At 43.2% G+C, this 72089-nt stretch overlaps 1 protein-coding gene across 1 annotated transcript; it reads right to left on the bottom strand.

Annotated features, from left to right (window-relative positions):
- Nucleotides 1-35655: 35655 nt before the first annotated feature.
- Nucleotides 35656-70914, bottom strand: CNPY3 (canopy FGF signaling regulator 3). Its single transcript, XM_073597280.1, has 7 exons — nucleotides 70700-70914; nucleotides 61969-62068; nucleotides 58468-58594; nucleotides 48988-49084; nucleotides 42113-42235; nucleotides 38991-39108; nucleotides 35656-37836 (listed from the first exon to the last, which is right to left on the bottom strand). The coding sequence occupies exons 2-7, from the start codon at nucleotides 62057-62059 to the stop codon at nucleotides 37631-37633; spliced, it is 762 nt and encodes a 253-aa protein (XP_073453381.1). The 5' UTR covers nucleotides 62060-62068; nucleotides 70700-70914; the 3' UTR covers nucleotides 35656-37630.
- Between the last annotated feature and the right edge of the window lie 1175 nt (nucleotides 70915-72089).

The raw sequence follows: 72089 nt of genomic DNA, 5'->3' as shown, positions 1-72089 counted from the left end.
CAATTTCCCAATGGCGCTGTTTACATCCGGCGAAATCTAAGTCATAAAATGCTCGTAGCTTCCAGTTTCTTAGGCCATAGAGATGTTTGGAGCCACTCTGGTCTCTGATCAGCTTTATGGTCAGCTGGCTGAATCACCGGCTGCATTCTCAGGTTCCCTGTTGAAACAGGAGAGCCAGAGAAAAACACAGAAGACGGTGGAGGGGGGGCATTCCCTCCCACTGCTTGTAAAAGCAGTCTAGAGGCTAATTAGCCACTAGGATTGCTTTTACATGAAAGCCGACCGCTGGCTGAAAAGAATGATACCAAGATGATACCTAAACCTGCAGGCATCATTCTGGTATAACCACTCGATGTCGTGAATGGCGTACCTGAAGACAAAAAATGGTTAACAATAAAGCACAGTAAACGGTAAAGTATAAAAAATTGCATACCTGAAAAGCAAACATGATAAAAATAATAACAATAAAACATTGCAGAATAGAATATAGTAAAAAAGAGCAGACCAATAGAGAGAGAATAGAGAGAGAGAGAACAATAAAACGACAACTATTTTTTTATTTTATATTTTTGTTTGTGTTTTTTTTTTTTTTTTCTTTTTTACACTTTTTTTTGTAACTGTAACTTTTATAACTGTAACCGGTTCCAGGTTCAGGTCTCTCAAAATGCAATGGCATCTTGGGAGACCCTGTGAAATGGCGCCTAGTCTGTGGAATGCTGTACCCTACGCTAATACTCAACTAGTGTATGATAGCGTTCAAAACATTCACCAATGCAAAGACCAGGATTGTCAGGACAGGAGGGACAATAATAGCGGGTGTCACGCCTATATCCGCGCTTGCTGCAGACACAACATCTTTTTTGGGGGGGTTCGTTGGGTAGGGGTACTCGGGAGGACATAAAGAAAATGCCTCTCATGCAGCCGACTGCATTTGAATGGGGATGTGAATGGGGGAAGTACGGGCGCTGCAGAAGCGGTGGGTTCCCAATTAGGATTGGCGAATGCAGCAGGAAGGGCACTATGGGCACGACGGACCTGTGTTTGTCTTCTTGGTGGCAGCGGGACACTACTTGAGCTTGCCACCTCGCCAGCTTGAACTGCACTTATGGGACTCGCCACGTCACCAAGTGTTACTGCAGTGCTGGTTTGACTACGACCGGGGTGTACTAGACCGCTGATGCTTGCCAGTTCACCAAAACGCTACCAAAAAAACTGTTAGCGATCGCAGGGATCAGGCCTGACTCTGCGAACGCTGCAGTTATGCGTTTAGTGTTTTGTAAGTGTCAGTGATCGATCGATACTGCACTTGGGTGGGCTGGGCTGGGCCAGGCGGAGGGGCAAAACGCAGCTGCTAGCAGGTATCTGGGTTGATCCCTCTAACACTGCGTTTTTGGGAACCCTAAACTGCTGGGGAAGCCAGTATAGATCTGATCGGATCAGATATTGATCCGTTCAGATACTATACCACTAAGGGAGGCATATGCTGCGTGCGTGGGTGTTAGCGGTACTGGCACTAATCTGACACTGCCTGGGGCGACGCATATCACTGCCGGGCGATCAGGGGGCTAAACCTTTATTCGGTAATAAACGGCGGGTGCCCTGACACTATAAAAAATAAACGAACTAACCAGCGTCAACCGTAACGGTGATCAGTGGTGAAAGGGTTAACTAGGGGGCAATCGAGGGGTTAAAACCTTTATTAGGTAGTATATGGGGGTCCCTGTCGCTATAAAACGCTGACGGCGAACCTAAATATTTACGTCCCTAACTAGCGTCACCAGCGACACTAATACAGTGATCAGTAAAATGATTGCTTAGCAACACTGGTGACAGGGGGTGATCAAGGGGTTAAAACTTTATTAGGGGGGTTTAGGGGGGTACCCTAGACCTAAAGGGGGCCTAACACTAACTGCCCTACCACTTCTAACTGTCACAAACTGACACCAAGCAGTAATCAGGAAAAAAAAAAAAAAACTGCTTGGTGTCAGTGTGACGGGGGGAAGGGGTGATTGGGGGGTGATCGGGGGGCGATCGGGGGGGGATCGGGGGTGTAAAGTGTGCCTGGCATGTTCTACTGTGTGTGTGTGTTTGTGCACTCACTCAGATGTCTTCTCTCCTCGGTGCCGGAACGGGAACTGCCGAGCCAAGGAGAGATGACATCACATCCCCTGCCTGTGTGTACTACACACAGGCAGGGGAGGATTCTCATTGGCTGGGAGCGATCGCGAGGGGGGGGCCACGAATGGATGGCCTCCCCCTCATCTCTGAACGCTCCCAGACCAAAGCCGACCGCCGCTGGCACCGGGGGGGTTCCGATCGGACCCCCCGCCCGCGGGAAGGCAATCACGTACCAGGTACGTGATTTTGCCTGCCCGTGCCATTCTGCAGACGTATATCTGCGTTAGGCGGTCGGCAAGTGGTTAAAAGACCCACACCAAAGAACAAGGCGGACCTCTCCTTGCTCCTCATCAGCTGGGATCTCCAAACCCACTATAACTTCAGTCCTCTCAGAGACCTGAACTGAGAGGAATGAAGGTGTAGAATTAGGTGTCCCAAGCACTTGCGGGCAATCTGCTAGCGGTACACCAACATCCGATTGTAGCAGGCAAATTTCCCTACCCCAGTTGCTAAACCAGCGAAAGAAATTCGGTCCCAGCCATCCACATGCTCAGCAGCTGAATGCTAGTTTGGCTAAATTGCTAGTACTCTAACTACTGCCTTTTCAGCTGGTAGACTCTGCCCCCTTTTGAGAATTTGTGGAATGTGCAGTACCTCAGTGGCAGGTTCCCAAACGTCAATTTTTTTCTTGGAAGGCCATTCCGGCTCTCTACCGACATGTGGAAGGCAATGTCTTGGTGTCGTTGGACAGGGCGGTCAGCGGTAAGGTGCATATTACTGCTGATTCATGGTCCAGCAGGCATGGACAGGGACGTTACCTTTCTTTCACGGCGCACTGGGTAACCCTGCTGGCAGCTGGGAAGGATGCAGGACAGGATGCAGTATTGTTGGAGCTTGTTCCGCCACCATGCCTCCAAAATGCTGGTAGTGGTGATTCTGCCACACCTCTCTCCTCCACCCCCTCCTCTTCTTCCTCTATGGCCTCTTCCTGTGCAGATTTGTCCTCGGAACCAGCGGTGCTCCATTGGCGTTCTAGGAGCTACACAAGCACTCAGGCAAAAAGATGCCATGCAGTGCTTGAGTTGGTTTGCTTAGGGGACAGGAGCCATACTGGGGCAGGGATTCTAGCAGCTCTGCAGGGGCAGGCTCAGAGGTGGTTGATGCCACACCAGATTCAGCCAGGAATGGTGGTTTGCGACAATGGCACCAACCTCCTCTCCACCCTCTGACAGGGACACTTCACATATGTTCCCTGTTTGGCTCACATCCTTAATTTGGTGGTGCAGTGGTTCTTGTGCAGGTACCCGGGCTTACAGGATCTCCTGAGGCAGGCCAGGAAAATCTGTGATCATTTCTGCCGGTCATATAATGCCAGTGCTCAGCTGGCTGACCTCTAGACATGTGCATTCGTTTTCGTCCGAATGCATTTTCGTCCGAATTTCAGGTATTTTCGTTATCGTTTTAACAAACGATAACAAAAGTGCAGAATCCGAAAAACGAAAGATCCGACAAACAAATGCTTTATTTTCGTTTTCGTTGCTACAACAGTTCGATATAGATAGGAGATTCGACATGATGATGACAATAACAATCTGTGTCCATCAAACCTGTGGTCGAATGTGCCTAGCCTAAACTCTATTAGTCCAAGATTATTCTACATAGAGAGAAAAGATTCGACGTAGGGGAGAAAAGATAAGTAAAAATAATGATGATGATGAATGCTATTGGCTGATTGTAACCAAAGAGGAGGAGCAGTAAAATAGCTAGAATTAAGTACACACGTACTTTGGCTTATGGTGTCTGTTGAAAGTTCTAAGACGATTCGACGGAGCAGGTAAACTATACGGCATCATACAGTTTAGCTGCTCCTTCGAATCTTCTTTGAACATTCGACAGACACCATAAGCCTTCAATGACAGATTTGACCTTAATTTGGATTTTCGGATGAATGCAATTTTTAACAAAAAACTAAATAAATAAAAACGAATTCGGGAGTAACTAAATAAATTTATTTTTCGGACGAAAACGAAATTCTAAAACGAAATATTTCAGTGTGCACATGTCTACTGACCTCCAAAAGGAATGCAACCTGCCCAAGAACCGCCTCATCTGTGACATGCCCACCAGGTGGAACTCAACGTTGGCAATGCTACAGTGGCTGCACACACAGCAGAGGGCCATCAATGACTACGTGTGCGAGTATGGCACCAGGACAGGGTCGGGGGGGCTTGTTTTTTTTTCCCCACGCCAGTGGGCTATGATCAGGGATGCACTGTTCTGTCACCATTTGAGAAGGCCACGAGGATGGTGAGCAGTGACAGTGCATGCATCAGTGACACTGTCCCTCTTGCCCACCTGTTGGAGCACATGCTGCGTGGAATAATGGACAGAGCAATTGAGGCAGAACAGAGGGAGGAAGAGGATGGCACACAGAAAGAGGACGAGGAGGAGGATTGTGTCAGCATGGAGGTGGAGCCTGGCACTCAGCATTAGCAGCAGTCTTCAAGGGATCATTTACAGTCCGAAGAAACCCATGGACTTGTACGTGGCTGGGAGGAGGTGGCTGCAGATCATGTCGTCCTTAGTGACCCAGAGGACTCTGGACCAAATGCCTCAGCAAACCTACACTGCATGGCCTCCCTGATCCTGCAAAGCCTGCGGAAGGATCCTCGTATTCGTGGTATCAAGGGGAGGGATCATTACTGGCTGGCAACCCTTCTTGATCCATGCTACAAAGGTAAGGTTGCGGACCTTATCTTGTCGTCGCAGGGGGAGCAGAGGATGAAACATCTTCGGGAGGCCTTGCAGAAAGGTTTGTGCAACGCGTTTCCAGAGACTGGGAGGTTACAATTTCCCGGTCCTCCTGGACAACGTTTTGCTGAGGCTTCGGTCAGTCACAGAAGGAGCGGTGGAGAAGGTGGCCGTCTGACCGATGCGTTCAGACAATTTTTCAGTCTGCAGCCCCAAGGTATGATCGGTTCCAGCAACCATCGCCAGCGTCTGTTTTACATGGTGCAGGAATACCTAGGGGCAAGATCTGACTTGGACACCTTTCCCACCAAAAATCCTCTGGGTTACTGGGTCTTGAGGATGGATCACTGGCCAGAGCTTGCACAGTATGCAATTGAGCTACTGGCCTGTCCTGCATCCAGCGTTCTTTCGGAACGCACATTCAGTGCTGCTGGAGGCTTTGTAACCGATCACAGAGTGCGCCTGTCCACCGACTCGGTTGATCGACTGACCTTCATAAAAATGAATCAGTCTTGGATCACCACCAGCTACCAAGCACCTGATGCTGATGTAACCGAATAACTTTTTTTGAAATGTCAGATCCCTTCAAGACTGCCTATGCTGATGCTGAGTGACTATCCTGTTATGCTGAGTGAATATCCTCTTCCTCCTCAATGATCATGCTGATAGCTTGTAAGAACATTTTTGGTTCTGGGCGTTGCCACCAGTGGCTAAGGCCCAATTTTTCAGCCCCTGTTTAAATAGGCGTGTAATTACAATTTTTGATGCAATACTTTGCAGCAGGGCTCATTCCTGCACTCCAACTATAGCATCTGTGAGGGGTTGCAGTGTTGTGGCACCAGCACCAGTGCCTAAGGCCCAATTTTTCAGCCCCTGTTTAACAGGGGCGTATAATTACAATTTTTAATGCAATACTTTGCAGCAGGGCTCCTTCCTGCGCTCCAACTATAGCATCTGTGAGGGGTTGCAGTGTTGTGGCACCAGTGCCTAAGGCCCAATTTTTCTGCCCCTGTTCAACAGGTGCATGTTAATTACAATTCTTGATATAATATTTCACAGCAGGGCCCGTTCCAGCGCCCACCAAGAGTAACTGTGAGGACTTACAGTGTTGTAGCACCAGCACCACCAAAGGCCCAATTTTCCACCACTGTTCAACAATGGCATGTAATTACAATTCTTGATCTAATATTTCACAGCAAGGCCCATTCCTGCGCCCACCAAGAGTAACTGTGAGGGCTTACAGTGTTGTGGCAACACCAACACCTAAGGCCCCAATTTCTGCAGAGTATATAGGGCAGGCCCCTACTTTCAAACATCCAACTTACAAACGACTCCTACTTGCAAACGGAAGGAGACAACAGGAAGTGAGATGAAATCTACCCCTAGGAAGGGAAATTCTCTCCTGTAAGAGTTAATATGGGAAAACGTGTCTCCTCTCCACTGATGCTTTATCACCAATCCTTGTTTCACTAAAAACCCCAAATTTTCAAAAAACATTTGTCATTGGGACAGAAATTGAGGTGAAATCTTCTGAAGAGGTGCACAGACAGCAAAACAAATGTTACAGGGGTGATAACCCTTCCCTGTGTTTTCCAAAAAGCTTAAAAATAGATTGTTTGGCCCTGAGCTACACTTTAAAAATGTACCAGTTCAAAATTACAAACAGATTCTACTTAACAACAAACCTACAGTCCCTGTCTTGTTTGCACCGCCTGTATACTGCTGTTCAGAGTATATAGGGCCTGGGGGCCCCACGCCTTTCCTTTTTTTAATGTGGGTGCGGGGTTCCCCTTAATATCCATACAAGACCCAAAGGGCCTGGTAATGGACTGGGGGGGGGGTACCTATGCTGTTTGTCTCACTGATTTTCATCCATATTGCCGGGACCCGACATTACATTAAAGCCGCAAGCAGTCTTAAATGACTTTTATTCCTTTTCAAATGTAATTTTGTGCAGGGACTGTTCTAAGCACGGAAAACATGCGCCACTTTACAGGCATACTATAGACATCCCCCAGGTACGATATTTAAAGGAATATTTCACTTTTTTTTTTCACTTTAAGCATCATTAAAATCACTGCTCCCGAAAAAATGGCCATTTTTAAAACTTTTTTTTGCATTGATACATGTCCCCTGGGGCAGGACCCGGGTCCCCAAACCCTTTTTAGGACAATAACTTGCATATTAGCCTTTAAAATTAGCACTTTTGATTTTGAACGTTCGAGTCCCATAGACTTTAACAGGGTTCTAAAGTTTGCGCGACGTTTCGGTCAGTTCGCAGGTTCTGGTGCGAACCGAACCGGGGGGAGTGTTCGGCTCATCCCTACCCAGCACCATTATTCCATCCATGTAGTACCCCCTTTTCCAGTAGAGATACAGTGCATGTAGGCTCTGTGCCCACCTCCCTCTTGTGCCATGTTAGCTCTGTGCCCACCTCCAGCACTGGATTCACCTATACCAATCAAGCACAAGCAGGCAGAAGGAGGGGCGGAGGAGGGAGCATCCCTCTGGGCTTTCCAAGCCTTTCGGTGCAAACAGTGCTGGACAGCTGGGCTCACCATGACACCATCCACAATGCCACTTCCGCAAATGGGCTCTCAGTGCTGCAGACTCAGCAGCTCCCACTCCAGCTCCTACTCCGCAGCCTTTGAGTCCCGCGCATTCAAGCTGCATGGGTCAAAGCATCACTGGCACTCTGGCCCCGCCCCTCCCTGCTGGCTGTGAAATGGGTATCGTTCTGTACAGCATGGCGCACCACTGCCAGCCTGCCTCCCCTGCTTATCCATCACTCTCGGTGCCATCATGGGGCCCCCCAATTTGGGGGCAAAGTGGGCTCAAGGACCAGCTGCTTTGGGGAAAGTGCAGGGGCCCCCCCATGCAGCTGGGGCCCCTGGGAAGTGCCCAGGTGTGCCCTCTCATTAAGACAGCCCTGGAAGAAGGAGAGACCAAAGAGACTTCTCATAGCATAAATCTGTTTTGTGAATTTATTATACATAAAGCCAAAAACTCACATAGTATTCAAGGAGTAAACAAGCATGTAGGAAATACTATGGGGGTTATTTACTAAAGGCAAATCCACTTTGCACTACAAGTGCACTGCACTTGGAAGTGCAGTCGCTGTGAATCTGAGGGGGAAAATAAAAACAGCATTTTAGTTTGCACATGATTGGATGATAAAATCAGCAGAGCTTCCCCTCATTTCAGAGGTTACCCTCAGTTCTACAGCGATCTACAGCGACTGCACTTACAAGTGCACTTTGAAGTGTACTTGTAGTGCAAAGTGGATTTGCCTTTAGTAAATAAACCCACATGGCGTCCCAGACATGGGGGTTTATTTACTAAAGGCAAATCCACTTTGCACTATAAGTGCACTGCAAGTACACTTCAAAGTGCACTTGTAAGTGCAGTCCCTGTAGACAACTCTCCACTAGGGAGAGGGCCCCAAGCCACAACCCACTGTCCCAATAGGGATCTATACCCGTAGAGGTAGGGCCAACATGAGATGGAAGGTAGGAAGGCTCAGCCCCTGTCCACCGCATCTAACTGGGTGCTACATTAGGGAATGGGGGGGATCATTACGGAAAGCCGGGAGGCTTCAGTCCAGGGCCATTACGGCAAGTTTGTGAAACCTAGCATGAAAACTTAAACAACATCAACAGAGAAAGAAATCAGACTGGAGCCTTTCGTGCCATGTTAAGCCATAAACACCACCAGGAGCAGTCTCTGCATTACTGAGATAGTATGGATCCAGATATAATCCTAATGAAGGGGGCCAACATTAGAGTACAAGATCAACTTTAACAGATGGTAGGAGCTGCCAAAAAACCTATCAGTCTCGGGGGGGTGGGTGGACATGACCAGGGAGGAACCCGAGGTGGGACGTTGTCCTTTTGTGACCCCTATGCTTAGCAGGCAGCCAAGGTTGAGGGAGCTGAACAGTAGGGAAATCCGATGATCCCCTCCAATCCGGAAAGTCGACTGGATCCAACTCAAGAGTGGACAAAAGATGTGGAAGATCATCTTTAGTACGTATTGTGACCAGTCTGTATTTTTGGTCACCTGTTGGTAGAAGGGAAAACCCCAACGATAGGTCAAGCCTGCCTCCTGGATAGCAGCCAGTAGGGAGTGGACCGCCCTGCACTGCATGAAAGTACGCCTGGAAATATCTTGATAGAAGAATAGGTGTGCCCCATCAAAGTCAAAGTACGGTTTTCCAAGAATTTTCTGCATAATGCGATCTTTAAGCATATATTTTGCAGCTTACAGATGATATCCCTAGGATTGACCACGTCTTGAGAAGGTGGCCTTAGTGCCCTGTGGGCATGATTGATCTCAGTGGGAGACGTAGCAGGCAGTTCCAGTATTTCTCTAAATATGCCCACTAAAGTAGGGATGATGTCTCTAGGAGCTATGGCTGCGGTTCTCAACACCACCTAACTGACATAACAAAGTCTCAATCTGTTGGTCCAATGTAATGCATTTAGTCTGGAGCATAGAAATTGTGGGAAGTGACTCATCAAATCTTTGTTCAAGAGATTTCATGCTAGCGCCCAGATGTGTGGTATCGGCCTTAAGCTGTGCTATGTCCTCCTTAAAGGCCTTCTCTATCCTGGTAGTGAACTGCTCCAGATCCTCTTGTGCGGGAAGAGACCAAATATGGCGCTTAATATCTTCATCAGCCAGGAGGTCCGCCATCCCAGAGCCCCTTTTAGGGGAAACTGTAGAACCAGGGGAGGCTGGATGGGCAGAGTCACTCACTGATCATGGAGAGGGGATTAGGGAAGCTGCAATCCTCTGGAGAGGAGCTGCGGTATGCTGGGAGGCCTTTGCGGCCTTCTGCGCCGGCACTATCTTGGAGGCCTCCCTGTCTGACCTGCGGGTCCCGGGAAAGAAGGAGTACATCTGCCCCATCCGCAAGCAGTCAGTCCTCAGTGGCTGGGAGGATGTCCACCGTCGCTGGGACATGTTTAGGGCTGCTGGGTTGCGAGAAAGGCAGCGGTAGACTCAGAGTTGAGGCAAAGCACGTCCTCACTCCTCCATAGCCAGGACACACCCCCTAAGTCATGTTTTGCTTGGGGATCAAATACTTATTTCACTCACTGAATTGCAACTCAATTTATCATATTATTATCATGTGTTTTTTGTGGATTTTTGGTTGATATTCAGTCTCTATCATTTAAAATACCAAAATGCAAGAATCTATGTAATCTAAAGGGGCAACTGGTGTTCCATCAGGGACATCCTCACAAGAGTTTGAATTTAGCTGCAAGCTACCCCCAGGTCACCTAATGCCGTGTACACACAGACGGACTTTTCGGCATCAAACGTCCGACGGTCTTTCCGACGGACTTTCAACGGAGTTACGACGGACTTTCGGATGACCAGACTTGCCCACACACGAATGGACTAAAGTCCGTTCGAAAGTCCGTTGTTATAAAAAGTGATGACGTACGAAGGGACTAGAATAAGGAAGTTCATAGCCAGTAGCCAATAGCTGCCCTTGCGTTCTTTTTTGTCCATCGGAGTAGCATACAGACGAATTGATTTTTCGACCGGACTCGAGCCCATCGGAAAGATTTGAAACATGTTCCAAATCTAAAGTCCGTCTGATTTTCGACAGAAAAAGTCAGCTGAAGGTGCGATGAAACCCACAAACGGTCCGATTGTCTGACGGATCGGTCCCGTCGGACCAGTCTGGTCGAAAGGTTCGCTGTGTGTACACAGTATAACAGGTATTTACGGACGGAAGGGTAGTTTGGTTCCAGGAAAGCAGAAAGGCAGAATGGAATAATGGTTGACTGGACTGTAGCAGACTCAACTGTGGAGGAATAGGCTGTAGCAGACTAGACAACAGTGGACTCAAATGAAGCAGACTGGACATTATTGGAGTGAACTGTAGCAGATCAGACAGCAGCAGACTTGGCTGTAGAAGATTGCACTCCAGTGGATTTTGACTGTAGGGGACTGGACTGCACCAACTGGACAGTACTGGAGGGGACTGTAGCGCTCTCGATAGCAGCAGGCTGGACAGGGCTAAACTGAAGCAGGCAGGAAGGCTGAATGTAGTGCTAATAGTGATAAAGACAACGACAAACAGAACATGCTGACAACTGGGGCCCAGGAGCACCCTGGTGGACATTGACACAGTGCTAGGACAGCAACAACATGTTCTACTTGAGCTTAAATAAATGTTCTGGCCTTGTGAGGCATCACGTGATGAGGTGACACAGTTGCATTGAAGCCGTTTACCACATGCATAGTTACAGTGCCTTGAAAAAGTATTCATAAAGTATTCATACCCCTTGAAATTTTCCACATTTTGTCATGTTACAACCAAAAATGTAAATGTGTTTCACCCCGGTACTTACCTAATTTTTGCTTGTATTCTATTGGATGAGGCCCAAGTTTATCTACTCAATTTATATTTAGCAACATTAAACCTCATTTGCAATGCAGTGGCCCAATTAGACATTAGTGCATTGAGGTTGGCTTGTTGTTGGACACATCCTGTAAGGACGTTATTCCACTACATTGCTTGGTGTCATCTGCAAACACTGAAATTTTAATTTTAATCTCAAACTACATAGAATTTATAAATATTTTAAAAAGTATGGGTTCCAACACTGAACCTTGGGGTACACCACTGATAACCTTAGACCATTCAGAGTAAGAATCATTAACCACTACTCTCTGAATTTGGTCTTTTAGCCAGTTTTTTATCTATTTACAAACTGATTTTTCCAAGCCTGTAGACTTTTTACTTACATACCATGTTTCCCCGAAAATAAGACCTAGCTTGAGTTTCTGGGATGGCTGCAATATAAGCCCTACTTCGAAAATAAGCCCTAGTTAAAGTCCTTGTAAAATCATGTAATCCGTTCTGTAAAAAGATTATATAATGTGCAGTCAGTCTGTTTGTGTAACTTTATTGTGGAAAATATCGTATTTACATCGCTGCTGGGCGCTCACGTGACCCGCTGGAGCTCTTCTCCTCTCCTCCCGCCTAATGTCAGCAGTCCCTCCCTCTGGAGTGCTCGGAGCGGGCTGACGGCAGCAGGGACCTCGGCCCCTCCCTCTGCAGTATTCAGAGTGGGAAGAGGAACTCCGGCAGGTCACGTGAGCGCCCAGATATTTTCCACAAAATTACGTTACACAAGGAGATTACATGATTTTACAAGGACTTTAACTAAGGTTTATTTTTGGGATTACAGAATTTCATAATGCTGACTCCTGAGCTGATAGGGGGAGAAGGGAGAGAAGACAGGGGACGCAGGAACTTTTTTGTACATACTGTAAATGAATAAGACATCCCCTGAAAATAAGCCCTAGTGTGTTTTTTGTAGCCAAAATTAATATAAGACCCGGTCTTCTTTTTGGGGGAAACACGGTATGTGTGTAGAACTGGAACCAAAGAAAAACACCCCTGAATATGGGACTTTGGAGGCACTACCACAAAACAAAAAATATATGCCTCCAAAGTCCCATATTCAGGGGTGTTTTTCTTTGGTTCTAGCTATTCCGGGATGTGGCACACCCATATCTAGGTTCCCCTGTCAGATTCCCTTCACTTCTGTGTGTAGAACTGTGTCAAATGCTTTCACAAAATCAAAGTATACTAGATTTACTTAATATATATTTTACAGCAAGTTTTTTGCTTACCTCCTCCCCCTATCACATATGCACCCCCTGGAGACAAGTGGCTGTGTGGACACAAATAGATCAAGCATGGTCCACTGATGTCAGTATCAGGAAGCAAGTTCAGAGAAAAGATGTTCAGCCATTGCTGGAATGCATGTAAACAGGAATGGCTAAAAGAAGAACTAAAGTAATTGATTTAACTATTTACCAAATGCAAGCTTATATTAGAAATGTTCAATAAAGATTATAACCACTTCAATACCACCATACTTATATATACGGCCTCATATGGAAGCAGTTATACCAGGATCATGGTTGAGGCTGCAACCATGATCCCGGTAGTCTTTTTACACTGACCAATTTAGTCGACGGTAAAAGTAATACAGCCGCTGGATTACTTTTTCAGGCTGCGGAAAGGGGTCCCACTCACCTCCCATCGCTGCCTTTACCGTTCGATTGGGGAGCCTAGTAAAGAAACGACCATCGGCATTGGCTTCCCTGGACACAGTGAGAGGAACGGATGTTGTTCCTCCCACTGTGTGGCGTCAGAAACCGGAAGTGTCAGGGACTTTCTCACTTCTGGTTTCTCAGGCATCGTACTTGCCGGATGGTGGGATGTGTGGCTGGCCAATTCTAAATATCTCCTAACTACAGGATTGCTTCCTCTTTGCTCCAGTATACCGCTGTGGCCGGCACGCATCTGGGAGGGGCGGGGTAGGTGAAATTCTATATACCCCTATGTGGGGAACTACTGTACACTGGTAGAGTACCCCGAGAGCATCATTTTGCACATGTAAATTATATCCAACTGTCATTCCACTCCCAAGCATCTTTTGCCTCTCCTTATGGTTTTTATTATTTGCTCCAAAGAAAGCAACGTTAACACAACAGATGAATCTCTCTTTCCAAGTAAGCCCCTGAAGAAGGACTGAAATATAATGTACCCCGAAACGCGTTGGGCTTGAAAAGAGTCCCATCTTATAAATATCACCTTTCAGTAGAACACAACCATAAATTCTTCTGAACTGTGTTTACTAACAATGTTTTCGTTGTTTACAATGTTTATAATGTTTTTAATTCATGAGAATCTTTAAATAAAAATATTGTTTTATTCTTTATACGAATTTGTACTCTTACACTTTATATAATTGCTGTGCAAGTGCCGGGAAAATCCACTTAGGGGAACCTCTTTTCTTCTGTCACTTCTGGTTTCGGTTTGTTTGTTTACAAGCCACTACTGGATCACAGTAATCGCACCACACGTGAGGTATCACTGCAAAGTCAGAGTGAGAACAATAATTCTAGGGCCAGAGCTCCTGGCAACTCTAAACTGGTAACCTGTAAAGGCTTTTAAATGTCGGCTATGGATAATTTAAAGTACTGTAGTTTGTTGGCGTTCTACAGACCTGCACAATTTAAAGCGTGACATGTTAGGTATCTGTTTACTTGGCGTAGCATCATTTTTTTAATTTTACCCAAAAAATTAGGTATTATATTGTGTTTGTGTGCACTAAAATTAATTGAAAAGAAACATGTGACATAACAAATGGTAACACCCACCATTTTATTCTCTAGGGCCTCTGCTTAATAAAAATATATGATGTTTGGGGGTTCCAAGTAATTTTCTAGCAAAAAAAAAATGCAGATTTTTACATTATAACAGAATTGGCTTGGGCAACTAGTGGTTAAATACTTAATGAAACATACATGACCGGAAGCTAATGATGATCACTGTAGTAGTGGTGCCCACTTTACCTTTAGAAGTTCTTTTTTTAAGGATTCATCCAGGATTGCTAGTTGGGAGGGTCAAATTCAAAAGTCAAAATAATAATTTAAAATGATTCTCTCCTTTATGATCTTTTAATTTTGCAAATTGTAAACATCCCTTCCTAATTAACAACTGCAGAAATGTTCTTGCTTGGAGTTGGGCTTTTAAATCTATTGAGCCTGTAAGCCTTGGAGTTGCACGTCTCATTTGTATGTCACGTAGCTCCACCTAGTGTACTTTTGGCTTTCTTGCACCACCACACTATAGAAAACAAAGGTCCGTAAGATTCCTTCTAACTACATTTTGTAAACTTAATTGACTCTACACACTTATCAAAATAAAAAAAATACAGAGGACATTGTCTGTTGTGAGGTGGCAGCAAGGGCGGCACTGTTTACTTTTTTTTTTTTTACTTTATCAAAGTGGAAACAAGTGATTTATCTCACTGCACCACAATGCAGCGACATGAGATGAGGGGCGAAAAAAAAGCTGCATGACAGTATGCCGCAACCTATTTTAACACAGCATTGTGGTGTGAACAGGATACAGAAAACAATTGTATTCTTTATTCCCTTGCTTTGAGCCTGTGTTGTCCTGTGTAAATGAATGCAAGCCCTTGAATGAATGAGCCCTTAAATAAAACCAATGAAATGTTACCATTCAACTGCTGCACACTATATACATCTACATCCTACGTTTCTCAATAACCTTAACTATATACAATATTACATAGAGCTGCACGATTCTGGCCAAAATGAGAATCACAATTTTTTTGCTTAGAATAAAAAAAAGATCACGATTCTCTCACGATTCTTGCGGCGTAAAATCTTTCACATTATACAAAAAAATTGGGCTAACTTTACTGGTTAGGTTTTTTTTTAATTCATTAAAGTGTAATTTTTTCCCAAAAAATTGCATTTGAACGACTGCTGTGCAAATACAGTGTGACATAAAATATTGCAACAACCACCATTTTATTCTCTAGGTGTCTCTACTAAAAAAAAATATATTGGGGGTTCTAAGTAACTTTCTTGCAAAAAAAAAAAAGATTTTAACTTGAAACCAACAAATGTCAGAAAAATGTTTAGTGTTTAAGTGGTTAAACTTCCCTCATTTACACACCAAAGTGTATTCCTTTGATCTAATGGACAAATTGTTACAATGTTTATATTCCACTGCTAAAGAATGTTGTGATTCTTGGCAGATTGCCAGTTTTTTTTTTCCTTTCTTTTTGACAGATGTTAGCCTTAGCAGAGCAGAGAGAATTCTCTGCATAGAAAGAATCGGGAAATACTTTGTCAAGATCGCAACGGGAAAAAATTGTGATAACGATTCCTAATGATTAATTGTGCAGCTCTAGTATTACAGTATATATATATATATATATATATATATATATATATATATATATATATATATATATATATATATATATATATACACCCTGTTTCCCCGAAAATAGGACCTAGCGTGATTGTCAGTGATAACTGCAATATAAGCCCTACCCCCCCAAATAAGCCCTACCCTGTTTCCCTGAAAATAAGCCCTACCCTGAAAATAAGACCTACAAGGACTTTAACTAGGGCTTATTTGGGGGGTAAGGCTTATATTGCAGCCATCACCGACAATCACGCTACGTCTTATTTTCGGGGAAACAGGGTATATACACTGTTGTGGAAAATTTTTTGAAGATGTATTTTAATGTATTGTCATAAGAGTCTCCCAGTGTCCGATCTCTCGCAGGCCGCTCTAAAGAGCTGACTGGGGCAGACTGACGCTGGTTGAGATCTGTTTGGTAGTGAAAAGCTCTTTGGGGATGTAGAGAAATGTTTGTGGAGTGGGGACATGTCCGCCAGCTAAGGGCCCCTGTGCGATGCACAGAACGATCGTCTGGTGGGGGTGTGTTTGCTCTGCAAAGACATTATTGGTTTAACGAGTATGCGCTCATGTTGCCCCTGTGTGCCTGATCAACATATTTGTGGCCCAATGAGTGTACGCCTGCCGATAATCTCTCGTCCACAAAGAGTAATCCAGGTATACATTGTTCTCTGAAACAATGTGTAATAGGGATTTCTATCAACGGAAATACGGGAGTCTTTTGGGTTGTTCTGGTTGGAGACGGAGTCAATGTTTGAAAGCCATGTGGCTTCTAAAAACATGCGCTCAGACATGCCCATAAGACTCCTGTAGTCATTGTTCATTGGTTGTTGTATTTTCCTGTGTTGTTAAATCCTTATATGGTCATATCCTGTGATGTCACTTGCCATGTAAGAAGCGATTGGCTGTTGGAACCATCACTTCCTGTTTGTGAAAACTTTAGTGTTAATAAAAGAGCCTGCTAGCTAGGGAGAGGTCAGAGATGCTGACTGAGGCTGAGCTGGTAACGTGAGGAATGGTGGTGATGTCTGATTACTTGGATGCGTGGGATTTTAGGTAAGATGCATTTATATCATTAGACGAAAATGTTATTATTAACCCTTTCATGACTAAGCCTATTTTTGAAATTTGGTGTTTACAAGTTAAAAAAATGTATTTTTTGCTAGAAAATTACTTAGAACCCCCAAACATTATATATATATTTTTAGCAGAGAATCTAGAGAATAAAATGGAGATTGTTGCAATATTTTATATCACACGGTATTTGTGCAGCGGTGTTTTAAAGGCAAATTTTTGGGAAAAGGGACACTTTCATGAATTTGAAAAAATCCAAACAGTAAAGTTACCCCAATGTTTTTGTATAATGTGAAAGATGATGTTACGCCGAGTAAATAGATACCAAACATGTCACCCTTTATAATTGCATGCACTCGTGGAATGGCGACAAACTACGGTACCTACGAATTTCCATAGGCGACGATTTAATTTTTTTTTACGGTTACCAGGTTAGAGTTACAGAGGAGGTCTAGTTCTAGAATTATTACTCTCGATCTGACGATCGTGGCGATACCTCAAATGTGTGATTTGAACACCGTTTACATATGTGGGCGCGACTTCCGTATGCGTTTTCTTTGCTGCGCAAGCTCACGGGGACGCTTTAAAAAAATTTTTTAAATTTATTTAATTTAATTATATATTTATAAAATGTGTTTAAAAAAACATTTTTTTGATGACTTTTATTGCTGTCACAAGGAATGTAAACATCCTTTGTGACAGTAATAGGTGGTGACAGGTACTCTTTATGGAGGGTTCGGGAGTCTAAAAGACCCCCGATCCCTCCTTTGCACTTCAAAGTATTCAGATCGCCGAAAACGGAGATTCTGAATACTGTGTATTTTTTAAAATCCGGTGCCATTGGCAGCCGAGTAAACGGGAAGTGACGTCATGACGTCGCTTCCGCGTTTACAATTAGGAGGCTGGAACGAAGCCCCCCACAGCTTCGTTCCAGCCCGCCCCCAGCCGTTGGAGGCAGCCGATTTGTAAGAGCGGCGGGAGGGGGGGACGTCCCCTCCCGCTCCTCCGGTATAAAAGCCAAGTGGCTTTTAGCTGCATCGGTTGTTATATTTGGATAGCCGATCGCCGGCTCTAAACAACGGTACCGGGATGCCTGCAGCTGCGGGCATCATCCCGGTATAACCCCGGAAAGTCGAGTATGCATATCTGCGTACGCTCGGCGGGAAGGGGTTATTAGAGACAGGAGATTTGGCTGTGTGCTCTGCGTACAGCCTAATTTCGCTGACAAAATATATATACACACACTCACCAGCCACTTTATTAGGTACAGCTTGCCAGTACTGAGTTGGACCCCCTTTTCCTTCAGAACTGCCTTAATTCTTCGTGGCATAGATTCAACAAGGTGTTGGAAACATTTCTCAGAGATTTTGGTCCATATTGACACAATCAACAAAAAATATGTGAAAAAAGTTGCGCTACAAGTGAATCAACAGTTAATTAAAGTACAAATCAGCAGCTAGCATCAACAACGTGATAGGTTACTTATGAAAGATGAGGGATATAAAATGCAGCGCTTTGGGAACCCAAACCCCCCAGGTTCACCTATGGGAGTGGGCGTTCAACTAGTGAACCAAAAATGCTGAGAAAAGTGGTATGCAAACAAACACTGAGAGTAATATGTGCATAAATAATGACAAAAAGACTCATATGTATATGACATAAATTAATTAGAAAACCGCATGTGCAAGTGATACACAAACTAAAAATAAAAGTGGTGATAAGTCTATGATAAATACAGAGCACATCTAAGAGCTCCTCTGTGTGGTGCTGTATAGTCTATTCAGAAAAAAATTTGAAAGGTGTTTCTTCTGATGTTGATAGATATGAGGAAGCGGACTTCTCCATGCAGTAATCATAGGTGGATTGAGATCTGATGACTGTGGGGGCCATTGGAGTACAGTGATCTCATTGTCATGTTCAAGAAACCAGTGGTGAGATGATGGGAGCCTTGTGACATGGTGTATTAGCCTCCTGGAAGTATCCATCAGTAGATCATAAGGGATAGACATGGTCAGCAACAATACTCAGGAAGGCCGCACTGTTTAAACAATGCTCAAATATTACTAAGGGGCCCAAAGTGTGCCAAGAAAATGTACCCCGCACCTTTACACCACCATCACCAGCCTGAACCCTTGATACAAGGCAGGATGGATCCGTGCTTTCATGTTGATTACGCCAAATTCTGACCCTACCATGTGAATGTCGCTGATGAAATCAAGGCTCATCAGACCAGGCAACGTTTTTTCAATCTTCTATTGTCTAATTTAGGTGATCCTGTGCAAATTGTAGCCTCAGTTTCCTGTTCTTAGCTGACAGGAGTGGCACCCGGTGTGGTCTTCTGTTGCTGTAGCCCATCTGCTTCAAGGTCCGATGTGTTGTGCGTTCAGAGATGGTATTCTGCATAACTTGGTTGTAATGAGTGTTATTTGAGTTACTGTTGCCTTTGTATCATCTCAAACCAGTCTGCCCATTCTCCCTGACACAACTTCCACTCACTGGATACTTTCTCTTTTTCGGACCATTCTCTGTAAACCCTAGAGATGGATGTGCGTGAAAATCCCAGATAAGCAGTTTTTGAAATACTCAGACCAGCCCGTCTAGCACCAACAACCATGCCACGCTCAAAGTCACTTTATCCCCCTTCTTCCCCATTCTGATGCTCGGTTTGAACTTCAGCAAGTTGTCATTACCACGTCTAGATGCCTAAATGCATTGAGTTGCTGCCATGCGATTGGCTGATTAGCAATTTGTGTTACCAAGCATTTGAACAGGTGTACCTAATAAAGTAAGAAAATTTACAGGGGAAAGATTCGCACTGAGAAGAGACACAGGCTGACCATGCTGCTTAATAAGGGATACATTTTATTAGAAAAATATGTTTAATACAAAAAAGGACCAAGACCAGGTACCCACCACCAACACCAAGATCATATTAAAAATAGACAACGTTGTCTGTTTAAGAGCAGCTGCATCACGCTTCAACCATGCATACACACGCCTATAACAAGGCTATTGTTAATTGGAGTAGATAATGTTTATGGATCAGACTATTGATCTCAGTGACATGCACCATACGTAGCAAAGTCTGTCCTGTCACTAGGTTAATTAGAAACCATTTACACAAAAAGACCCCTGTTGAAGGGTGGTTGATTGAGTCAGGTTGTTGCTAGTACCACAGAGACGGCTTCAATTGGGATTGTAGCAGAACATAGCTGTCAGTGTGGAGAGATGATTATAATCCACAGTTATGCCCCGTACACACGGTCGGACATTGATCGGACATTCCGACAACAAAATCCTAGGATTTTTTCTGACGGATGTTGGCTCAAACTTGTCTTGCATACACACGGTCACACAAAGTTGTCGGAAAATCCGATCATTCTGAACGCGGTGATGTAAAACACGTACGTCGGGACTATAAACGGGGTAGTTGCCAATAGCTTTTGTTTCTTAATTTATTCTGAGCATGCGTGGCACTTTGTGCGTCGGATTTGTGTACACACGATCGGAAATTCCGACAACGGATTTTGTTGTCGGAAAATTTTATAGCCTGCTCTCAAACTTTGTGTGTCAGAAATCTCGATGGAAAATGTGTGATGGAGCCTACACACGGTCGGAATTTCCAACAAGGTCCTATCACACATTTTCCGTCGGAAAATCCGACCGTGTGTACAGGGCATAAGTATCCAATCCAAAGGCACAGATATACAGTTTCCCAGTGTGGAATTGCATGTATTCACAGGGTCTAACTGTTGGAAAAACAATAGCTCAATGATGCTGTTATGAAGCTGGCTAATATTTCTTTGGCATCACGACAGAGACGCTCTATGCGTCGTGGATGACGTATCTCATTGTGCTTGTGCATGCGCAGTTGATTGCCTTAAGCCAGCGGCGACTATCTCGGCTGAGACAAGCGGACGGTGGCCCAGAGGACCTGACACTTACACAGTGCTGACAGCAAACTGCTCACTGGAGCCCCACGGACCCCGCTCAACAAACAGAGCATACAGGATGGCACATACAGCCCCCCGGACCGGAGAAAGATAGTACAGGACTGTGATTATATCGCTCCATGAATGGTCGGGTGAGAGGGACCATAGGTCCTTTAATTGCCTCCTTTCACTTTGCCTCCTGCTGTTTGTTACCTCTCAGCCAGTATTAGCCAACTTCATAACAGCGTCATTGAGCTGTTGTTTTTCCAACAGTTAGACCCTGTGAATACATGCAATTCCACTCTGGGAAACTGTATATCTGTGCCTTTGGATTGGACACTAATGACCGCGTACACACGACCGAACTTTTCGGCATCAAAGGTCCATCATGTGTGGGCTTCATCGGACCTTTTCTGTGGAAAAATCTGACGGACCTTAGAAATAGAACATGTTTCAAATATTTCCGACAGACTCGATTCCTATCGAAAAAAACGTACGTCTGTATGCTAGTCCGACTGACCGAAAACAACGCAAGGGCAGCTATTGGCTACTGGCTATTGAACTTCCTTTTCTAGTCCGGTCGTACGTCATCACATTCGAAACGATCGGACTTTGGTGGGATCGGGTGTAGGCAAGTCCGTTTCGTCGGAACTCCGTCGAAAAGTCCTTCGGGGTTCAGTCCGACGAGAAGTCCGCTCGTGTGTACGCGGCATAACTGTGGTTTATAATCATCTTTCTACACTGACAGCTATGTTCTGCTACAATCCCAATTAAAGCTGTCTCTGTGGGACTAGCAACCTGACTCAATCAACCACCCTTCAACAGGGGTCTTTTTGTTTAAAGGGTTTTTAATTAACCTAGTGACAGGACAGACTTTGCTACGTATGGTGCATGTCACTGAGATCAATAGTCTGATCCATAAACATTATCTACTCCAATTAACAATAGCCTTGTTATAGGTGTGTGTATGCATGTTTGAAGCGTGATGCAGCTGCTCCTAAACAGACGTTGTCTATTTTTAACGCGATCTTGGTGTTGGTGGTGGGTACCTGGTCTTGGCCCGTTTTTGTACATATTTTTCTAATAAAATGTATCCCTTATTAAGCAACATGGTCCGCCTATGTCTCTTCTCAGTGGGAATCTTTCCCCTGTAAATTTTCTTTCTCTATAGTATTTACGCACAGAGACCCCACAGAGGTATATTGAACACCCAGTGTTGTGGTAACCAATAGTGAGTATTGATCTTCAACCAATTTTTCTGTACCTAATAAAGTGAGTGAGTGTAAAATGCACAGAAATTACCCAAGTCATTTCAAATATTTAGCAGTGACTTTTCTACAACATACTGTACCTCATACATCCAGATGCAATTGTGTGATCTGTAATGTTACACGGCGCTGTCTTTTGGCGTGCAAACTCAGATCCCTATAGGAGAATAAAGTGATATATGTAAATCCAGCATGGTTGTATTGAAATTCTGATAGTGATTATATTATTAGTGGAGTGGAACATTGTAGTTATATTTGGAGGCTTTTATGTTTTTTTTTTTTTTCTTTCTAATTAGTTACTTTGCAAAATGAAAGGACATGCTTATCAGCGTCATCCCCCCAGAATGATCTGTTTACCTTCTTGTCACTATTATTACTATGCATTCACAAGAGGTTAAAACAGAGCTGTGAACTTCAGATAGGAGCTTCCTGTCGGCCTTTAAGGAAGTGGACATAATTAGCTGCAGCTGATAATAAAGAATAATGAAGTTTATCTGTCTGTACGTTGGGGGGGCTGGGTTCCTAAAAAGAGGACTGTAGGATATTTTTTAGGAAATTGAGGTTTTTATTGAGCCATTACCTACCTAAAAAGTACAATTTATTTGAACATTTTACTTGTATGTTGTTCTGTAGTGTGATTACTGTGTTTCATATAAGGCCTCATGCACACTGGCCTTTTATCCCTGGTGCTTGAGTCTCTGGCGTTTACGTGTAGTGGAAGTACAATATTCCCAACGCACATTCCCAAAAATGGCTGTGAACGTAAGTGTATGCTACATTGAATGTCTTCGGTTTCTAGCCGGTGGTCAAAGTGAGAAGTATGTCCCCAGCACACTGAGGATCTCCCCAGAACAGGTCCAAAGCTTTAATCAGCAATCACATCATAATTAAAAAAAAAAAGAGACATTCTGAAGTCTCAGAGGACCCCTTCATCAGGCATGTTCTAGGGGTTCTAGAAGGCTCCAAAACATCACATCGGTGCAGGGATCGCTTTTTTCATTTCAAGTCATGCTGCTGGAGCAAATTTGGATATTTGGAGCCTGATGAAGGAGGCAGAAGCTAGCCTCCAAAACGCATTCCTGATTGGCTCCTGCGTTGTAGGCATCTGACAACACCTCTGACAGTTTGGATCCCTCGTGGTAACTTCTCGGTGGCTTACCGATACCTCTGCACAGAGCTCCGCGGCAGACCCTGGCGGCTTCAGCCTTGATCGTACTCTCCACTGGTGATAACTTTGGAGCTAGTTAAATGCTCGCTTTACACAGATGTTTGTGAGTGCATCTTTTAATTGGATAATTATTTTGTTATACAATAAACGTGCTACACTATTGGCAGCTTGGCATCTCTCTTTCTCCTTCTATAGCAAATTTGGATATACTGTGTGATATTAGACTAGATTTGGGTACATATCCGGCATAAATATACATTTTAAATTGTTATTAGTTTTTAAGCATTTTGAAATAAAGCCAGGTATGTACATTTTGATTGATACAGTGGGGTATAGGAGCAGTGTACTCTATACGGTAATTCACATTTAGGGGAAAATAGTGGTTTCTCTATGGAAACTTTACTCAACTTTATCCTAAATAAAAAGTAGCAGCAATTATGTTGAGCCTAAGGCCTCATGTACACTGCTGCTGGTAAACGGATATTCAGAGGCAGTTGGACGCTTTTTTCAGCTGCCCCTGAACTTTAATGTCATTTTTAGGCAGTTGAATTTAGAGACATTTTTTGGAAAGCAAAAAAATGAGTTCAGACGCTAAGTTTAGAGGCATTTCAAGCGCTAAGCGCAGTAACTCGCATTTAGCCACGTTTCGTCTACAGGCATTTTTCATTTTTGCCTATTTTAAAAAAAAGAAAACGCAAATGTGGCTAAACGCGGCAAAACGGACGTTTTAAACGTGGGTTACTATCTGTCAAGTTAAATCATTCAGGAGAGGTTGTAAAGACGTCCCATGTACATTAAGCCTTACAAAAAAAATGCTTTCGATTATTCTCTAACCAATTTTCTTGCAGGGGGAATGCTGCAGTTCAGCCATTAAAAAAAAAAAAACACACAAAATTGGAAATCACTAAAAAAATGTACGATGGTTTCCCTTTGACTTCGAAAAGTGTTCCCAGTATGTGATTCCTGCAGCACTTTATCTTGGTTCCTTTGAGCTGGAAGCTTCAGTAATGACTGCATCTTTCTTCCATTTAAAACACAAAAGGCTAAAGAGCCAACATTTTTTTAACACATATTTTAGCTGTTATGCTGTGAAATAACTAACCACAAAGTGCAGGAAACATCAATCCTTTGTGAGAGATATTTTTAACTGACCTAAGGCTGAAAAACATTACAGTTCACAAGGACGCACAGTACTTATTACAAAGTATGCTGGTGTCTGTAAGGCACTGGTCTTTTAGGGGCTAGTGCTAGCATGTTCTTTTCTTAAAAAGAGGGTAGAATTATCTTTTTTTTATTAAAAACCTAAGGCTACATATGTTGTACCAGTGCTGATAGTGCTATATAAAAAAAAAATGGGCATGCACCAGTGCCCCCATAGCAAGCGGCTTGCTATGGGGGCACCAGTAGGGGACCCATGAAGAAGAAAAGTTACATAGTCTGGTGAAAAAAAGACAAGTCCATCTAGTTCAACCAATAGGAGTACTGGGGCTGCTCTGTACAAAACCACTACACAGAGCAGGTAAGTGTGATATGTTTAGGATTTAAACTATTTTTATTATTTCAATCGATTTTTATTAATTTTTCCAGAAAGTATAGAAAGACAGTGGTACAGTCAATTGTACATTCAAAGAATAAAAGAGTAAATCCATAGTGCAACAAGTACAAGAATAACAGTTATCAAGATATTAGTCATGAATGGCATAGGGAGTGTATCCCATTCCCCAACAAATATATGGATGCGGGTTAGATCCCCTCAACTCCAGACACCCCAAATGGGTACTAACTGTGTCCCGGAGAGAGGGGTAAACTACGCAACCCGCAAACTACGCTGAGCAACAGGACAAGTGTGTAAAGAAATTTAAACTATTTTTAAAGCAAGCTGATGTCATCGGTCGTGATAAATTCTGTTCCATAAACATACAGACATTTGATCAACCACATGCCTCATTAGGTCACTGCTGGGTGTGTGCTTTACCTGGTCTGCATTACTGTAAAAAGGACACATTCACTCTAACAGGCGCACATTCTGCATAACATGCACCCGCTGGTGTGCGCTATAATGCATCAACCTGTTAACTTTTATTCATTTTTTTTTTACTTTAAAATGTCACAAAGACTTTTTTTTTTTTAAACGTTATGCACCACAGCATGTCGCAATGCGCTGTAGACTGCTGCAACATCCTGCATAAAAATGCATCCCGTCCTACTTTTTTCCTACACACACCAACAAAGTGTGTCGTTGTGAACTGAAACAAAAGGACATAAGGCAAATTGCTTCGTCTTGCTGCCCAACACATATGGTGTAACTGTGTCCCAACATAAAGTTAAGCCATGGATAGGATGGCAACACAAATTAGTTTCAAGATGTAACTATACATAATAACTAATACTATGTGCTTGGCACATAAAACATCCTAACTTAAACAGAATATATAGATGTTGGCATTGGCATATACCATCTTGTCCATATACCAGGAGCACCTAACTATTGTGAACAGTCTTGTCTAAATATCCATATTTAATTGAAACAGATTGCTTGCTATCAATTTTGCCTTGAGTAATAATTGCTGCGCTTAAATGTTAGACATTTAGATATTTATTTTTTTTTTCTTTTATGCCCTATCTAAACAATTAGCTGACCGCCCTGCTTTTCCTAACTTCTGGGGATACATCCTGGACCTCCACCATCTAACTTCCATCCACTTACCTGGCACTCTCCTTCTGTCAGCAGCCCAATCAACAAAACCTAATTATTATTGCCTTTCTTTCCAGAACCAGTCCCCCTTTGTCATGTGCCCTCTGGACTGCCCATTCTGTAACAATCTGTAACAAGCTCAGCTGTATCCATTAACTTCTTATCTCTAACTCCTTTAACCAAATTGCCCTTCCTGAAACCTGGCTCGACTTTCCAGCTGCTCTCTCCCATGGTGGCTTCCTACTAGACTCACTCCCCTAGACCCAGTCGATTAAAAAGGGAGGTGCAGAACTTTTCAGGTTCTTCCCACATCTCCCTCTACTCTTTTAAAGCTCACTCATCTCTTTTTTCCAGTTTCTCTGAGGATCTCTTTTAACTATTGTCCTACTGGACGGCCATAATTTCCTTGACAACTTCTCAATCTAGCTACCCTACTTTCTTTCCTCTGAAATAACCAAACATCTTTTTGTGACTTCCACATCCCTGGTAATGTTAACACTTCAGGTACCTCTCAATTCCTCAACCTAACCTCCTCCGACATAACGGACACACACTTCCACACACTCTGATGGCAACACTCTTGACCTTGTATTTTCACACCCTGTGCACTCCTTGCAACTTCTCCAACACCCGCTTTACTCCCTCTGATCACAACTTTATTAGTTTTTCACTCTCCATCCCTCTAATCAACAAACTGTTACCTGTGGAACCTTCGCCACTGATAGGGTTGAAATAATGACTTAGAGTTCCACTTTAATTGTTTCTGCTTTTTCTTACCTGTGTACGTATCAATTGTTCTATTTAAATTGTTTGTGCTCCTTTCTTACCTGTGTACGTATCAATTGTTCTATTTAAATTGTTTGTGCTCCTTTCTTACCTGTGTACGTATCAATTGTTCTATTTAAATTGTTTGTGCTCCTTTCTTACCTGTGTACGTATCAATTGTTCTATTTAAATTGTTTGTGCTCTTTTCTCTTTTTTGTACATATCAATCTGTATCTAGATGGAATTTGGAACTACTGAATAATCATTACATGTTCGCTGATAAGAAACTCTTTGTACCTTAACCTCATTTGGTAATGCCGATAAGATTACTGTTTGTAGAGCTGCTTATAAAAGAAGTAAAGGGTGCAGTTCTCTGATGCTCAGAACTGTGATACAGACATACCTGACTCCGTGTCATGTTTCTTATAGAAGCAATAATTTGACAAAGCAATATAAACTTAAAGCAACTTATTTAAAAGTTGAACCTAACATTTTGGCGCCCGGAGCAGGGACTCACCAAGTTGCTACAAGAGGTGGCTGAGCTACGCTGACGGAACAAAAAGGAATAGGCATTCCGGGAACCACAGATCAAAAAAACCTGGCCAGGTAAGAAAAAGCTTTATTTTTCTTATATTCTGTGCTCCCCTGATTTGTGCCTATCCGTTCTGTCAGTTATGGTTCTCCTGGTTTTAAAACACCAGCCTCTGTAGTGGTGAGTCTAGAATTACTGCATATTTTAGTTTATATTGCTGGAATTATTTGTTTGTTTTGTTGTCTGTGTCTGTCTTGTCTGTCTTGTTGAGAAAGTGAATGAGCCTTGTCAAGGATGGTATGAGTTAGAAGGGGATTGCCGAACTAAGCAACGGAATGCGCCTTACCTCACATGATTGGGAACTTGAGGGCTTGTGAGCTTGGGGGTCTGACGCTTATGCTTAACCTCACATCTAACTCATAAACCATAGACGGGTTGAGAGTATAAGCCCTGTCTGCTCCATAAAGCAGGGATAAGAGTGTATGAGAGGGATTCCCAGATACGGGGAGGGAATAAGATCTCCAAAAGTCCGGAGATCTAGTCGGATACCTGGCCACTTAAAGGAATGCTTGTATATGTTGTAGCCGCATTTTTGTATATATTGTAGCCGCATTCTGGTTTGTTATTGGGCTAGCATATAAAGTAATTATTTATTATTGGGCTAGCATATAAAGTAATTCGGTTTCAGAAATCTCATTCCGGAAGAGGTTTTTAGTATTCTAGCACCCTAGGAGGAAGGCAACGAGGAACTAGTGTAACTTAGCTGGTTTGTTATTGGGCTAGCATATAAAATAATTATTCATTCTTGTGTATGTTGTAGCCGCATTATATTGTACACTAAGTGTCCCACACGCTACCTAGGCAGGACTGTTAGAATGGGCCAGAGGAACACAAAACCCCGTCAGGGAATTGTGGCACACTATACGGTGCCACAGATAATTAAGAACATTTATGGGAAAACCGAAGCACAGGACTTAAAGGATGTCCTTCGTAAATTTAAGGTGAAAGGAGCAGCGGGCTTAGACCCGGATGTATGGAGTGAAATAAAAAAGAGACAGACAAGGAGAGGTGTTAGAGAAGCAATGGATGAGTCAGGTTCAATGCTTAATTAAGGTTTCAAATAGAGAAAAAGAAGAGGGGTGGAAACATAATCCAGATTGTGATGGTTGGGATATGAAAGACAGAAGAACAAAAAAAATGTTGAAATTTTAAATAATCTTAGTTCAACCATCCCACCCCCATATACTGACATAGAACGTAAACCACACAAGATATATCCTGTACTTAAGAGTAGAGAATTTTTTTTTTTTTTTTTTTCAGGTTTGTGGAGTATAAGAATTTCATTCAGAAACTGTAGCCCCCGTACGCATTGATACATGCATTATAGTAAAGCCAGCTGTTTTTTGTAGATTTGTGACACAGTTAATGAATACACATGAAGCGACCTGGCAGGATGGGGAGGATCTATGCAGACACAAAATGACTCTGACCCTGTTTAACCAGTTTATGACAGAAATAGGTCCACACAGACCTGCAGGACAAGTTGATGGGGATGGCAACCTGGAGGCAGGACATGTCAGACATATAGACTCAAGGGCCCCTTTTATTGCTAGATTAGAAGCTTTCTGTCAGGCAAAACAACAAGAGAGGGGGTCAATATCACCCATGAAACAAATGCCAGGACAGACTGTATCAGAATTTTACTTATCTATGGAAAGTATGATGGCAGATGAGGGATTGGATTTGGCTCTGCCAGTCACGATCCGAGCCTTCAATAGACAGTTTATGGAAGGATTAATTCCACAGATAAGTGAAAGACTGAAAGCCTGCACACCACCCTTAATTTGTTGCGATTTTTGGCAGAAAAAGGTTGCAAGGTTAATAAGAAAAAGTTACAAGTGTGTCAGGAAAAAGTTATCTTTTTGGGACATTGTATATCACAGGGTACAAGACATCTCACTGAGGAGAGGGTTCAAGTGATAAAGGGAATGTTACCCCCACGGAATTTCAAACAATTGCGTATGTTTTTAGGTATCATGTCATATTGTAGACAGTGGATACCACATGCTAGCGCTTTGATGCAGCCATTATACGATTGTTTGAAAATTGTACCATATATGCTTACAGAAGTAGCTTATGAATCGTTTATCACTTTGAAAAAGTTGTTGATTTCTGCCCCGGCTATTGGTATACCAGATTACACCAAGATATTTAATCTGTACATTGCTGAGATCACTGGACACGCCACAGGTGTTCTGACACAGGCACATGTAAAACAAAGACCAGTCGCTTACTTTTCAGCAGCATTAGATCCAGTATCTAGAGGTTCACCGTCTTGTGTACGGGCGGTAGCTGCAGTGTCAATTATCATAGATAAGTCATCAGAGATTGTTCTAGACAATCCAGTCGTAGTGCATACCACACATGACATACATGCAATCTTGTCTCAGGTACAGCCCAAACACATTTCAATGGCTAGGCAATTAAGGTTACAGTGTACTTTACTCTTACCTCCAAATGTCACTTTTCAGCGCTGTACAACCTTAAATTTGGCCACCTTTTTGCCTCTTCAGTCACCAGATTTGGCAAGGGGGAATGATAGTACTAGTAGTACTAGTGAGAAAAGAAATGAGGACACTGACACTCTTTTGTTTAAAGAAGTAGATCAGCACGATTGTTTTCAGCTCATGGAACAGGAGACAATGGGATTCCCACACGTTACAGATACACCAATTTTAAACGCTGAGTACACCTTGTATATAGATGGTAGTAGGTTTGCTGATGACAAAGGTAAATATCACACAGGGTATGCAGTAGTGACTGATACGCAGGTAATTGAAGCACAGGCCTTACCAGCCCACATGTCAGCACAGGAAGCAGAATTAAAAGCTTTAGAACAAGCCCTAGAATACTTAAAAGAACGAGAAGGGAATATTTACACTGACTCTGCCTACGCTTATGGTGTAGCGCACGATTATGGCCACATATGGAGGGCTAGAGGTTATCTGACAGCAGCAGGTACACCTGTAAAACATGGAGAAGGGATTAAGAGAGTCCTGAACAATCTTCAAAAGGTTAAACGAGTGGCCATCATGAAGATAGCGGCACACACGAGCGCAAAAACAATTGAGGCAAAAGGAAATGCATTTGCAGATTTGACTGCAAAACAGGCAGCTCTAGGGGAAGGAAGCCCTGAGACCTTAGCAGCGGTAGAGGTGAGTATCCCAGAACCAACATGGCAGCAGTTGAGTAAATTACAGGAGCAAGCAGGGGTGAGCGAGAAAGATAAGTGGGTCAGGATGGGAGCAGCACCAGACCTTGACAATGTATGGAGGGAAGGGGGCAAAATATGCCTACCTGCCTCTCTGTACCCAGCAATGGCAGCGGCAGTTCACCTACCCACACACGTCAGTTCCAATTCCATGTATAGGATTGTGAACCAAGGATGGCTCGCCCCTGGATTCAGTAGCACTGCAAGAAACTACTGTGCAGCCTGCCAAATCTGTCTCCTGAATAACCCAGGACAGAGAGTAAAAACCCCACGAAAACACCAGGTCCGGGCCCAATACCCCTTCCAGAGACTGCAAATTGATTACATACAAATGCCTAAGAGCGGCCCCTTTGAATTTGTCCTCGTGTGTATCAATTTATTCTCAGGTTGGCCCGAAAGTTATCCAGTAAAATCAGCTACAGCTAAAGCCACAGCTAAGAAACTGATCACTGAGTTAATACCTAGGTTTGGTCTTCCTGAAACCATAGAATCAGATAGGGGGACACACTTTACAGGAGAAATCACGCAGAATGTGATGACCATGTTAGGGGTTCAACAAAGTTTTCACACCCCTTACCACCCACAGAGTTCAGGATCAGTGGAGAGAGTAAATGGGACAATAAAGCTAAAAATACAAAAAGCCATGCAAGAGTTAAACAAGCCTTGGCCAGAATGCCTGCCTCTGGCTTTATTCTCTATAAGGTACACTCCAACAGGAAAAACAGGATTATCCCCATACGAAATACTTTGTGGAAAGTATAAACCTAATCTAGGTGCATTCCCAAAGAGTATGCAATTGCAATGTGATAGTTTGACTGCATATGTGATACAATTACAACAACGTCTAACTAAGATCCACAAAAGTGTGTATTCTTCTCTTCCAGACCCTAATTCAATAACAGGTACACATACGCTGCTACCAGGGGATTATGTATATGTAAAGAAACACACCAGAAAGACATTGGAACCCAGGTTTGAAGGTCCTTACCAAGTACTCTTGACCACAGCCACCTCAGTAAAGCTGGAAGGAAAACCTACCTGGATACACGCATCACATTGCAAGAAACAACCCGAGAAAACAACATGATGAAATATCTACTTACATATTTTTTGTTGAAGATTGTTGTTTTACAAATATATGCATGGACTCCTGGTATTAATGTACTTGAAGTAGAGGAAACAACAACTTTCGAATGGGCTATAGATGATCCTAAAGTAGCAAATGATTATTGACAAAGGTAGACTAGTACGTCTTTCCTCACAGATACAACAGGATACTGCACCACATTGGTGGGATATATTTAGTGGAATGTCTTCTACAGCAACCAATACCTTTCACTGGTTGTTAAGTCCAATGGTAATTATTATTCTAATATTAATATCACTTACAATCACAAATATATGTGTATACAGGAAAATAAATAGGAAAATTAGGAGAATAGACAGGGTATACTGATAAATGTGTATTGACATCACCCTACTCCTATAAAACTCCTCTTCTTGAATTTTAAGATGTTGGTAATACCTAGGGGGATGGGTTCTACCCCTCTGACAACTCGCGGTCAGGGAAAGGACTCTGGGGAAAAACTGACTAGAACTTATTCATGAGGACCCAGGGGGAAGGAGAGGATGATGTCAAATGGGGAAATTGATAGGGTTGAAATAATGACTTAGAGTTCCACTTTAATTGTTTCTGCTTTTTCTTACCTGTGTACGTATCAATTGTTCTATTTAAATTGTTTGTGCTCCTTTCTTACCTGTGTACGTATCAATTGTTCTATTTAAATTGTTTGTGCTCTTTTCTCTTTTTTGTACGTATCAATCCGTATCTAGATGGAATTTGGAACTACTGAATAATCATTACATGTTCGCTGATAAGAAACTCTTTGTACCTTAACCTCATTTGGTAATGCCGATAAGATTACTGCTTGTAGAGCTGCTTATAAAAGAAGTAAAGGGTGCAGTTCTCTGATGCTCAGAACTGTGATACAGACATACCTGACTCCGTGTCATGTTTCTTATAGAAGCAATAATTTGACAAAGCAATATAAACTTAAAGCAACTTATTTAAAAGTTGAACCTAACACCACTTAACCAGTTGCCAACCAGGCCATAGCCGAATGACAGCTACAGCGCGGTCTGATAACTCTGGGAGGCCGTCATATGGCGGCCTCCCAGAGTCGCGCCCCCGGAAATGTCCATAACCGTCAGGTCATCCGGACCCGGCGCATCAGGGAACGGAGTAAAAGGGCCAATGACAGCGGCCCTTTACCACGTGATCGCCCCGTCCCATGACATCAACAGACCAGAGCATGTCCGGTTCAGCTCCTCCCCCCTCACCGATTGGTACAGTGTGCAAGGAGAGGAAGGATCCAGGTGCAGCAGCGCTGTGGGCTGGATCTGAAGTGCCCACAGCGCTGAGCTGTGCCCATCCATGGCTCATCCATCCATCCTGATTAATGCTCCATCCATGCCCAGCCGTGCTCATCCATGGCTCATCCGTGCCCATCTATGGCAAAAAAATATATATATCTTCATTTTGCAAAGAATTATGGCAAAAAAAATTACAACTTAAAAAAAATCTCAATATGCCTCATACTAAATACCTTGGACTGTCTACTTTCCAAAAAGCGGTCATTTGGGGGGTATTTGTACTTTCCTGGCTTGTTAGTGTCTCAAGAAATGAGATAGGCCATCAGTACATCAGGTGTGATACATTTTCAGAGATTGGCACCATAGTTTGTAGACTATAACTTTCACAAAGACCAAATAATATACACGTATTTTGGTCATTTTTACCAAAGATATGTAGCAGTATAAATATTGGCTAAAATTTATGAGGGGAAAAAAAAAATTACTACATTTTGCCAAATTTTATAACTGAAAAGAAAATGAATTTTTTTTTTAACGGAATTTTTGGTCTTTATTTATAGTGCAAACAATAAAAACCCAGTGGTAATCAAATACCACCAAAAGAAAGCTCTATTTGTGTGAAAAAGGGGACAAAAATTTCATATGGGTACAATGTTGCATGACTGAGTATTTGTCATTCAAAGTGTGAGGGCAATGAATGCTGAAAATTGGTCTGGTTAGAAAGGGGGGTTTAAGTGCCCAGTGGGCAAGTGGTTAACCCTTGGGTTAGTGGGCAACCCTTCTCCTCACTATTCTGCAAAAGACGACTTCTAAGACAAAATCTCTTCCCTGTCGTGCCCCCAACCTTGCCATTCGGTCTACATCAGCTCCTGGTGGTAGGTACTTTAGATTGCAGGGTCCTTTTGGAAAAGATACTGTATGCCTACAAAAAGTTGCTAGTGAAGTACAAATGAAAAAAAACTACAATCTCTTTGCTAAACCTGCCCATTTTATCAAGTTTTTTAATTTTTTTAAAGGACAAACAAGGCTTTTTTATGATATTGTCTTGCAACAATTATTTTTTTTCCCCCACAATCCTGAAACAATAAAAAAGCATCAAGAAAACTAAACAGAGAAAAAGGAAATGCAGCTCACAAACACTCTTTGGTCCAAGATAACACCGCCCTAGTAAGAACTTGTTCCAGGTGCTGGCTTTGCATGAATAGTAGTGTAATGAAGAAAATCCTGGATAGCCGCACTCTGGGATGAAGACATCTTTATTGAAGTTAAAATCCAAAGTACAATCAAAATGCAAGAAAATACAGGGTTGTAGATATGCTAAGCTAGCATATCTACAACCCTGTATTTCCTTGCATTTTGATTGTACTTTGGATTTTTACTTCAATAAAGATGTCTTCATCCCAGAGTGCGGCTATCCAGGATTTTCTTCATTCCACAAGAAAACTAAACACACTTTTTCGGTTTTCTTTTTTGAGCAGTGTTAGTTTAAAAATAAATCGTGTTACTGCACATAAAATGTGCACATTTTATTCTGTAATTTGTCCTGTTTATAGTGCCACTAAAATTATGATTCTGGTACAACTACAAAAGCATTGCAAAGTCATTTACAAATAAAATGTAATCTTAATTTTCCACTATTTTAAAATGGGAAATGTGTAAATATGTTAAATGTGTAAAAATATTGACAAACAAAAAAAAGTTTAAATATTAGTTAATAAAATAGAAAAAAACAAAAAATCAGCAAGGAAATAATAATTGAAATAGAAGGAGACTAAGGAGTTAGAGTAAACTAAGGGGTTATAAACTAGCGTAAAATAAAGGGGTTAATATAAGAGGTTAAACAGAGAAACATTTTATTTGAGAAAAAAAAAAAAGATGATGGAGATAGAGATGATAGAGATAGAGACGATAGAGATATATATACACAAACACACACATAAAATTTTACTTGTCAGGTTGTTTTAAAGTGGTATTCCGGCCAAAATTATACTTTTTAAATAAAAATACCCCTATAATACACAAGCTTAATGTATTCTAATAAAGTTAGTCTGTAAACTAAGGTCTATTTTGTTAGTTTATAGCAGTAGTTTGTTACTTTATAAACTTACAGCAGGCCGTGGCCATCTTAAGTGTGGGCATCTGAAGCCAGACTGTATTTCTTCCTGGATCTCATCCTTGCAGATCTCGCACATGCTCAGTGCAGCACAAGCAGTGTAATAGGTTTCAGGTCAGGTGTCCATAGCAACAGCAGTGTCAGAGAAAGTTGCCGCCCCTTCCCAGAAGGCATTGCAAACAGGAAATGATGAGATGGGCCACGGCCAGGGAGGAGGAAGTGAAAAATGAATACAGCAGATATACAGTAGGTGCTGAGAAAAAGAAAAAAAATATCCAATTCGTTTACAGTGCACAATTTAGTGAGGGATGCTGAAGAGTTGTAAAAGTGGGTGGAACTCCACTTTAACTGACATCTGCAGATCTAAGGTCACCCTGCAGATGAATGAACAGAAAGATTTCAAATGTAACAATATCTTACTTTGTATCTTTTGGAGCGGTGACGTTTATAAACACGGATTCAGACTGCTTTTTTGACAGCTTGAGCTGCAAGTTCCTCTCTGAATATATTGTAATGCAGGCTCTGATTAACCATAGACAACAATTACGACGGTACACTTGGGGGGGGGGGGGCGGGGGGGCAGGGAGCAGGGCTGAATGACTGGACGTGCTATACACCCTGTATACGATGACATTTTTCAGGGTGTGTGTAACATGCCCAAAGTCTGTAAGTAGTTGATCTTAGATTGCTGTGTGTGCATACTAACGTGAAAAATTACAGATTCTAAAACAAAAGATCTAATTAAAAATTTGGTAAAAGCATTTGTGACTGAGCCGCCTCAGATGTACAAGTAAATATACTGAGACAAACTATTCAATAAAATCCATTTATTTACGTTATTTCAGAAAATAAGAAGAATTGTAACGACTGATATAACAAAATATCTTTTAGCTGTATCATCATCCATGGTAATGCAAGTTAGCCAAAATGTATCAGTATTTTAGACTGCACATGAGTACATGACAGGATCAAAAAGCAAATTTGGGAGGACCCAGACATGGAAGCTTCTTGATGGTAGGAATCTAAAATAAATGTATTTTCCATAATAACCAGCTTCTCCCGTTAAGCTTTCTGTAACACCTTAGAAGCTGATTAGTTACAACAAGTCACAGGGACCATCTCAAGATACTTGAAGGAACAAAAGTCTATACATAGTACAGGCATGACTGCAAAAAGCATCATTTAAAATACAGTAACATGATACTGGATAAAGCTTGTGGGGTTAAAATGTGAAAATAAAGGGTCATTTTATGAAAAAAGCCAACATTATGGTTATACGGGGACACATGGGCTAAATCATCCACGGACATCCATTTCTCTAGAGGTCCCTAGCAGCGAGATCTTTCTACCAGATCTCACTCTACAAAGAAGAGGAATCCTTCAAAAGTAAACACTTTGGCAGGAGCGAGGAACTTTGGTGCAGATATTTTACTACCCAAGCTCCCAAAGAGATGTAAGAATTCAGTGAATGACTCGACCTACGAACCCTCACCCTTAAATGTTAGGTGTAAATGTACTGACCCTTGAAAAGAACTGAAAGGGGACAGCTTTGGCCATGGATTGCCAGAAGTAGAGGACAGCCAAGACCAGCTAGCTGCAGGGATTTTTCAGTAAGGAACAACACTGATAGGAACCAGAAATATGAAAAAAAAAAAAAAAAAGAGAATGAATGTCTACTATGAGTCAGAAAGCTTGTTAAGAGTCAAATTCCATCCACAAATGGTAATACAAGTTTGGAAAGAGGTCAGTATAATAGCCTGCCTAGATGCTACTTATAACTTTTAGGAAAACCACAGAAAAGGTCCCACAATCACAAGCTTCTAAAAACACACATCTCATAACGGCCATGACAGGTGGGTACAGCTGAGATTCTGGACTCAGAAATGTGGTAGCTGGGTATACAAGTTTAGCAGAATGGCAGAGCTGGGAGTCTTGGTACACAGATATTTTCCAAATAGATTAAGAGGCTGGTGAGTGATGTATACTGCAGGTACTCATTCAGAGCTGAAATATTAAAGTGGTTGTAAAGAAAAGTTTTTTTTTTTTTATCCTAATGCATCAAGATAAAAAGCCTTCTGTGTGCAGCAGCCCCTCTCGGCCCCATAACACTTACCTCTCTGTCCAGTGATGTCCACAACTGTCTCAGCCATCTGAGATTCTCCCTCCTGATTGGCTGAGACACAGCCATTGGCTGCCAACAAAGTCAGCTAGCCAATCAGGGGAGAGAGGGGGCAGGGCCGGGTCAGGGCTCCGTGTCTGAATAGACACAGGGAGCTGTGACTTGACTTGGGTGCCCCCATAGCAAGCTGCTTGCTGTGGGGGCACTAAACAGGAGGGAGGGGCCAGGAACACAGAAGAGGGACCCGAGAAGAGGAGGATCCGGGCTGCTCTGTGCAAATCCACTTCAACAGAGCAGGTAAGCATAACAGGTTTGTTATTTTTTTTAAAAACAGAAAAAAAAACTTTACAATCACTTTAATTGTGGGTGGGCTTACCCCTTAAAAAAAAAATACAGAGTTGGCTGGATAGCAGTAGGCTTGGTCCTTTTCATCCATACAGGAGTCCATGTTAAATAGTCAAAAAGGTGAGACCAACAAGTCATACAGTATCCTGAAATTTAACAGCCAGATCACAAAGCACGCAGCAGTGATATACTGTAATGTTCCTTCATTTCCCTCCTGTGATGGACATCTGTAAAGCTGAGCAGGAAGAATGGAGCATCAAATCCCAGAGATATGTCTGGGATGAAGGGGTTCATGTAACCTACCAAAGTTTGGTCGAGTTGTGTCAAAGTTCATCAATAGGCCTGCTTTCAGAAGGCTGCGTCTCAGGTACCTCTAGGTTTTCTGCAGTTGGCTTTTCGGGGTTCTTATTCTTTGAGTTTTCTTTGGCTTTCTTGGTTTTCTTTTTGCCCCCCTTATTTGATGGTTTCTTTTTACCAGAGGAAGGAGCAGAATCTCCCTTCTTACCAGACCATTTTTCATCCAGGCAACCTGGTACAAGCAGTCAAGATTAAAAAAATTAAAAATAAAAAGGGGACTTAATTTTTTTTTTAATGTGTTACCTACCTCATCAGTATTGTTTACTGTAACCTACCCATCCCTAGCAGTCTATACTTACTTTTCCTTCATTCTCCCAATGTTCTGTTTACCTCTGGAAGCCAAAAGGAAATTCCCAATACTTCCATGTATGGAAGAGCATGTGACAGCACTAAGTTTAATTTGACTACAGATAATCATGGAACGTTCATTTTAAAAAGGGAACCTATATGAAGTGTATTTGCTTTTATTAGTATGCACAGTGCTAAAACATTGTCAGCTAAACATGAAATATTGCATATACCATTTTGTATTTTCATTTCAAATCAGTAAGTAATGCATTGGGCTCTCCCCACCACCCATTTACCCTATCTTAATTGCTCTGTATATATAGAGCTTAATAGCACAAGCATACATTTACATAAATAAATGAGTCAGAGCTGCAGCCCATCCCTCTCCCCCCCGTTTAGATAGGGGTGTATTTTTTTGTTTTTTTTTCATTTCAGAGAAAGTCTGAAAAGTAAGCAGCTTCTGCTGTGTTCACTCTAATGCAATGTAACAAGAGGATGAGAAAAAAAAAAAAAAAAATAATGGAGTGTTCCCAACCCTTGGCCCAGTGACAAAAATTTATTTTGCTGCAGTCTGTGTCCCCACTGGAAAGATTTTTCATCACTTCCTGTGCAGACCATAGTAGTTTTGCTGGCCATACTCGTAACACACTGTACAATCTCATCTGGATTTACAAACAACCTTTTAAAGCCAGGACCTGATTTGATGTGAATTGTTAAGAATGATTAGATACTCACAACATCTCTACACAGTTGTCTGTAAACCGAAGAGGAAATTGGACAGAAATCATGTAAGCTGTGTGGCAAGTCTACATTTTTTTTTAGCAGGGTTTCCAGTTTCCCCTATTGTAAAAAGTCCATTACAGAGCTCAATAGCCCAAGCTGAAGTTTACAAACACTGACTTATTTCATGACCTGCACTGGAAGAATGACAGCTTGCAATGCGACCGATCACTATGGCTAACAGAGGCAAGGGTTTGCTCTCTTTGTTTATGGAAAACACAAGTAAAAGATGTCAGAAGAGAGATTAGTCAAACTTACTTTTGTCCTGTCCCTTTAAGACGTGTTTTGCACACAGAAAGTCTGTAAGATCATCTTGCTGGTGGTTTCGATACCAGTCTTCGATGACATCATCATACTGCTCAATCAGGGCATCACACTGATTGTCAAAAGAAAGAAAAAGGCTTTAGTATTTGTGTCCTGGCATAGAAAATGTACTTATAAAATACGAGTTCAGTACAGAAAGCAATTTCTCTGTGTTAAAGAAAATGCAACCATGATTTCTCGGTCTTCAAACAATACCACTGCATGGGTCAACTGCTCGTTTTTTTCTAGGGGTGAGCACAAAATTTATACTCGCCTGATACTTCTATCCTCTGGAACCCTGCACCCCCACCATCCAGCAGTGGACTGTTCCTGTCTATAGAGCATGCTCTAGGCGTGCTGATGTCAGAACAGTCAATTTTTTAAGACCGCTGGAGTGTAGGGGTGCCGAACTGGTCTTGTGCGGGGAAGATCAGAGGATCAGGTAAGTATTACTCCTCTGTCCTCTCCCCTAGAATAAAAGGAGCAGTTAACCTGTGCAGTGTGGCTGCACGGAGTTCAGCTTTAACAGTCAAATTCTCAACTCATTGTTTATAAGAGTGGTTTCCAACCATTTTTCACTTGCTTTTCCCCTCAGTAGCCTATTTTAGAACTGTACCCCCTGGACAGAAAGTGGAATAGGGAGAGGGGCTAATACGCCAAAGGACACTGACATCTGTACTTGTCAGTACTTAAGTGTAGCAGTAATGTTGAACCCCATTTTCCCTGCAGTGTGTATGACCTGTAGCCTGTGCTCCCTTCAGTCATTCCTCAAAGTGTGCACGTTTTCTCCTCTTCCTTACCTGCACTGTGACATCGACACAGCTGTACACTTTGCAAGTATAGCAATTAATAAAAGAGTGCCAGAGCACATTGTAGCTGATATCACCACTCTGCTAGGATTTACTTTTAAAGCTCACCGGGCGTTGACACATCTGCTTTAGTTTACTGACTTACTAATAGGAAGGCCAGCCAAGAGTGAAGAGAGGGAATATAAGAAAGGCTACTCTTACACCAATAGTCATGTCTGCACCAGTTAGCTTTATGCTCCTCGCCTACAGGGAGGCTGTGCCTAATGGGTGCACAGTGCTTTGCTTTCTGCAGGATGTAGACAGCACAATACACACAAAGAATAGAGTGGATGGCGGAAATGGTGAGAAGAGCAGACAGGCAGCGTCACAGACAGCAAGTGGTGGAGCAGGAAGCTCCCAAAGGTGACAATAATGCCACCCACCCTGAATAAGGGTCAATTCCAGTTGGCCACCAGTACTATGGAAGCATAGGATGCTGTGCAACCCGACCGCCTGCATCCCAACAATTTCCCATCCGCCCAATGTACCCCAAGCTGGAACCATTGGTTTATAGCAAAAGTAAATGCATACGGCGATGAGGATTTGTCCATGTCGGATACAAACAGCCATATACACAAATTTCAATTTCAGTCAAAACGGCCTTGTTGGAAACTTTTTCTTAATCAGCCAGCTGCAGATCAGCGTTTTCTGATAGTGAGCTGGATGTTTGTCCAGCTTTTCCAAATGCCAGGGGAAAAGTAGTATCAAAAATGCACCAAAACCCTGTTTTTTGCAAAGCGCTTGCTTGGGCATTCATTCATTTCAATGGCCAGAAAAATAATTAATTCTGGCCACTGAAATGAACACTCAAACGCTTGACGTATCTAGCATTAATACGCGTAAATCGTTTTTTTAGCGGTAAAACGCTGCTCTCCTGAATGCGCTGGCTATGGGTTTTTTTTCTGCCTCTGAACGCCCGTATCTAAAAGCCTATGTGTGCATGAACAAATGGGCCAACATTGAGGGGCATTTAGAGACCAAGAGAGGGAAAAAAAAAAAAAAAAAAAAGCTCCTCCAAAAGCGGCGTTTGAATTGTCCTGTGCGCAAGAGGCCTACATTTCTAAATAATGAAACATCACACTACTACTATTTATGATAGTAATTCATATGTAAAATTATTGAGAAAGGTTCACAACACCAAACGGCGAAATGATGGCTAGCCACATGCAAAATACAATATTCGCAAGTTTCAAACAAATGGACAGTATGGTGACCTGGCCTTGTGGTGCTGGGGTCATGGGCTGGATTCCCAATTTAGACACGATGGTCATGAAATTTGTATGTTCTGTCAAGGCCTGGTCCTGGTTTTCCCCTACAAACCACCCCAACCCCCCCCCCCTGCTAAAAACATACTAGCGGGTAAACTAGAACATACCCAAAGCCATGGCTCTGCTAAAGACTTGCTCCTTTCATTACACATGGACAACCCGGGTGCTGGATAACACAGCCTGCGTCTACTCTTAGTCGAAAATATTAAAGATATAAGCCACACTCCAAAAACGTAACTCTTTCTGTGTTTGAGAATTGTCAAAAAAGACGGCATGCAATGTATCCACCTAAAACCAACCTTCTTTGATGTGTTTCACCACTGCTGGCTTGCTCACAAGGATAGGGGTTGTCCCCTATCTTTGTGAGCAAGCCAACAGCGGTGAAGGTGGGTTTCGGGTGCAGATATTATATGCAGTCTTTTTTTAAAATTAGTAAACACAGAAAGAAGAGGGAGTGTTTAAATATTCTACATCAAATGCTTGGCAATCTACTTGCATATTTGTTAAGAAGAAACCCCAATGGATGGTTCCAAGTTGGACAACTATCTGATGGGTTTTCAGATGGAAAAACAGGTGTTAACATGAATGGGAATAAGCAGTCACAAGCAAGGGAGTGCTTTTCACAGGCTGCAGAAACATTCTGCTGTATTAGAATATCTCTAACTAGAACACTGCTTTTTTTCCCCCGTAAATTATACCTCTTTTCATCATGTAAACCATATCTATACTCTGGCCAATTTGGCCGACATCTCATGAAAATCCTTCTCAGGATAGCAGAGACTGCCAACACAGCAAAAGGAGTGCTATCATCATACTGAAACTCTTCATTTTAGAATGAGACATTGAACAGGCAGCAGTCCTGATGTGTGTGGCCATACAGTGTATCTAAATCTTCATTGACAGTCTGTGCTTCAAAATGTAGTAGTTTAATCCTGTTATATTACCTGCTTTTCTCATTTACCTGTTTCTTCATGTCAGCAACTTCAGCGGACGTTTCATTCCAGAGTTCATATGGAATGTCCATCACGACTTTCACTCCTTTATGGACGAGGTGATGCAAAGTTTGGAAGGTTTCAGACATCCCCTGAGCAAGAAAAAGTGACAAGCAAAGCCCAAATTCCATTAAAGACTGCTACAAAACCTGACATAATTGGATTTCGTAGATAAAATAGCATTCTAATAATACAGACAAGATATTCAGCGCTGACATAAAAGGACACGGATAAAAATGAAAATAAACTGCTAGGAAACACTCAAGGCTAATTCAAAAAATACTTCAACTAAACATACAAATAAAATAGTGCTGTGCAATTCCTAAATGTCCATACAATAAATTAGGGCTGAAACTATTCGATTATGAAATTAATCGATTACTATTTTCATAATCGATTAATTGGCCAGTAACATAATGGGGGTTAAAAAAACTAAAATGAGCCCTTTATAGTACAAAAAGTGTAAATAATTGCTACTGTAAAGATTACTTTCACAGTTCTACAGTAAAAAAATAAATCCCTTACAGTAGTGATTATTTGCTTTTTTTGTACTATAAAGGGCTAATTTTAGTTTTTTTTAACCCCATTATGTTAATAAACGTCTTAGACCTGGTTCACATCTATGTGTTTTTTGCAGAAACGCACTTCAGTTCATTTACATGGTTTCCTATGGGACACGTTCACATCTATGCTTTTTTCAGCCGCTGCTTATTTGGAAAGGGTCAGGGACTTTTGTTTAATGCAAAACGGTGCTTTTTTGGTTCAATTTACTTCAATGGAGAAGCTGCAGAAAAGCATGTAATGCAATTTTGCAGCAATTTGTGTTTTTGGCCAAAAAAAAAAAAAAAAAAAAGCAAAAAAAAGGCAAATTGCAGCAAAATCACATGCGCAAAAATCAAAACGCACAGCAAAAAGCACTGGAGAAACAAATCAAAAGCAAACTGAATAGGCGTGTACTGAGCCTTATGCTGGCCACCCGGATCAATTTTCAGACGAGAATATTCAGATGAAAAAATCTTTGTACATTCGCTGAATGAAAGAATGTTTGAAATTTTCACTTGTTTTTAACATTCTGTTTTTAAAATGAATGTAATTTCTGAATGAAAACCACATACACTGTCTGAAAATTCCTTTGACCAAGAAGTTTTCTATTATTTCCAAATTTTCCCGTTAAAATTACTTTTTTTTTTTAAGTTAGACATTGTTTTTTTAAATAAAAAAATGTGATATCTGAGTCTGATGATATTTACCAGATTCACCATTTAATAGTATATACAGTATATATCCTCTAATAGCATATACAGTATATCTCTTCTAATAGTATATACAGTATATCACCTCTAAGGCCTCTTTCACACGGATGATCCGTATGTCCGTTTTTCATCCATCCGTTTTCGGATGAAAAACGGACATACAGTCATCCCTATGGAGCGTCGGATGTCAGCGGTGACATGTCCGCTGACATCCGACCCGCTCCGATCCGAAAAGTGTAACGGAGGAAAAACCTACTTTTTCCTCCGTTTTCGGATCGGATCGGATGACGACGGACACTACGGACCGTCATCATCCGATCCCCCCATAGGGGAGAGCGGCGCTCTGACAGGTCCGTCGCTGCACAGTGTGCAGCGATGCACCTGTCATCTTCCTGCTCAGCGGGGATCGGCGGAGCTATCCCCGCTGAGCAAGCGGATGTTCACGGGGCGGATCATGACTGATCTGCCCCGTGTGAAAGAGGCCTAATAGTATATACAGTATATCTCTTCTGTCTGTTATTCTCAGAGTGGATTAAATATTTTGCTCCCTAACCATATAGCTGGTAATTTATATTTACACTGCATACATGGTCGTCATTAGCGGCTGTTATGTCCTTTCAGGCTCCTATTCAGGACAAGTAGGTCCTGTTACCCTTAGGCTCGGATCACATATATGCGAATTGGATGCATTTTTAACCGCATCAAATTTGCATAACATGTGAATCGGAGCAGTTTTTAATGGAGCCGGTTCACACGTCTGGGGCGGGCGTGGCCCTTTTTCTGAAAAGGGTCCTGTGTGATTTTTGGTCCAGTATAGATGCAAATTCAAGTAAAAATTTGCACTTGAATCGGTGATCAAACCGCACTGGACTCTGGACTGCAAACCGCAACCGGACATGTGTGAACCCAGCCTTAGACCCTGTCCCAACTACACTCCCTTCAATAGCATCTCAAATTGCAGTGGTAAGAGCTGTTAAATACTTGGGAGTTGTGGTTACTGTGCAAGTCCAAGACTACGTGGAGAGAAATTTGACCCCTTTACTTGCACGCTTTAAGCAAACGGGTAAAACTTGGAGTAAGCTTCCCCTGACAATAATTGGTAGAGCCAAGCTTGTAAAAATGGTGTGGATGCCGCAGCTTCTATACCTTCTCCATAATTGCCCCGTATGGCTTGTGCTTCCTCTTTTGTGCAATAGATTCCCTTTTCAGGGACCTTGTTTGGAAGTACAGACATCCTAGAATATGGCTCTCCACACTGCAATTATCTAAAGATAGGGGAGGTCTAGCGGCGTCTTAATGCTAGATTTTATTTTTTAGTATCCCAAATGCAACACTGGTATGGTTGGAATAACTTAAAACTTGCAAGACCCCATTCAGAATGCTGTCCTGTCTCAGTTCCCAGAAATTCCACCTGTCCAATTGATGGTGGCACAATAATTTTATAACAAAATGTACTATACCTACATTCAACTTAATAATTAAAGTGTGGGAAACAGTATGAAATCTCACTATGCACGAAGGCTATACACAGTATATGCTGATCTGGGATAATCCAGGGTTACCAGAGCTGAGTAAATTAGAGGGATTTGACTTGTGGAAAAAGGGTGGAATTAGATTCCTTTAGGTGTTATATGACAAAGATATATTACCCTATAATAAATTCACAGAATGGTACCAGCTGCCCAACAAATTATTTTTTCAACATCTTCAATTATGACACGCTTTACAGTACCAAGCCTCTTCCTACCAGCTCAAATATAATCCCTCTGTGGCTTTAACCAAGACGACCTTCACTTCTGACACCAAGCGGGGGACTCATATTTTACTATTCAAACAGCGGCCACATACAGTTAATAGCCTATGGGCATGGCAACAGGATGTGGATTCTTTGAGTGATGAGGAGTGGATCCAGGCACTGTCTGGAACACTTGACGAAGGTCTGTTTATCCCCTTCGCAGCACCTGACTCAGCTCTTCGTCATTCATAGGGTCCATTACACCCCTTTGAAGCTCTATGCTTAGGGAAAAGCGACATCTCCACAGTGCCCTAGATGTACTACGGCCTCAGGATCCCTCCTTCACATGTTATGGTGCTGTCCCCAAGCTCCATCATTACTGGGAGGCTATTTTTTCGATCTTTAACTCTGTTCAATGCAGGCACCGGTATATCCGAAAATTGCCACCCTAAAAATGCCTGAAAATTTTCTTAGGTCGACATGCATTTATTGTGGATAAGGTCTGTATATATAGCCTGTAAACTCATTTTGCAAAGATGGATTTCCTCTTCACCTCCGGCATATAGTCAATGGTGTGATATACTTAACTCTACTCTATGAAGAGAAGAGAAGGCGTATAAAACACAGAGGCTGCCCTAAGAAATGTGCAAAAATCTGGTCGCTGTGGCTAGATTCAGTGAATCAACACACGCCTCTAAACCTCAGGGCTGGACGCCATGTGATAAAAGCTTACTTGCCTTCTTGCTAAGGGAGATACCACAAAATAGTGTTGCAGTACCAAATGCTAATCTATTTGGAACACTTCTCTCAGTCTGTATGGAGACGTACATTGTGAGAGTCATTTTTGGAATCTGATGTTTTATGTGCAGTATTTCACAAAAGTGAGCACAACGCTCACATTTTTATAAATACTTTATTATATATCTTTTTCATGTGACAACACTGAAGAAATGACACTTTGCTACAATGTGAAGTAGTGAGTGTACAGCTTGTATAACAGTGTAAATTTGCTGTCCCCTCAGAATAACTCACACAGCCACTAATGTCTAAACCGCTGGCAACAAAAGTGAGTACACCCCTAAGTGAGTACCCAAGTACCAAGTACCCATTTTCTCTCCCCGCTGTCATGTGATTCGTTAGTGTTACAAGGTCTCAGGTGTGAATGGGGAGCAGGTGTGTTAAATTTGGTGTTATTGCTCTCACTCTCTCATACTGGTCACTGGAAGTTCAACATGGCACCTCATGTCAAAGAAATCTGAGGATCTGAATAAAAAAATAAAAAAAATGTTGCTCTGCATTAAGATGGCCTAGGCTATAAGAAGATTGCCAAGACCCTGAAACTTAGCTGCAGCACGGTGGCCAAGACCATACAGCAGTTTAGCAGGACAGGTTGCACCCAGAACAGGCTCAGGGTCATATCCACAGGTTGTCTTTGGGAAATAGATGTATGAGTGCTGCCAGCATTGCTGCAGAGGTTGAAGGGGTGGGGGGGGTCAACCTGTCAGTGCTCAGACCAAAAGCTGCATCAAATTGGTCTGCATGGCTGTCATCCCAGAAGAAAGTCTCTTCTAAAGATGATGTACAAGAAAACTGCAAACAGTTTGCTGAAGAGAAGTAGACTAAGGACATGGACTCTGGAACCAAGTCCTGTGGTCTAATGAGACCAAGATAAACTTATTTGGTTCAGATGGTATCAAGCGCGTATGGCGACAACCAGGTGAGGAGTCTGGGGCTGCATGAATGCTGCTGGCACCTGGGATCTACAGTTCATTGAGGGAACCATGCATGCCAACATGTACTGCGACATACTGAAGCAGAGCATGATCCCCTCCCTTCGGAGACTGGGCCGCAGGGCAGTATTCCAACATGATAACGACCCCAAACACACCTCCAAGACGACCACTGCCTTGCTAAAGAAGCTAAAGGTAAAGGTGATGGACTGGCCAAGCATGTCTCCAGACCTAAACCCTATTGAGCCTCTGTGGGGCATCCACAAACGGAAGGTGGAGGAGCGCAAGGTCTCTAACATCCACCAGCTCCGTAATGTCATCATGGAGGAGTGGAAGAGGACTCCACTGGCAACCTGTGAAGCTCTGGTGAACTCCATGCCCAAGAGGGTTTAGGCAGTGCTGGAAAATAATGGTGGTTACACAAAATATTGACACTTTGAGCCCAATTTGGACATTTTCACTTAGGGGTGTACTCACTTTTGTTGCCAGTGGTTTAGACATTAATGGCTATTATTTAGAGGGGACAGCAAATTTACACTGTTATACAAGCTGTACACTCACTACTTTACAATGTAGCAAAAAGTGTAATGTCGTCACATGAAGATATAATAAAATATTTACAAAAATGTGAGGGGTGTACTCACTTTTGTGAGAAACTGCATGTATTTGCACGTTCAGGGAGCTTTATATTTTCCTGAAAAAAGGTTTGTTTTTCTTTTACTGTAATATTTCAATTCAAACTATGTGGTATGGGCATTATTTGTTTTAAAAGACATATTTGTATGTAGTAATGAATGGGGATTTTTTTTTTTATTTGTCCGCTTTTTGTTTTTTTCATGGTTGTTGAAAAATGTTCGAATAAAAATGACCTGATTAAGAAAAATAAGACTGCCACAAAGCAAATCGAGATCCAACATCAGTATGATGCGTTAAATCTAATAACATTTTCAAACAACTGAAAAAAAAAAGGCAGCTCTTACAAAATGGTTTCTAAGAAATGCAATATTTACCCAGAAGTATATAGCGTTGTAACCCTAGGATGGCAAGTTTGTTAGGACTAGAGAACACCTCTCTCACTCCATAACATGGAGGAGACATTCAGTAAGCCACGGGGAGAGCTGCAAACAACTTTAACCATTAAAGGTGCAGCAGAGAGCACAGAAAGTTATCAGCCCCCTGGATTTCTGTGAGAATCAACAGGTATTTATACCCATTATCATTCAGATATAACAAAACACACTTTCAACTGAATTTTTAACAAAACAAAAAAGGAGCAAATAAAAAGACGTTAGTTGCTAGGGTTTACATACACTCTAAATTGAAATTCAAAATGTCAAAATTTTAATGTAAAAACAACCCCCATAGAACATTAATACATGGCAAAATGTCTAAAGGAGTGGGCAGAAATGAGGAAATTTTAAAATCAGGAGTATAAACTTCTGCAGTACTGTATTGTACCTTTGGCCTTAATAGCAGTTACACATTTAATAAGAATGCGGTTGCAGAGCTTGGAAAAAAAAAATCTTCTATTCTATAGAATGTACACACATGTAATTCTAGACATGCAGACTGATGCTCCTCTTCATCCTCGATGCCTATACAAATTAATAAAATAGCTATGGTAACCTCGGAACCTTCAGATTCTGCTGCAACCCACATTGGCTGTCTACAGACAGCCGACAGCCATCTACTGAAAATTTCCACTGATGGAAAAAGCCACTGGAGCCTTTTACACAATTCTTGCAGTCCAATATTCAAAAGTTCCATGAATATGTTTGGGAATATTGAAAATACATATTAATTTTTTTTATTTTTTTTTTTTACAGGTACTTTTAAAGCAGAACTATACTCACCTCCTCTGCATTGCTGTGATGTCCTGATCTCCCAGCCGCTGACATCGTCAGCCCAGGGGCTTTTGGCAATCGATCCCCGGCTGTTTTCATTGGCCGGGCCAAGATGACGTAATTTCCGCACATACGTGGGAGTTCCATCATCTATCATTAGTGCGGATAGACAGGTAAGCGACTTTAATGCAGAAGAGAGATAGCCCTTTTTGCAGGTTTTTTTTTTTTAAAGCACTAAAGTTCCACTTTAACAAAAGGGGAAGACTGTGTGCACTAAAATACCTTAGCAAAGCGATTGCTGCCAGTCCGCTCTTTGTGAAGGTTGTACTCCAACAGTCTTTGACAGAGACCTTCTGTGACGTCGATCAGGCGGATATCTCTGCAAACAAGATAAACAGATTTCCATTTACTTTTGCTGTCAGAGAGGGAAGACTTGGATAACAGAAACCTGTACAGAGAATATTGTGCCGGGGTCATACTGCAGCCAACACTGATAAAACAAAAATTAGATCAAAATAGCATTAAAATAAAAAAAAAAATAGAGTTAGGTACCTGGTAACTCTTTTTCTAAGAAGTCTTCCAGGGCAGCATCCGAGAGATAGGCTCCTCCTCTCTGAAACAGGAAACACATTAGTCCACCATTATAAATTTCACAGTCTTACCTGCGTGCCTCAGTTGTAATAAAGCACGAAAGGAAATCTCAGTAAGCTTAAAGCTCCCCCACTGTACCTGGTATTTGTCGTTTTAAGGATGGAAACTAGTGCTGCCCTGGAAGACTTCTTAGAAAAAGTTACCAGGTACCTAACTCTATTTTCTCGAATCGTCTTCTAGGGCAGCATACGAGAGGATGTATCAAGCAATACTTACTAGGGTGGGGGTAGAGACTGGAGCACCTTGCGACCAAATGCCTGGTCTTTGTCAGACAGCTGGTCTATACGATAGTGCCTTGCAAAGGTACTGAAGCTCGACCATGTCGCAGCCCTGCAGATCTGCTCCGGAGTTGCCCCTGCTGTCTCTGCGACCGAGGTTGTCCAGGCTCTGGTTGTGTGAACTCTGACCCCGCCTGGAGGGGTGAGGTTTTGTGTCTCATAGGTCGTCTGTATGGCCATTCTTATCCATCTGCTGTTGGTATTCTTGGATGCCTGCTTCCCTTTGTTAACTCTCGCATAGAGGACAAAAAGTGAAGTCATTCTTTGCCAATCCTTCGGTCTTTCGAGGTATGTTGTGAGTGTGTTTCTTACAACTAGTTTGTTGTGTCTCTTTTTTTGCTGTCCATAGTTTTTGGAAGTGCAGGAATGATGATATTTTGGGTTCTATGGAATGTTGAAGAAACCTTGGGTAGAAAGGCCGGGTCTGGCGAGAGAATTATTTTGTCTATATGTATTAGGTAGTATGGTTCCATCATAGAGAGGGCTTGGATTTCACTCACTCTTCTGGCTGATACTAGGGCCACAAGAAGTGCTGTTTTTAGTGTGAGGTTTTTGTCTGAGCTATCTTCCATCGGTTTGAATGGGGGAGAGAGAAATCCTCTAAGTACCGTGGACATGTCCCAAGTTGGAGTTCTATTCATTTTAGCCGGTCTAGCTCTTTTAAGTGACATTAGGAATCGCTTTATCAGCAGATCCTCTGCGAGTCTAATGTCCATGAACGAGGAGAGTGCTGCCACTTGTACCTTCAGTGTGCCTTGGGAGATGTTTTTGTCTGCTCCATCAAGGAGGAAGTCCAGGATTGTTGGGATTAGTCCTCTGTTGGGCATCGGTTTGTTTTTGTTCCAGGAGACAAACTTTTTCCTCACTTTCTCATAGATTGCCCTAGTTACGGGTTTCCTGCTGTCTAGTATGGTATTGATCACCTTGTCTGACAGTCCTTTGTTCTGAAGTCTTACCCTTTCAGTAACCAAGCCGAAAGCTTCAGGATTCTGTGGTTTGGATGGGTGACTGGTCCCTGTGATAAGAGATCTGGCCGGTCCGTCAGTGTCAGTTGAGGTTGGATGCTGAGGTTCTTCAAGTGGCTGAACCATGCCCTTTGTGGCCAGTATGGTGCCATTAGTATCACCGTTGCTCTCTCCATCCCCAGCTTTGGCTGAAAGCATCTACTCCGCTGTTGCCATCTGTGGGATCTAGTGAGAAGAATGTTGGAGATTTTGCATTTTCTTTGGAGGCGAACAGATCCACCTCGGGTACCCCCCACGTTTGAGTGATCTGTGCGAAGGTTGTTTGATTCAGTGACCACTCTGTCTGTTTTATGGTCTGCCGGCTCAGGAAGTCTGTCAGCGTATTGTCTGTTCCTTTCAGGTGGATGCCAGATATTGACCTAATGTTTGATTCTGCCCATAGCAGGATTGTTTCCGTCAGTCTCATCAAGCTTTGGGATTTTGTCCCTCCTTGCCCGTCGTGGTGTTGTCTGATTGTACTTTTACGTCTCTCCCCTGTATTGCTGGTTTGAATGCTTTTAATGCTTCCTCCACAGCTATTAGCTCTCTCATATTTGAGGAGGCTTGGGACCATCTGGGACTCCATTTTCCTTGTGTACAGAGACCATCCGTGTGTGCCCCCCAGCCTAGAGCGCTGGCATCGGTGGTGATCCTGACTGGGACGGATTGAGCCCATTTGCATCCTTCGATGTGTCGGAGCGGATTGAGCCACCATTGGAGCGTTTGTTTGACTGTGCTCGGGACAGGAATGGACTTGTCTAGGGATGAGTTGCTGCCATCCCACTGGGACAGAATGTAATTCTGTAGCGGTCTCATGTGAATCTGCGCCCAGGTGATGGCTGGGATTGAAGACGTCATCAACCCTAGTACTGCCGTTCCTTGTCTGATTGTAATGGCGTTGGTCCCCCTTAGAGAGGTTACTGCCTGCGTAATTTTTTCATTCTTTACTTCTGTTAAGAAGGTTTTGGTTAGTCTGGAGTCTAGTACATAGCCCAAATACACCACTCTATGGCTTGGGGTCATCTGTGATTTTTCTGCATTCACTATCCACCCCAGGTTTTGTAGATAGGACATACTTGTGTGCGGGTTGTTCTCTAGGGTCTCTGCTGAATCTGCAAAGAACAGTAGATCATCTAGGTATGGTATTACACCAATGCCTTGTTGTCTTAGACCTTTTAGCGCTTCTGTCATTATCTTTGAGAAGATTCTGGGTGCCGAAGAGATGCCGAAAGGGAGAGCTGTATATTGCAGGTGCAGAGTGGTTGCTGGTCCTTGTATTGCGAACCTCAGGAATTTTTGATGATCCTTCTTTATGGGGACATGTAGGTAGGCATCCTGTAGGTCTATTGTCGCCATAATTGTCTCCCGTGGCAGGATGTTTCTGATTGAGTAAATAGACTCCATTCTGAATTTTTTGTATTTTATTCCTCTGTTGAGCGTCTTGAGGTTCAGTATGAGCCTTAGCTTGCCCGACAGTCATGCGTGACTTTCTATATATTTCTCACATTCATAAGTGCCCACCGCTCTGGCAGTGTTTTGCGCCTTTGGGGCTTTGAGCGTGTTGGTGGTGCTGGGGTTTTTTCACACATTGCGGGAGCTGAGATGCGCCTCGTGGGTCCTCCCCCTTCTCCCTGCACACTCCCCTGTCCCTACCCTCGCGCATCGATGCCACGGTCCTCACGTCATGCGCTCAACATCGGCCCTGACGTCATCTCGCTGACGTTGAGAGGACCAACTGCGTGGTTCCTATGGGGAAGGTTTGGCGCCAATCACTGAGCGAATCAGCTCGGGTGCGGACGGCCCTCCCCCCTTTTGGGCTCACGCACGTGGCATTGGTGGCATGCACATAGATATTTCCCAGTCGGAGCCGGTTGTTCACACGGCTGGTCTCCGCCGGGGGCTCCTGCACACTAGCTGTTTTCTGCTTGGTGTTGCACGGCATGCAGCAATTGGGGAAGTGTCTTCAGGTCTAGGTTCACTTTGGTTGTCATGATTTTTTCATTGCACATTTTTGGTTAAACATATTTTATTTTATCACCACGCACCAGCTCCATGCTTGCACATATCTAGGTCATTGTCAGTCATCTCTTAGATATAGGTTAGCCCACTATAATATATATATATAGATAGATAGATAGATAGATAGATAGATAGATAGATAGATAGATAGATAGATAGATATAGATATCTCTCTCTATATATATATATATATATATATATATATATATAGATAGATAGATAGATATAGATATCTCTATATATATATATATATATATATATATATACACACACACACACACACACTTTTATTTAATATTCTTTTTACTACCACCATACATGCGGACATACTGGGTGTATATTTATATACTATTCCTAATTCATTACTACATCAAACTACATGTATACTTATTTGTTCCCAGATATCCCTGTCTGATGATCCACACACCAGCACTCTCGCTATTGGAGACTATCCCTACACCTGGGCACCTCAACACCACCCGATGCTGTCTATGTATACCACGCCGCCTCAGCTCCCGCGGTGTGGTCTATGCCTCTGGCTCACCATGTGCCGCTCGCCTCATGTCGCACTCACTGCCAGGGTTGGTGAGTGTGCTTGGTTCAACTTTCATAAGTACCATTTTTCTATTCCCCTCTATTCAGAGTGTGGTTTATTATATTTGTATACTTCACAGGAATCTATCGCATCTGCTCCTGATGAGTGGAGAAACATCCACGAAACACGTCGAGCTATACTTGATGCTATAGAGATACTCATTATGCCCTGATGATGTCATCAACATGAATTCAGTACATTTATATTTATACTATGCGATTATTCATACAGGTGTCGGCCATGCCGCCTTTGGCACTCGCAGGCCATATTGCTGTTGTACATACCATCAAATGATCAATATGTGTTTATTTATATATACCTTTGTACCATCATGTCTATACCTTGTGCCTTTTATGTATATATATGAAATTACTCTCTTACTCATTTTGATATGAATTAAATACATTTTTACTCTCACCTCCGCATTTCATCTGCTTCATTTAAAGTCCCATATTCCCCTTCAATGTATTAGCTTGCCCAACGGTTTTTTCTTTACAAAGATATGGGAATAAAACCCCCTTTGTTCCTCTTCTTAAGGTACATGGCAAATCACTTTCTGATCTAGTAGATTATCCAGGGACTCCAGAAAAGCGTTTGCCTGATCTTCGTCCTTTGGTACTATGGTTACTAGGTACTTGGTTGGGGGAAGGACAGAAAATTCTATTGCGTAGCCATCCGTTATGGTGCGTAAGATGAATTTGTTTTTTGTTGCTTCCATCCACTGGTGGGAAAAAACTGCGAGTCTGCCCCCCGCCTGGCGACAGTCATTGTTTTTTGTTCTGCCTGTTCTCTGAAGGAACGCATGTCCCGCTGGTAGACGGGGTACTGGCCTGGCTGACACTTGTTGGTGCTTCCAACTTCTCAATTGCTGAGCGCAGCAGTGCCATGGTGCTCTATTTCTATTTTGAAGGAGCTGAGCAAATCTTTTAGATAACCTTATGAGATTCTTTGGCCACCATTTTGTCTATGCATTTTTGACATAGGGGTTTTTTCTATTCAGGGGAAAACCGGTGGCCGCATGAAGCACATGTTTTGTTGCTTTTCTTTCCTCTGGGGTCTTTGCCTAAAATCAAGCATTAAAAAAAGGTCCCCGTGAGGTAGGCGGTTAAAAAACCTGCCCGTAAGTAGGCAGTTTCTCAGTGAGACTAAGACAGAGGTGACCCTGGAGTATTCTGGCTTACCTTGGAGCCGTCCTGGGTTGCAGGATTTGCAGGACAGGGTGGAGAAGCGTCAGACATGGTTAGCTACCAGGATCCTCTGCTTAGAGGAGCCTATTTAACTGCTTCCTGCTTAAGCTCCGGCCCAGCCCCCAGCTGACCCCATGCAGGTTGGTGGATGTACCTGCACATATCGCTGCTGCTGGTGTCCTCCTTCCTGAGCTTACATTAGGGAGGGGGACTCTGCTGCTGTATATATCTTTTTTTTTTTTAATGTAAAAATTTTTCTCTATATTTTTTTTTGAAATTCCCGCCTCCTGGAAGTCATGTCACCAGAAGTGCCCCGCTCTGTTTATCTCCTGGCCACGTGACGCTTTTCCGGCATCGGCGCCATCTTGGTACGCCTTGCAGAGCCTCCACAAGGGAACCAGCTTGTTCTGCGGGGTGTGGAGGATGACGAACGCAGTGGCAAAAAGAGGAATCGTCGGGGGGTGGACACTACCCCAGGAAAGAAGCGGAAGCTGTCCAACACCTACCCGTTCGGCGGCGCCTGCGGCAGGGGGTAAAGCATTCCCCAGGTTCTTCACTTCACCTCTGTTACACAGGCGATGTCTTGCTTGTCACCTGGAGAAAGATCCCAGATGGAAGCTGCAGCAGGTCCCTCCACCAGCAAGGAAAAAATGGTATGGGGGAAATGCCAGTGCATAGTTCCAGCTTGGGGGGATGATTGCAGACCCCTCTGTAGGGGTGAAATCTCAGGCAGAAGTAAAATTATAAACATTTCTTTGCAGCTCCTGTGAGTCCGGAGAAAACACAAACAACTGAGGCACGCAGGTAAGACTGTGAAATTTATAATGGTGGACTAATGCGTTTCCTGTTTCAGGGAGGAGGAGCCTATCTCTCAGATGCTGCCCTGGAAGACGATTCGAAAAAAAAATACGATATGCAAAATGGTAACAAGCAACTTACAATAGTAGAAAGAAAAGAAACAAAAACAGATGCAACCAGATGTTTTGGAGTGCAGACAAGGCCCTCTTAATAACTATTGCTCCAAGGATGACAATTCCACTTTGTACTGTAGTACTGTATGTTGCTTAGAAGTTTTCTGCTGTACTATTACATATACAGTGGAACCTCAGTTTGTGAGTAATGCGGTTATCGAGCGTTTCGCAAAACGAGCACTGTATTTTTAAAAATCGTAACTCGGTTTGCGAGTATTGTCTCGCAAAACTAGCACGATTCAGGCCAAAAGCAGTGTGCAGTACCTCTTTTGGCCTGAGGTGGGGGGCGCCGGAGCCAAGCAGAGCTGAACTTCGACGATTGGCACCGCTCGGAAATGCACGGAAAGGCCCAAGCACACTGTGGCAAATCGCGGGTAGATGTCTTTCCAAGGTTTGCCGAGGTCAGCCGAAGTGTGCTCGGGCCTTTTCGGACGTTTCCGAGGCTCTCTGGTGCCACCCCCCGCCTGTGGCCACATGCAGTATTACATCCTATTGAAGTCAATGCGGAACAAATTATTTTCTTTTCCATTGACTTCAATGGGAAAACTCGCTTTGATATGCAAGTACTTTGGATTACGAGCATATTCCTGGAACAGATTATGCTCGTAATCCGAGGTTCCACTGTATACTGTATATACTCGAATATAAGCCGAGTTTTTCAGCACATTTTTTTGTGCTGAAAGTGCCCCCCTCGGCTTATACTCGAGTCACTGCCATCTGCCTACCTGATCAGCGTGTCATGCAGTCAGATGGCAGCCATTCCAGTGTACAAAAGCCGTGCCTCCTCCTCCGTGATAGGGAAACACTCAGTTTCCCAGCAGTGACTTAGTGTTCAGTGTTCCGCCTATCACGGACGTCCTCTCATCCTCATCCCACGGACGAGGATGAGAGGATGTTCGTGATAGGCGGAACACTGAACAATGACTGCTGGGAAACTGAGTCTTCCGCCTATCACGGACGAGGACAAGGAGGAGGTGCAGCTTTTGTAGACTGGAATGGCCGCTGTCTGACTTCATGACACAGAGATCAGCTATGCAGATCGGCACAGGGAGGCTGCAATTAACACAGGGAGGCATGCAGATGCAGATCGGCATAGGTAGGCGATGCAGATCGGCACAGGGAGGCATGCAATAGACACCGGGGCATGCAATGGACACTGAGGTATGCAGCTGCAGATGGGCATTGTTGACCCTCTTTTCCACTTACAGTAGCTGCTGCATTTCTTACCCTCGGCTTATACTCAAGTCAGTAAGTTTTCCCAGTTTTTTTGTGGTAAATTAGGTGCCTTGGCTTATACCCAGGACAGCTAATACTCGAGTATATACTGTACTAAAGAATTACCAGCAGAAACCCCAAGCCAGATCCCATTCAGCAATTTGAATGCAACACCTCATGTGCTCATGTGCAGAGCAGGGTGAGACCATGTATTATTGGATTTTAAATAGTATAGAAACTTATTTTTAAGGGTTTACATAACTGTACCTGCAAAAGGAGCCAACCTGAAGTCATCTAGTAGGAATTAATTTTCTGACTTAAAAGTCAGAAAAACAAGCCACTTTAAAGTGGTTGTAAACCCTTACATATACCCAGCGAAGTCACTAGTAATACACAGAGATGAAACAAATCCTCCTACATAAGTCATACCTGTTTATCGCAGGTCTTCTGTTCTCTACATCCGTACAAAGTCCATGATTTAAAAAAACTTGCCTGAGCCATCAGAAAGAAGGGGGCAGAAAGCTGTAATTAAATACTGCAGAGCTCAGTGAGGAGAGCTCTGAGAGCTGATTGGAGGGAAGGGACACACCCCTCTGAAAAACAGCACACAGGAACAGAGCTGAGGCTGTGAATCAGGTGGAGGTTCCGCCCCAGTCACATTTTTTCTCTTGGCGTCAGGAAACCTTGTCAGTTTATGACTGAAGTGACACACTGATAGAGGAATGAAGCAGCAGACAGAAATTACACTAGGGCTCCTAATTGAGATAAGTACACACACACTATAGAGGGACATGCTTTGTTCATATTTCTGGAGGTTTACAACCACTTTAATTAGTTCTGACTACAAGTGCATGCAAAGGAGAGGGGGCATGACTCAATGCACACAGAGCCTGTACAACCACTATCTCTCTTCTGAAATCAACCAGAAACATCTGCAGTGTTCCCTCTAATCTTGGAGCCCAGTGCCTTCTCTGCTGTCAACTGTACTGAAAATATCTTATTGTAATGAAAGAAAAGACTGAGCTGAGTAATCAGCTACTCATGCTTTGTCCAAGATAGTAGTAACTGGCATATGTTGTCGTGGGGGGCACCCCTCTCCAGTCAGCTAATACTGTAGTCTCTCACCCCTGACCAGCTGGTGGCTGGAATCAGTCTCCCCTTTCAGTACAATGAAATATTTTCATAACAAAAATAATATCAAGGGAGAAGTAGAGGTACGGGGCTGCAGAAGGAAAAATGGGAAAGGTGGCTTCAGTGCCTGCTGTAACTCATAATTTGGGCTTTAGCCTGGGGAGGAGTTACAGCACAAAGAAATGCCATTTCATTTAAAAAAAAAAAAAAAAAAAAAACACTGCAAGGATCTGAACAGGACCAAGAGCTAGTATGTGCCCTGAGTGCCTTGAGAGATTCAACAATCATTTTCAACTTCTGCCAATACTTCAAGGTTGCCATACAATGGTTGGATGCGCAGACATTCCGACCACCAGACAACAGCCAGAATGGCAGAAACTCAACTAATGTCTATGGCCACCTATAGAGCTGGACTTTAAAGCCATCCTGGGCTCCAATAATCTAAGCTACTTGTTTCACCTACAAATGAATGCTAAACAAAGCTGTGAAATAGATGCACCTTTTCTTAACAAATGCAACATTGGTCACGTGATCACTACTGAAGTTCTTTGGGGACTTGGAGAACTGTATTTCTGGAAGAGACAGCCAATCAGCACACACTCCTTCCATTCAAAAGAAGCCAGACGATCAATCTCACAGCAATCCGGAATCCCGTTTTCCCATGGCAGACCAATTTAGGATTTATTTCAAGAATGGATAAGAGGAACTTACGAGTCTGTGTATTTGATCTTTTTCTTATTTCTGCCATCCAGAAATCCATATTGGGCATCAATCACTTCATGTGTCCGAGATGTCTCATCAAAAGAGGATTTCAGTTCTACAGCAACATACTTGCAAACTGCAATAGAAAACATCATGCATTGAGTCATACTGTGAAAGTTACAGTCCGTAAGAGAGAGGATGGTTCCATTCAATATCTTGCGCTGTCACAGTATACATTTGTTTTACGTGAAAGGAAGAGAGCGATATGTCTTTGAGATCAGTCCAGATGCAATTTGTATTTGTCACAACAAAGGTTTTGTTAAAGTGCACCGGTTCCCAGACTATGGATATCGATGTTTTTACACATTCTTAGCAAGCAGTAAAAGCTTTAAATACAAACCGACCACTGTAGTTGCATGTACTATGAAGCGATTCATCTTCAAAGATCATAGGTTAAGCTGAAGTGGGCTTTCAACTTAAAGCATCTGATGTATGTTTACATCACATGTGTCAAATACAAGGCCTGCAGGCCGAATCTGGTCCGCCAGGCCATTTCATGTGGCCCTCTCTTGCAGATGTGGCACCTCCTTTATCTTCGCTCCCACCTTGTCTTAGCAGTTGGCATCAGAGAGAAGTGCAGAACTCCTCCTACTGATCCTGGGCTTCTCCGTGCAGCTGCAAAGAGGCACGTCTCTGCCCCCTCCCCCATCTCAGCAGCAGAGGGAGGACAGAACTCCTCCTACAGATCCTGCACCTCTCTGTGCAGCCGTAGCACCCCCCTCGTCTCTGCCTCCCCTGGTCTCAGCATTCAGCAGAGTCCAACAGCCGATTCCAGCCCTCCTTCATACCCTGCACATTTTGCTTCCCAGCCTCTTCCAGACAGCAGCACAAGGTAAGGGCACTGTGATGTAAGGGAGGGTGAGGGACTCTTGACATCTAATGCAAGGGGGGTGTGGGCTCTAGAAATCTAGTCTTACAGATACAACCGGCCCTTTGAGGGCAACCATAATGCTGATGTGAGCGGTCTGATGAAGGAGTGAATTGCTCATGCTCCAAAACACGTTACCGCCCCCCCCCCCCCCCCCCCCCCCGACATCAGCTCTAGCCTATATGTTCCAGCGTGGTTCCGGAAGCCCATCGGCTATCTTGCTTCCTCGCTTCTCCCTCTCCTGTCACAGCTGTGAGCCAGCTCTCCCTCCCCCTAGAGGTGAAGGACTTTACAGGATGCCTATTATGCTGACTGAGATGCTCATTTGATCTACTACATTGTAAGTGTTTTTAACCGATTTTTATGAATAAATACTCCTTAATACTACACTTAGAAGCGCTTTCTGTTTTTTGCTTTCATAATGCTGATGTGGCCCATGTTGAAATTAAGTTTGACACTCCTGGTTTACATTAAAAGCCTTGCAGGTTGCCAAGTTCCAGATGCCACAGAAAACAAGCAGGGCAAAATAAGATTTTAGTAACTTCAGGTGAACTTTGAGGGCTCATTCACACCAGAATACAGTGTTGGAAACCCGCGTTCTGTGCACGTTTCCCGCACCGCGTTCAAAACGCACTGCAGCAGATGTCAAACGCAGTGCGTTTGTCCGCATTGTATGGCATGCGATCTGGTTGCAATGCACTTCCAAAAGTAGTGTATGTACTACTTTTGGTGCGATGCAATTTTAGACCATTCAAAATGATTCCCAGTGTGAACCAGCCCTGAAGATACATTTCATAAATCTCATTCAACAGTCCATTTGTTCAGAATGAAAGCATGAAGGAAGGATTGATGAGTACATCACATGTGCATCAATCCTTCGAAGCATGTATTGAGAACCCAGGCTTAAAGACCCCGCAATTGCACATTCATAAGGAATTTTAAGCCATCACCCCCTGGAATCCTACTCCTGGCTCATTCCTTGTTCCAACACCCTGTTTTTAAAAAGAGAACCACGCACAGGGGAACCTATGCAAGAACTTGAATATGCAGTCTTAAATTATCATTTTAAAAGCTATACCGCACAAAGACTTGCATTTTGTCCCTGATTTTTTTTTACATTTGCTGACATTTACACTGAAATAGCATTTCTCTTATTCTGTCCCAATTCTGAATTTGAGCAATTCTTATCCATGGTCAATGTATAAGTCTATGTCCTGCAGCTTAAAAGGATAAGTTCACTTTTTAAAAACAATAATAAATGCATATAATTTTGAAGGTAAAAAAATATGCATTAATTATTTTTTATTGCAGGAGCCTGTAAAGCATTGCACCAGAGATCAGCAGATGGACGGTGCTAGGCAGGTCTCCTGCAGATCTGTCAATGTATCGGGTTGCTCGTACCTCGTACAAGGAAGCTGATACATTCTGACTGGAAGACTTAAAGTGATTGTAAAGTCTCATTTTTTTTTTCCTATAAAAATAACAAACATGTTAGACTTACCTGCTCTGTTGCAGTGGATTTGCACAGAGCAGCCCAGATCCTCTTCTCGGGTCCCTGGCTGGAGCTCCTGGCCCCACCCTCCTGCCGAGTGCCCCCACAGCAAGCAGCTTGCTATGGGGTCACCGAGCTGAGTCATAGCTCCCTGTGTCCATTCAGACACAGAGCCCCAACCTGGTCCCGCCCCCTCTCTCCCCTGAGTGGCTAGCTGACTTTGATTGAGAGGGGCAGCCAATGGTGCTGCTGCTGCGTCTCAGCCAAATAGGTGGGAGAATCTCGGACGGCAGAAAGAAAGAGAGGGACAGAGAGGGACCTCAGGTAAGTGTTAGGAGGGCTGCCACACACAGAAGGCTTTTTATCAAAACCTTATGAAAAACCTTTATAAAAAACCTTTTGCCTTTACAACCCCTTTAATGAACTACTACAGCTCTCACCGCTCCATGGTAGTTCATTGAAAACTACAAGCTGACAGCCATAAAGGCTGCCGGACCTTGTAGTTTTCCATGTTCAAAAGATGGCCGCATCGTTTACTGAATTGTGGCAGCAGACACAGGGAGGAGATCCCCGGTCTGCTGTCACGGCGGGGATCAGGGGTCACTGCATTCATAACATGTTACACCCTGAATATGGGCATCTATCCTTTAAGCCGGCCACGATGGCTCAAATCTCGGCCATTCGACCGATCTATGGGTAGGCCGATTGTACCCAAATCGATCAACTTGGGTACAATCAGCATGTCTGGTTTCTAGCATGAGATTACGGCCACTAGCCACAATCAGTGTGTTCTCCCAGCAGGGATGGCTCCGCGGGAGGGATGCCCCTATCAACACCGACTGTGTTGTGGGAGAATCAAGCAATTTTCTTTGCTGCTACCTGTGGTGGTAGGAAAAAAATGAATAAATAATCGCATAATCTATGGCCTGCCTTACCGACCTAGTCTTAACTACTAGTTAGAAGATTTTTTTTTCTTGTGGTGGCTGATAATGGCTAAAACAGGTCAGTTCTGATAAAAGCTACAATGCTGCCAGTTCTAATCTGACACTTTAGTATACTAACATTTTGTATTTATCACAGGCATGCATACCTTCACATTTACTGGGCAAATGGACCCAATCAGTATCTACCGCACCACCCAGTCCAACATGTAACGGAAGCAGAACAAGCAGGAACCACATGTTTGATGGCTGCAAGAAAGCAAGGCAGTGCAGAAAATCGAATTAGTAATCAGGTATAACACAAAACACAAGCTGACCAGCGCCTATGCCATTTTCTAGGACATCACACACACCCCAAGAAGACTATGGATGCAATAGAAGAAATCCTATGAATTTCTTTACACGATCCAACTGGAAGTGGGAGCAGGTACCTACCAAAACAAGGTACCCGCTCCCCCCCACCCAAAAAAAAAAAAAAAAATGTCCCAAAGTGTTGGAGGATGGGGAGGATAACAAAAAGTGGAAGGAGGACTTATTTAAAATTGATGGGTTCAGATCTGCTTTAAGGCCAACTGTAAGTTGGTGTACAAAGATAGACAGAGCAGCATGTTTGCTGTCACTACCCTTCTACCTTACCCACCTGTCACTGGTTGGCAAGGACTGTCAGCTTCACAGCTGACAGTGGGGGAACCCGATGAGAAAACTGAGACACTAGTTCCCTATCAGGTCCACTCTCTCCTTGTAATTGACAAAAGGCAGTGGGTGAATTATATATCCAATAGCTGGCTGTCCTAATGACTATGGATCTGCCCAGTGCATGCTCTCAATCACAAGAGATTGGACCTGATGGGGAACTTTGCTCACCCAGCTACAAAAATATCATTTTTATTACAGCTTACCTGTAAAATCCTTTTCTTGGAGTACATCATGGGACACAGAGCCTTAACTACTTACTTAATGGGTTATAGGCCACCTTCAGGTGTTGACACTGGTTATGCCCAATCAAGAAAGTTCACTCCCTATATAACCCCTCCTCTTTCCAGGAGCACATCAGTTTTTGTAGCAAATCAATATACTTAATCCCAAAAGAGGGGAGGGACCTCTGTGTCCCATGATGTACTCCAAGAAAAGGATTTTACAGGTAAGCTGTAATAAAAATCCTATTTTCTTTATCGTACATCATGGGACACAGAGCCTTAAGTAATTACTTAAGGGGACGTCCCATAGCAATGCTACTTGAGGGGAGGGAGAGACTAACCCGTGGGGTACCCAAAGACTTGAGGATTTATACTGCTGACTGCAGCACACTGCGCCCGAAGGCGATAGCCTCATACCTCCTCACATCCACCTGATAAAATTTTGTGAATGTATACACTGAAGACCAAGTTGCGGCCTTACAGTTCTGAGCCATGGAGGCCTGGTGACGCACTGCCCAAGAAGCACTAACCGACCTGGTAGAATGCGCCTTAACTTGAAATGGGGAGAATTTTACCCCTTAAATCATAAGTTTGAATTATCACTTGTCGAATCCACTTAGCGACAGTGGATTTCGACGCTGCCTGTCCTTTCCTAGGAACCTCTGGCAGAATTAATAAGACATCAGTCTTACGAATCTGAGTAGTTGCCTTAAAACAGATTTTCACTGCTCTCACCACATTAAGACAATGTAGTGACTCTTCTTCCCTGGAACACGGTTTTGGAAAAAACGATGGCAGGACAATATCTTGGTTCAGGTGAAACCTGAAACCATATTTGATAAGAAAAAGTCTGGACGAGGGCGTAACACCACTCTGTCCACATGACAAATCAAATATGACTCTTTACAAGAAAGAGCAGCCAATTCCGAAATCCTCCTTGCTGAGGATATAGCAACCAAAAATACCAACTTCCTTGTCAGAAGGACTAGGGGAATATGTTGTATTGGTTCAAATGGCTGTTTTTTGTAACACAGACAAAACTAAGCTCAAGTCTCAAGGGTTCAAGGGAGGTTTGACGGGTGCGGAATAAGCCACATCACCCCTTGTATAAAACCCTGGACTAAAGTAGCAAGTGTATACAAAAGATACGCTGCGCTAAGGTGAAAATGTCAATCTGGAGATCATTAATGCATATGAGGTAAACTGAAAATACTGCATAAGCGGCTTAGCCAGCCACAGCAAGGCACAAAGGATATATGTATAAAAAATTTTTTTTTTTTTTTAAAGTGATTATAAGGTGCAATGTGTAAATAATATACTAGATGTATACCATTAGGATAAGAGTAGCGATGATTAAACTACTAACTGTATATATAATAAATGAAAAATTATTTATATAATCTGAAATTTACCATGTAAAAATATATATATATATATATATATATATATATATATATATATATATATATATATATATATATATATATATATATATATATATATATATATATATATAATCACAGTGATAAGTGCAAAAAATACAACAAAGTGCCAAGTGCCACACAATGAGTGTGAATATCAAATCCAAGATGTGATACGTGGTTATTAAAGTCCAATTTATGAAAGAAATGCACATAAAGTCCATAAAAACAGTTCATAAAAAATCCAACGTGCGTGCATTAATCTTAGTGCTTAGAATTCCATGCTCAAGTGCCATCCAGTGAGCCCCCCGGGGACAGCCGCTCACCTCAGAGTGTGCGACTCAGCTGTGAGACTGAATCTAAACACGCTTATGAGCCATTCCACGGCTCAGTGATGGAATCCAGATACACAGTATTCCCCCACTCCCCACATTAGGGTACTCACATTTGCAAGATGGGCGAGTGCACCAATCTGATAACAGTCTCCAAAATTTGCCTCAAAGTTTGCCTGTCAGGAGGGATAAGCTGTGCGTCTCATCTCAGTGGAGTGAAAGGCTCTGTGCTCCGTCCTGGCCCCTGGCCTCACTCCACTGAGATGAGACGCACAGCTTATCCCTCCTGACAGGCAAACTTTGAGGCAAATTTTGGAGACTGTTATCAGATTGGTGCACTCGCCCATCTTGCAAATGTGAGTACCCTAATGTGGGGAGCTTTTATTCCAATAAACATTTATAAACAATATCACACTATCCAGTTTTTCTTTTCCTTTATTCCTAACTGTGGAGCTGCTGCTGAATACTGTGTATCTGGATTCCATCACTGAGCCATGGGATGGCTCATAAGTGTGTTTAGATTCAGTCTCACAGCTGAGTCGCAAGCTCTGAGGTGAGCGGCTTTCCCCCGGGGGGGGGGGGGGGGGGGTGGGGGGGGGGGGGGGGTCACTGGATGGCACTTGAGCATGGAATTCTGAGCACTAAGATTAATGCACACACGTTGGATTTTTTATGAACTGTTTTTATGGACTTTATGTGCATTTCTTTCATAAATTGGACTTTAATAACCACGTAACACATCTTGGATTTGATATTCACACTCATTGTGTGGCACTTGGCACTTTGTTGTATTTTTTGCACTTATCACTGTGATATTACATATATATATATATATATATATATATATATATATATATATATATATATATATATATATATATATATATTTTACACGGTAAATTTCAGATTATATAAATCATTTTTAATTTATTATACAGTTAGTAGTTTAATCATCGCTACTCTTATTCTAATAGTATACATCTAGTATATTATTTACACATTGCACCTTATAATCACTTTTTTAAAAAAAATTTTTATACATATATCCTTTGTGCCTTGCTGTGGCTGGATAAGCCGCTTATGCGGTATTTTCAGTATACCTCATATGCATTAATGATCTCCAGATTGACATTTTCACCTTAGCGCAGCGTATCTTTTGTATACATTGTATTGCACGGCATATAAAACGTGTTCTGCGCGGGCAGCTAGGTGATTTCCACATTTGAGGCAATATACCATTGTGGCTCGCAAAATCCCCTTTTATCTATAAAGTAGCAAGTGGTCTTTTGAAATAAGAGCGATAAAGCTGAGACTTGGCCTTTAATAGTACTCAAGGCCAATTTCATTTCTACCCCTAATTGTAGAAAGGCAAGAATTCTGCCTATGATATATCTCCGAGGGTGCCAACCCTTGGATTCACACCAGGAAACATAAGCCCTCCAGACTCTATAGTTCTGGAAGCTGGCTTCCTTGCACTAATCAGGGTAGAGATAACTGACCTGGAAAGCCCACGTTTCTTCAGAATGTGGGTTTCAATAGCCAAGCCGTTAAATTTAGAGACCGTAAGGAAGGATGGAATATCGGTCCCTGTGAGAGCAGATCTGGCCGTAGTGGGAGGAACCATGTGCCCTCCACTGCCATCTTTACGATTTCTGCATACCAGGACCTTCTGGGCCATGCTGAAGCCACCAGAATTACCGGCTTTCTTTCCAGCTTGATCCTGCAAGAAGTCGTGGCAGCAACTGAATAGGGGGGAATGCATAGATCAGTGAGAACTGATCCCATGGGGTCACCAACGCATCCGTTCCACATGCGAATGGATCCCTTGTTCTGGCCACGAAGTTGATTAACTTCATGTTGAACCTGGACGCTAGAAGATCTACGTCCGGAGTCACCCATCTTTGGCAAACAGCCTGAAATATGTCAGGGTGAAGAGACCATTCAACTGGGAATAACTGCTGGCGACTCAAGTAGTCCGCCTGCCAATTCTCTACTCCCGGAAAGAAGACTGCCGATAGGCATGGAACATTCCTTTCTGCCTAAGTTAGAATATGGTTCACCTCTCACTGCGCTGAGAGACTTTCGATGCCCCCTTGGTGATTGATATAGGCCACAGCTGTGGCATTGTCGGATTGAATCCTGACAGGACAATACTGTAACCTGAAAGTCCAGGCCTTTAGAGCCAGACGTACTGCCCGAATCTCTAGGATATTGATGGACAAGGTTCTTTTCTGTTCTTGACCACTGTCCCTGGACAGTTGTCTTTTCTAGTACTGCTCCCCAGCCTAAAGGCTGGCATCCGTCGTTACTACTTTCCAGATGACTGGTCTGAAGGATTTTCCTTTCAGCAGATTCTGGGTTAGTAACCACCAAGTGAGGCTTTGGGACAATCTTAGGGACAGCTGCATTGGCTAGTCTAAAGCTTGAATTGTTTTGTTCCAAGCAGACAGGATACTGTTTTGCAACAGTCTTAAATGAAACTGAGCATAGGGAACTGCTTCGAATGAAGCCACCACGGTTCCTAGCAATCTCATGCAAAGGTGAATGGAGGGATCGCCATTTGACCTGACCATCCGCACCAACTCTTATGGAGTTGATATTTGCCTGAGGCAAGAACATCCTATCCTGGGCTGTGTCTATGATCAGACCGAAGTACTCCAGCTTCTTTTTTTTTTGCGGTATTAAGGAAGATTTCCCTAGGTTGAGAATCCAACCCAACTCTTCAGATAGCTGGTTGTAGTGCGTACGCTTTGCTCCAAATGAGTCACCGACTGATCTATTAGTAATAGATAGTCTAGGTACGCTACGTCTGTTATGCCCTGTGCCCTTAACCTGGCTAGAGGTGGGGCTAGAACTTTGGTGAACACCCGGGGTTCTGTGGCTAGCCCGAAGGGCAGGGCTACAAACTGGAAATGCTACTGTTCTAACTCTAACCGCAGAAACTTTTGATGAGCGGGAAATATAGGGACATGCAGATATGCATCCCTGATGTCCATTGATGCCAGAAGTTCTCCTCCTAGAAGGATAGAAACCATTGACCCGATCATCTCCATGTGAAAGGAGAGGATCTTCAGAACCGATTTAGATTTCTTACATCTAGAATGGGACTGACATCTCCATTTGGTTTCGGTACCATAAAAAAGTTTGAACAAAAACCCAAACCTTGCTCTTTTGTGGGTATCTGTATGATCACCCCTTGAGATATTAATCGGTCTAGTGCCTGAAACAGAGATTGTCTTTTCTCTGGATCTTTGGGAACGCTTGACCTCAGGAAGCGAGATGGTAGAAAGTCCCGAAATTCCAGCTTGTACCCCAGCTTTACCGTGGAGATGACCCATCTGTTCTGAATTTCTTCTTTCCAGACTTCTGAAAACTGCAGAAGTCTTCCCCCCACCTTGGTGAGGGGGGTTGCCTCTTCATAATGAGGCTTTAGGATTCTGGCTTGCAGGTTTCCGACCCCAGGACTTCTTTTGAGCCTGGGTCTGACTCTGAGATTTTCCTCTAGAGTATGATGGTGGAGACCGTCACCCCTGCCTAGAGTCGGAAGCCCTTGACGTAGGGGAAAGAGCCCGTTTTAAATGAAGGGCGTTTATACTTTCTTTTGACTGGCAAAAGAGTACTTTTCCCACTAGAAATTGTTTGGATATATTTGTCCAAATCTTCTCCAAATAGTTCGCTCCCCATGAAAAGGGAGCCCAGTTAGGAGGTCTTTACATGGTGCTTCAACTGACCAAATTTTTAACCACAGGATTCTATGCATATGCACAAGCATAAGTAGTTCAGCCAAAGCCCGAGCTTGTTGTGCAGGAAGCTCTCGAACGGTATGCTTAAATTGGTCCTTTAGGGACTGACAGACGCTTATTGCAGCGTCTGCAGCCTGAGTAATGGCACCTGCCATGGAAAAAGTAGATCTTAACAGGGATTCCAACTCCTTATCTGTTGGATCCTTAAGCATCTGTGCATTGTCTACTGGACAAGTTAGGCCTTTATTCACATTGGAAATCGCAGCGTCAACTGCTGGTATTTTCCATCTTTTGGAGAATTTCTCCTCCAGGGGATAGAGAATTTCAAAACTCTTAGGAGGGAGAAAATGCTTATCCGGGTGGTCCCATTCAGCAAAAATAAGCTGTTCTAGTAATGCACTGTGCAAGAAACACATGCAAAGGTTGAGAGGGTTTTAAGGAACCCAAGGAAGAAACCGAACTTTCAGGAGACTCCGTTAGGGGTAGCATGAAAGTAGAACGAACCATCTCCGTAAGAGATTGTATCAGCAATTTCTCAGATTGAGAGGCTGAAAAAGGCTCATCTACCGTTGTTTCCTCCGCAGAGGAATCATCATCGGTTTGTTTTTCCTCCTGATCAACTGAGGGTAACACCTCATCCTGTGCCCACTGTTCCCCTTGCCAAGGTTCTGAAGTGGGGGAGGGGGATCTAGCACGCTTCCTATCCATTTGAATGGAGGATGCAATTAAAGCCGCTAATCTTTCTTCCAGACCCTGCAGGGAGGAGGAAAGGACATCTTCAGTCACGTATACAGGGGCTGAGATGTGAGAAGCAGTTGCACCATCAATTTGTTCCAATGGCTCACCCTGGCTTGCCATAACTGGTAATTCAGGTGAGGATAACAGCATGGAAATGCGACTCGGGATCCTAGCGCCTTGGGGTGAAACCTTTACTTTTTTGGTTTCTGGCGCCAGCGGGAGGAACAGCGACTTATCATTGGCGCCAGCGGGAGGAACAGCGACCCATCATTGGCGCCAGCGGGAGGAACAGCGACCCATCATTGGCGCCAGCGGGAGGAACAGCGACCCATCATTGGCGCCAGCGGGAGGAACAGCGACCCATCATTGGCGCCAGCGGGAGGAACAGCGACCCATCATTGGCGCCAGCGGGAGGAACAGCGACCCATCATTGGCGCCAGCGGGAGGAACAGCGACCCATCATTGGCGCCAGCGGGAGGAACAGCGACCCATCATTGGCGCCAGCGGGAGGAACAGCGACCCATCATTGGCGCCAGCGGGAGGAACAGCGACCCATCATTGGCGCCAGCGGGAGGAACAGCAAACCATCATTGGCGCCAGCGAGAGGAACAGCAAACCATCATTGGCGCCAGCGAGAGGAACAGCAAACCATCATTGGCACCAGCGGGAGGAACAGTGACCCATCAATGACGCCAGCGGGAGGAACAGTGACCCATCATTGGCGCCAGCGGGAGGAACAGCGACCCATCGCTGGTATGAGCAGGAGGAACAGCGACCCATCATTGGCGCCAGCGGAAGGATAAGCGACCCATCATTGGTGCCAGCAGGAGGAACAGCGACCCATCATTGGCGCCAGCGGGAGGATCAGCGGCCCATCATTGACGCCAGCGGGAGGATCAGCGACCCATCATTGACGCCAGCGGGAGGAACAGCGACCCATCATTGACGCCAGCGGGAGGAACAGCGACCCATCATTGACGCCAGCGGGAGGATCAGCGACCCATCATTGACGCCAGCGGGAGGATCAGCGACCCATCATTGACGCCAGCGGGAGGATCAGCGACCCATCATTGACGCCAGCGGGAGGATCAGCGACCCATCATTGGCGCCAGCGGGAGGATCAGCGACCCATCATTGGCGCCAGCGGGAGGATCAGCGACCCATCATTGGCGCCAGCGGGAGGAACAGCGACCCATCATTGGCGCCAGCGGGAGGAACAGCGACCCATCATTGGCGCCAGCGGGAGGAACAGCGACCCATCATTGGCGCCAGCGGGAGGAACAGCGACCCATCATTGGCGCCAGCGGGAGGAACAGCGACCCATCATTGGCGCCAGCGGGAGGAACAGCGACCCATCATTGGCGCCAGCGGGAGGATCATCACCCCAAGGGCCAGATAAGACTATCACAGGGTCACATCTGTGCAGTTTGTAGACCAATAACAGATTTTCGAGGATATAATGGAAGACAATGGTGACTGACACCTATAATATTCCACTATTCCTAGAAATCCCCATCCAGTGTATATCCAGTCCTCACACTGCCGTCTATAGGGTCAGTCAGTCATACAGAAGAAGACATGTAAACAACAAACCATAGAAATGGAATCCCCATCCCCTGACAACACGCAGACAGCTAATGGCCGGGAAGACACACAAAGCCCACCCCCGCCCTGTGAGGCCGATCACACCGAATTCCAGGTGACAAGTCACACATCCCATACATCTCACCGTTCCAGATTCTCTCCGCTAACTTCCCCTTCAGCCGTCATGTGACTTGGCAGTCCAATTACAACCTGATAAGTCTCATCCAATCGCAGCCTCCAACGTGCAGCATCAGGTTCTTTTACAGGCCAGCGAGCCAAGAAATTCTAGAATGTCCTTAGTTCCTGTGAACAGAGACACGGGGCGGCCATTTTGTTGTAGCCCAAGGCGAACGCTGACTTACTGCGAACAACACAGCTAGAGAATACATTTCCACCTCTTGTGACAGCTGACAGAGTATAAATGAACACCATATAGTTATAGCAACTATACAACAAAAGAATACAGAAAGTAAAATAGTTTTATTTTTCCCTTTAGCTCCATCATGAGATAGAGATTGCAAGTCCAAAATAAAACAATATAATAAAATAATAATATAATATAATAACATTGTAACATATATAATATAATATAGTAATGTAGAGTAAAATAATAATATAACAATATAGCAAAATTAAATATATAATGATATAATAATATGGAAAATATTATATAATATAGTAATATATAATATAATAATACAGTAAAATATAATATAGTAATATATAATACAGTAAAATATAAATTAATGATATAGTGATATAGAATAAGGATGAGCTCAGGTGTGTTTGCAACTACACATGCCCGCGCCCGCCAGGAAGCTGACACTCTGCAGCGCTAATCACAGACATTTCCTGATCCGCGGCTGTGATTAGCACTTGTGGAGTGTCAGCTTCCTGGCGGGCGCGGGCACATGTAGTTGCGAACACACCTGAGCTCATCCTTAATATAGAATATAATATATTATTAATATAATACTATAGTAAAATAAAATATAATATCATAAAAAAAGTAATATGGAATATAATAATAATAATATAATATAGTAAAATAGAATATAATGTAATAATATAATAGTATATAAATAGTATTGGTTGCGAAATGAGCAAACAGTGTAACCAGGCAGTGGGAAAAGCGAATAGAATTCTAGGATGCATCACTAGAGGGATCACCAGCAGGAGTAAGGAGGTTCTGATTCCCCTATATAGATCCTTAGTATGACCTCGTTTAGAATACTGTGTCCAGTTCTGAAGACCTAACTTACAAAAAGATGTAAATAAGATAGAACGAGTCCAGAGACGGGTAACAAAAATGGTGTAAGGTCTGGGAGGTAAAACATATCGAGAGCGACTTCAGGAACTTAACTACTTGGCGCCTGCGCTATAGCTGAAAGACGGCTGCAGCGTGGGTTTAAAATTCTGGGAGGGCGTACAGGGACGTCCTCTCATTCTCCCGCTGCCCTTGGGACTCGGCTGATCACAGATCTGGGGAAAAGTGCCAATTATAGTGGGCCCTTTACCACGTGATCAGCTGCAAG

This window comes from Aquarana catesbeiana, linkage group LG08, assembly GCF_042186555.1.
Source record: "Aquarana catesbeiana isolate 2022-GZ linkage group LG08, ASM4218655v1, whole genome shotgun sequence".
Taxonomy (NCBI): domain Eukaryota; kingdom Metazoa; phylum Chordata; class Amphibia; order Anura; family Ranidae; genus Aquarana; species Aquarana catesbeiana.
This window is presented reverse-complemented; position numbering and strand designations above follow the sequence as displayed.

What these genes read in the sequence shown, in the direction of transcription:
- CNPY3 (XM_073597280.1), bottom strand. Translation starts at nt 62,059, where the DNA reads ATGTGGTTCCTGCTTGTTCTGCTTCCGTTACATGTTGGACTGGGTGGT. An exon ending in AAGATCAAATACACAGACTC is followed by an intron (nt 49,085 to 58,467) that starts GTAAGTTCCTCT and finishes TCTTGTTTGCAG; the next exon opens with AGATATCCGCCTGATCGACG. An exon ending in TTGCTGACATGAAGAAACAG is followed by an intron (nt 39,109 to 42,112) that starts GTAAATGAGAAA and finishes TTTGACAATCAG; the next exon opens with TGTGATGCCCTGATTGAGCA.